The following is a 70,623-nucleotide window of genomic DNA, read 5'->3' as shown; positions in this document are numbered from 1 at the left end:
CCCTCTTCTGAAGCACCATGCACCCCACTGAGGACCCCACCAGCCTCATAGACTCACCAAGTCTGCTATCAGCTCTGTGTTCCCTCCATGTCCCAAATCCAGGACTGAAAACATACATTAGCCCCTTCCCCTCTACCTGCCTCCCACATCCAACCCATGGCTGATTCTACCCCCAAAGTCCCATCTTCTCCATCCTCCCAGTAATGTGGTTGCCCTGGCAACAGCTGTCCCCTTCTCTCTCCCTCCCCTGGGCTCTCTCAGCAGGTAGACGCGCTCACATCTCTCCCACCTGAAGAGTCATGCTCTCCCTTGACATTTTGCTCCCGATTCCCTCTTGTCCTGTCTCTTTTCGTCCACAGAACAGTTGAGGAGGGGCTCTCAGCTCTGGCCATGTCTACCCACTCCTTCCCCAATCCTTGGTCCTCTGTAACCTCCCATGGCAGCCATTCTGTGATCACTGGGGTGGCTGGATGAGGCTTCCAGACCCCATGGCCCATTTCCCCTCACCTCCCTCATCCATCCAAGGTCTCTGACGACAGGGGTCTATCTTGGTGTCTGGACCTCCTTTACTTCCCTGAACCCCACTTCTGAGGTCATCCCTCTTCTCTTTCCTTTGCAGCCTTCTCTGCTTCATCCACCCCTCTGTGCCCAGTCTCCTAGGGCCCCATCCTCCCACTTCCCTCTCTATCAGCTGCCCTGGGTAAGCGGTCTCATGCTGACCATGCCCGGCACCCTTCTCTCTCCCTGCTAGAGCTCTGCTGAGTGGGGTCTCGGGTGCTCTCCAGGAAGCCCATGCCCTCCTCAGAGAAGTATTTGCCCACCTCTCCCTGGGGCCCCCACCTTATCGGGTGAGGATTCCACACATCCGCGGCACCCAGGAGTACGTGTGTCTGGGCATCTCCCCCAATCTACTTCCCACACCACCCCCCCTGCCTCCAGGGCCTGGGAGCTCCGTGAGGGCAGGGTCTGCATCTGATTTCTCTCTCTGTCTCAGCACAGAGGAGGGGGTTGATGGACAGACAGACCAAAGATCTGGAGGCCTCTTCCTTCTCCTCAGTCTCATTCATCCTTTTTCCCTCTCCAATTTTCTTCCTTTTTTAATTAAAAAAAAATAGTTTTTAATTATACGTGTGATATGTGAAGGCACCTTCTATGCAAAAACTTAAAGCATGATGGGAAAGACTTGAGAGCCCTTTGCCTCTCCTCACCCCCAACCCCGCTCCAGGGGAACCACTGGGACCCAGTCTGTGTGAGTCTGTCCGTCTTCTTATTTAGATAAAATGGAGTTGCTTTGAAGGGGGGTGTTTCAAATATACGTGCTATTTACCGTGCACAGATTTTGCCAACAAGCTTTCTTCCCAGTGGCAAGTCTTTGAGCTCTTTGGTGAACACGCCGACCCACCGTCACTGTGCTGGAGTCGGCTTGTTCCAGCTGCAGGAGCCAACGGCAGCCATCTCTTCCCAACTCTGTCCAGTGATGGCACGTTGGTAGCTTGAAATTGACCTTGGTGGTTGTATTTACACCACAGAAATCAACAAAAGCTACAAATTGGGCATTTCCTCCCCAGAGAGCCAGCCTGCCAGCCTGGCCCAGGATGCACCCTGTTTTAAAAATCTGCACCGGAGCGCATTCCAGAATACATGTGGTTGATTCGCTCCCCTTCTGTGGATGTACACGTAGGCTATTTTCTCTTTTTCACTATGACAGATAGAGTTGCCACAAACGTCCGTGCTGGGACATCCCTTCCTGCCTTTTCCTCTTCTTCTGGGTTCGGGGTTGGCCTCCAGAAGGTGTCCCTGTAACCCATGTATGTGGTTCTTTTCTGTCTGTCTGTCTTGGGTGTTCACATAGCTGCCTGTGCAGAGGTCTGTGGGGCTGCCTCTCTCCTTCCCTCCTTCTTTCTGCCTCATGTTTTTTTCCCTCCAGATTTGGCCCTTGCCCTGAGGGTCACAAGCGGTGTCTGCTGTGTGGACCGTGGGTCACATGGGGGCCCCTCTCTCTGAGGCTCCACAGCAGGCTTTCCTTCCCACTCCGCCCCCCCCACCCCCGCCCACTCTTCTGTGTGTGTGTGTGCGCGAGATGTGTACCTGCGTCTGCCTGCCTGTGTCTCCCTGAGCCTCCTATCTCGTCCTCTTCATTTTATTTTTTGACTTTATTATTGATGTGCCCACCACCCCCGCCTCTGTCTTCATCTCGCTCCGCTCTCCCGAGGAGCCTTATTGAGTTTCGCTTCGAGTGTGTGCGTCATTCCTGCTCCGTGTGTATGTGTGCCTGTGTGTGCGTGTGTGTGTCTGCTACTTTCCCCTCCAGCTCCTTCTCTCTCTTTCTGGAAACTTGTGGAGTTTTGCTCTTTCTCTGTGTTCCTCTGAGTGTGTGTGTACCTGTGTGTACACATATGTGAGTCACATCTCTCCGGGGCATGGTCAGGGCTGGTTCCCACCCTCTCCATCACTCTCATGGACTCTTCGTCTGATGGCTCATCCATCCATCTGTTCACAGAATGTCTGGTGAGCTCTGGACCAGGGTCTTTCTGTCTGTCCTGTCTCTCTTCTCTTTCCGTGATGCCTCTCCTCTCATACCACCTGCTCTGTGCACAAACTTACCCCCTGCCCTCTGTGAGGACACTTCAGTCTCCTCCTGCACTTCAGAACTGGCCCACCCCCATTCTCTCTTGAGCCACAGATTGGAGCCAGTGTGGACTGGTCCCCTCCACAGATGCCTCAAACTCATCCCATCGTCGCCACACCCCCACTCAGCCCCTTTCCTGTTCTCATTAACACAGAATGCCACTGCTTCTCCGGTGTCATCCTGCAGCCAGGAGCCCTGAGTTGTCTCTGAATACTCCTGTTTAGCCGCCCATGGCCCGTTTAGTTCCCCCTCCCTGCCAAATCTCCCTCTAAGGGACTGCTTGAGACCCCCATCCTCTCAGCCATTGCTGAGGCATCATGTGGATGGATGAGTGGATGACTGTACCACCCACCCATCCATCCATCCATCCATCCATCCAACCATCCATCCATCCATCCATCCACCAGCAGACATCCATCAGGCACCTGGGTGCTCTGAGGATGGGAGTTCTGAAGCCCCAGGCTGAGTTCTAAGGAGTCCAGGGGGAAGAAAAACCAGTTATCACCCACTAGAAGACGGAGCGATGGGGACTTCTAAAGTCTCCAAGTCACTCTCAGCATTGCTGTGTGTGTGTGTGTGTGTGTGTGTGTGTGTGTGTGCGAGTGTGTGGTCTGCCTGGGCCGCCTCTTCAGACCCATCTCCTCCTGGTCTTCCCTGTCAGTGCTCCCCAGGGCTGTGCCTTCTCCTCCACATGCTCTCATACACCACACTGTCCACACCAGGACTCCAGACACTCCTTCCACACCGATGCCCTTGTTTCTGTGCTGGCCTCCCCCTCTCCCAGATCCTTCAGCTCCAGCCCTGTGCGTCTGCTGTTCCCTGCTCAGCCTCACTCCGTCATACCACCAGCATCACAGACTCACCAAGCTAGACCAAACTTTCTGCCGTCCACCCCTCATCTACACTCCCCCGCCTCCACCTCCAGGAACAAGAATCCAAGCATCACTCTCCCCCTGACTCCATCCTTCAAGTTTGTGCTGCTTCTTGCTCCAAAATTTCTCATCTTTCCTTGACTCCGTTTCCTTCCCATGGTCAGTACGTTTGCCCTGGCAGCAGCCATCCTTTCTCCTCTTTGGGGGTCCACTTTTCTCCAACACTAGGAGAGACGTTCTCAGTGATCCATTTTTTCTCCCTCTTACGCCATCCTCTGTCTCCATCCACACAAGGGCTGGGAAAGGAACCCTCAGATCTGATTGCCTCCATTCCAGCCCCACCCCACCTGAGCCTTTGCACTTGACCACAGCTGCCTCTAGTCCGTCGTGATCCTCAAGTGAGCCCTCCATAGACCTCCTGCTTGACAAATCCTGTGGCCCCTTTTGTCTGCTCACCTCCAGTGGCCCATCAGGAGCCCTGACTGCGATGCCCATTTTTGCTTCCAGGCCCTCTCTCCTCCCTCAGGACACTGGATGCTCCTGGCTTTCCTCCCATCCCTTGGGCCACTTCTCCTCCATCTACCTGCATCCTCCCACCCTCCCAGTACTGATGTTCTCCAGAACTCAGTTCTCCCGAGCTGGGACCTGCTCATCCATGTACCCGAGCAGGGAAGTAGGAGACAGGGGCTTCCTATGGACATCCGAAGACTCTACCCCGCCATCCCCACACTGGTTTTCTCTACCAACTTCCTCACCCCTGTGTAAGTCACAGCCATCTTCTTGAGTCCTTCTGGCCACACCCAGTACTGCCATAGGGCTGTCGGATCCCCTCCATAACAACTAGGGACCCTCCTCTGGCAGACCACCACTGTCTTATATGGCGGCCGGCCTCCAGTCTTGCCCCTCCCATTCACACTTGGTGCGGCTGCCCAAGCCACCTTTCTACTAAATCTCCCATTCGGCAACTCACCCTTTACTGGCCTGACCCCTGCTCGGCTGGTACCCCACTGCCCTCCCGGTCAGGTTCAAGTTGACTGGCCGTGCTTTAAGGCTTTTCTGGATCAGACTCAACCCTCTCATCCTTGGTGACTTCTCCTTCTGCCCCATCTGCAGCCACACTGAAACTCTTGCAGTGGCAGGAAAGCACGGGTTGTTTCTCACCTCCCCATCTTTGCTCAAGCTGGCCCTCTGCACAAACGACCTTTCTCCTGGTCCGTCAGACACCCAGCAAAGCTGGCTCAGGCATCTAATCCTTCTTGAGGAAGCCCAGTGGCCCCTCTCCCCTGAGAGCCTCCATGGTAACGTAGGAGCCTCTGGGAACAAGGTACATGGGTGTGGTGGTGATGGGGTTCTTTTCCACCAGACCACGAGCACCTTGAGTGCAGGGACTGAATCCGAGTTCTCTCTGGCTCTTGGTGCAGAGAAGGGGCTGAGGAATGTTTGTAGCTGGAGGGGAGGATGGATGGACAAACAGAAGACATGTCTGTCTGTGGGTATCTTCTCTTTCTCCTACTCTCTGTCTCTTATCCCCTTTTCTGTTGTCTCTTTCGTTCTCTTCCTTTGGAAAATTAACTTTTAATTATCCAAGTGATAGTGTAAATACATTCAACTTGAAAAAAGTAAAACATTACGGGAAGGACTAAAGTTACCCTAAATCCTGGTTTCTAACTTATTCTCCCATATGGATCCACATTATTAGGTTGGTGTGCATTATTCAGGTAGATAGATGGAAGGAAGGAAGGGAGGAAAGAAGGGAGGAAAGAAGGAAAGCTTCCACGCACAGTGTCTTTCTGCATCTCGCTTGCCTGGGGTCCTGCGTCAGGCTGTGGAGCGCCTGTTCTATCCGTCTCTGTGTGCACACCTCTTCCTCTCTGGATCTCTGACTCTGAGATTCCTTTTCCCATTGTCTCTCTTACTGTTGCATTGTCCTTCTAGATTTGGTCCTCACACTGTGTCACAATTGTGTCCATGTCTCTCACCACAGGGCACACCTGTGGGTTCCTCTTTACCATTTTTCTCATTCTAATTCTAATTTGCTGAGTGACTTCAAAGTCACTCACCCTCCCATCAATTCATCCACCGGCTTGGACACCGAGCGTCTTCCAGGTGTTGGAGCCTGGGAGGGCTTGCATATGTGGGTCTGTGTGTGTGCCCTCCCCCTGGGCTGTGTCAGTGTCTTGCCTGTCCATGTGTCTGTCGCTCTGAGCCCCTTTCCCTCTGCCCCTTCCTTTCACTGCCTCTGGCTTCACCTCACTCAGCCACACCCTCTCCTTCCTGCTCTCCAGAGGAGCCTTATTGAATTTTGCTGTTTGTAAGTCATTCCTGCTGTGCGTGTGTGCGTGTGCGTGTGCGTGTATGCGCGTGCGCCTCTGCGGCCCTTCCTTCACTCCTTCTCTCTTTCTGGAGTTTGTAGAGTTTTGCTGTGTGTGTGTGTTTCACTGTGCGTGTGTCTCTGTGTGTTTACATGTGTGCACCTGCCAGTGGGTCACGTCTCTCCAAGGCCTGGTTGGGATTGGCTCCCACCCTCGCTGTCACTGTCACGGTCATTTCATCTGTCTGCCCATCCATCCATCCATCCATCTGCCAACAGCATGCGTGTTAGCTCTGTGTAGGGTCTGTCTGTCTCTCTGTCCTGTCTCTTCCTTCCCTCCCCCTCCTCTCACCCCTGCACACTCCCCGGGGGAGCTGACCCCCTGCCCTCTGTGCTGATATCTCCCACCTGCTCCTGCAGCCAAGACCCTCATCCTTTGTTCCCTATCTCTCAAGCCACAGACTTGGAGCCAGCGTTGGCTGGACCTGCCCCCGGTGCTGCAAACCCACTGCATCAGCTTCACCCCTGGGAGGTACTTCTCTTCGCCTCTGTGCCAGCAGCCAGGAGCCCAAGTCGTCTCTGGCTCCTCCCCCTTTGGTTGCCCAGAGCTGTCTGTCCCCTCTTCCCGTGGAGTCTCCTTCCTTGGGGCTGCTCCAAGACCCCTTGAATCCCAACCCCTTTAGCCCCCAGCTCTGGCCAGGCCCCAGCAATTTTTGTCGGGTTCACTGAAGAGGCCTCCTCCGTGGTCCTCCAGCCCCCACTGTCACCCCCTCCTCTTCATCCCCCATTAACTTTCAGAGAGATCGCGAGTCTTCTTTGCTCAAGTCCTCCCATAGCTCCCGTGTCACTTGAGTAAAAGCTGATATCTTCACGGTGGCCCACAGGCCTTCCCTAGTCTATCTGCCCTTTACCTCTGCCCTCATCCCCTCCTCCCCTCCCCCTCGCTCATGTTGCTGCAGCCACGCCAGCCTCCTTGGTGTCCCCTGGACAGAGAGACGCCAGGGCTGTCACCTGAGGTTAAGACGCACCCTTCATGAGGGCACCTGGCTGAGGGTGTCCATGCCTTGTTCTGTTCTCCAAGCCATGAGCTCTGGTCTGGGGTTCCCTTTGCCTAGAAGAAAGGTTGCCTTTTTCTTTTAAAGACATCGATACAAAAGCCCCTTTAACATTCTTCCACCGTCTGTGTTACCTTTGGATCTATTTACTGATTTTACTCCTAGTTACGGGTCACATGTTCAGTTTCTTGGCCCGTCTGAGAATTTTTGATTGGATGCCGAACACTGTGAATGTTGCACTGTTGATGGTCTGGGTTTTTGTTGTCTTCCTTTAAGACGTGCCATGCGATTACATTACCTGTTAATTACTTTGATCATCTTGAGGTCCATTGTTAAGCTCTTTCAGGGTGGGTAGCCTTCACTCATGGGATAGTTTATCCCTTCCACTAAGGCACGATCGAATGCTTCATCAGATCATTGCGGACTCAAGCTCTGGCTGGTCTACACATGAAGGTCCCCCCACCCTGTATGAGATCTGGGCCTTGTTCAGCTTAAAATTCCCCTGTCTTTCTTTGCCTGGTCTCATGGAGTTTCACTCTACATATGCAAACCTCGCACTTAGTAATGATTCAAGGGGACCCCTAGGTAGATTGCTGGAGCTATTTTTCTGCATAGTTTCCTCCTGTCAGACACTCTGAGCTTCAATTTACAAATTAACTCAGCCTACCTGAACTTTGATCTCTGTCTCAAAGACCAGCTCAGCAGTACCCCGGGCTCTATTTGGGTTTCCCTCCTCTACACTCAAGATGTGTCCAGGTAGAAAGCTGGGTCAGTTGTAGGGCTCACCTTATTTGCTTAACTTTTTCTCAGGGATCACTGTCTTATGTTGCTTTTTGTCCAATATCTGAAAATCATTTTTTCTAAAATTTTGTCTAGATTCTGGCAGAAGGGTGAATCAAGTCCTTGTTCCTCATTCAGGACGCCTTTTTCTAATTTGCATGAAGGCTCTTTATTGGTTAGTGAGGTGCTGATAGTCATGATCTGTCCACAGGGCCTTCGTACTGGCCGTTCACTTTGCCTGGAAGACTGTTTTCAGTCTTCGATTGGAAGACTGATATCAATGTGGCTAACTTGCTCACTTCACAGGTGTTTGTTCAAATTTTATATTCTCAGTGAATTCTAAGTAGATGGCGCCTACTTACAGTCACAACTTGTAATCCTCATTACCGTGTACATTTCTCTCTGTGATACATTTACTTTTTTTTTTTTTTGCAGTACGCGGGCCTCTCACTGTTGTGGCCCCTCCCGTTGCGGAGCACAGGCTCCGGACGCGCAGGCTCAGCGGCCATGGCTCACGGGCCCAGCCGTTCCACGGCATGTGGGATCCTCCCGAACTGGGACACGAACCCATGTCCCCTTCATCGGCTGGCGGACCCCCAACCACTGCGCCACCAGGGAAGCCCCTATATTAACTTTTTTGTTTTGCTTGTCGCCTGTCTGCTTCCGCCAACATGAAAACTTGATGAGGGCAGGGAATTTTGCCTGCTTGTTCACTTCTGCACCCCCAGTGGGGATGGGCCAGCACAACTATGAGGTTCACGGTGGATTTAAGTTGAGGTGGTGTTCTGTAGGTGTCCAATACATCTTGGAGCAACTGCTGGGGCTGGTCTAGGCTAGGGTGGGGAAGAGATGGGAATGCCTGGCCAAGTTCCAAGTATCTGGTCCTCACAAGCCTTCCAGGGCTGGATTAAGACCTTCAGAGGCTTCAAGATTATGGCTCCTCTACCCCAACTATAAATAAAAACGATCGGTAAATCATAAAGTAAGTATAAGGGAGGTCTACAGAGTTCTAATTTTTCTCATGTTGACAATTTAAATAATATTTCTGAGGTATAATAAAATTACCGAGGTATAATTTACATGCAATGAAATGTATCCATTTTAAGTGTACATTTTGATGAGTTTTGAAACTATTGCAGCAATGTAACCACCACCACAATCAAGATATAGAATTTTCCATCCCCCCAGAAATTCCTCTCAATGCCCCTGGACAGTCAGTCTCCTACCATTCCCCACCCCAAGTAACCAGTCATCTCTTTTCCATCATTATAGATTAGATTTGCAGTTTCCTGAGTTTCATGTAAATAGAATCATGCAGTGTGTACTATTTTGCATCTGACTTTGCGCAGCATCATGTTTTTGAGATTTTATCCATGTTGTTGGATGTATCGATAATTTTTTCTTTTTTATTGCTGAGGAGGAGTCCTTTGTGTAAATATATAGAAATTTACTTAACCTTTTGCGTGTTGATGAACATTTGTTTTTTTCCCCCCTAGTTTTAGGCCATTACAAATAAATCTACTATGACGTTTGAGAGCTGGTCTTTGTGTGTTTCATTTTATTCACATGTTTTTCATTTCTCTTGGGTGAACATATAGGAGTGGAATTGCTGGATTGAATGGTTAGTGCATGTTTAACTTTATGAGAAACTGCCAAAATGTTTTCCAAGGTGGTTGTACTCCCACTAGCTGTGTATGAGAGTTCCAGCTGCTCCACGTTCTTGCCAACATTTGATACTGTCAGTCTTTTTCATTTTAGCCATTCTAGTGGCTGTGTAGTGGTATCTCACTGTGGTTTTAATTTGCATCTTTGGAATAACTAATGATGTTGAGCATCTTTTCTCGTGCTTATCTGCCACTCATATATCTTCTTTGGTGAAATATCTGTCCAAATCTCTGCCAGTTAAAAACAAAAACAGCTTGACTATCTTATTATTGAATTGTAAAAGTTCTTTATGTGTTCGGGCCATGGTGTGAGCTAAGAGTTGAAGTCAATTTTTTTTCATATGGGTTTCCGATTGTTCCCGTACCATTTGAGAAAAATCATCCTTTCCCCATTGATTGCCTCAGCGCTCTTGTCCAAACACCAATAGACTATATATATGTGGTTCTATTCCATTTATCCATAGGCCAATACCACATTGTCTTGATTACTATAGGTTCGTAGTAAGTCTGGAAACTAAGTAGTGCAAGTCCTCCTACTTCGTTCTTTTTTTCTCAAAATTGTTTAGACTATTCTAGGTCCTTTGCATTTTTATATTTGTTTTAGAATTAGTTTGTCAATGTCTTCAAAAAGCCTACTGGTATTTTGATTGCAATTGTGTTGAATCTATACACCAATTTGGAGAGAACTGTCATCTTAACAATGTTGATTCACATGCTGTGTGACCCTGGACCAACCACGTGTCATCTCTGAGCCTCTGTTTCCTCCTGGTCCCTGGGGGAGAGGTTTTAGTGAGCAGGCAAAGCTGAGCTGAGCAGTTCTGGACACACAAGGGAGTGGGTTCAGTGAGTATTTGGGTTGGGAGGCAGGGAGCTGCAAGCCAGCAGAAGGTAGTAGGGCCATGGGGGCTGCACCAGGCAGGGTTCAGGTCCCTGGGCTCGGCCCCACCTTACTTCCATGTTGCAACACTCCGGGCACGTGGTCTCCTCTCCCTGGGCCTTAGTTTCCCCATCTGTAAATCAGAGGTGGCCAGGATTGCCGGCAGATTAAACTAGAAGGTGGACGAGCGGAAGCTAAGAAAACCGTCTGTTCTCTCCATTCCACCTCTGGGCTGCCAAGTTCGGCAGGCGAAAATCCCATCACCATGCTCGGTGGCGCCAACAGAGATTAATTTTCTCCAACCTCAGCTGGGTCTTAAGTGCAGCTCAGCAACCCCTCAAGTGGTCCCCAAACTCTCTCCCTTTCCACCCTTGCAGCAACTGCTCTACCTGAGCACCCCCAGCCCCGTCCCCAGGCTCAACAGATACCTGGGCTCCCGCTCCATGGAGCAAACAGAGGCCTTTGCGGGGGCACCGGCTCCCCCTACTCCCATCCCAAACGTCTCCGGAGCCATCTGCCAGCACTTTCGTATGTCTAAGGCCAGCTGTCCCTTGCCCATCTCCTCTTGGGCCTCACACCCCCTTTCTTCTTCTTCCTCCGATTTCTCCCACTCTACCGGCTTTTTTCTCTCTGCCCATAAAAATTCTCAGCGGCTCCCATCCCACCGCCCCTGCCTTGAGTAGATCCCTCTCCTCACCTTCCTGGACAAGCATCTCCATCAAGCTGCCTCCATCCCTGCCTGCCATCCTCACCTTCTACCCCCAAGCTGGTGCTCCCAAGGGCTCCCAGGGGCTTGCTTGCCCACTCGCCCTCTTGGGGGCTTTCGATGTTGGCCACAGTTAAGCGGGACAGCTAGCGGGGCCCCCAGGCAGGATGCAACCTGCCCTTCCCGGGGAGCATTCGGGACCCCAGGAGGTTCACCCAGGACAGAGGGATAAAGTTTCCTGCTGAGAACTTAATTAATTCACCTCAGGCAGCTCAGCCCAACACTGAGGTATTGTTTAAAACTAATCCTGCCACCTGGCCTGGATCCCGTCAACATGCCCCTCCCCATGCCCTCACTGCTCCCGGCCTGTTTCTTCCCTCTGACAACAGCCTCTCTCTCTCCTCCCGCCCCGTCTGCCCCCAGTCCCCCTCCTCGGGCTGCCCCTTCCGGTCTTGCTCCAGGTCCTCCGGCAATTGAAACCTTCCTGGCCAATTTCATCAGCCTGTTCGGCGAGGTCACAGTCAGCAGCTTAGCTTGGCAACATCCGAGATCGCCAACCACCTTTTCTTCCTCAAATATGTTGCCCCTGGGTCTCCTCAGCGCCTACCTGTCTCCTGGTTTCCCTCCCCGTCTCTGGCCACCTTCTCTCCACCCTCTGTGGCTCCCCTTCCCTGCGCTCCAAGCCTCTAAGTCTTCTTCCTTCCACCTCCTCTCTCCTCTCTCCGCACCCAGTTTCTGTGCCCAGCTCTGAGCACCAGATCCTTAATTAAAACTGCCCAGGGACTTCCCTGATGGCGCAGTGGTTAAGAATCCGCCTGCCAATGCAGGGGACAATGGTTCGATCCCTGATCTGGGAAGATCCCACATGCTGTGGAGCAACTAAGCCCGTGCGCCACAACTACTGAGCCTGCGCTCTAGCGCCTGCGAGCCACAACTACTGAGCCCGTGTGCCACAACTACTGAAGCCCATGCCCCTAGAGCCCATGCTCCGCAACAAGAGAAGCCACCATAATGAGAAGCCTGCTCACTGCAACGAAGAGTAGCCCCCGCCAGCTGCAACTAGAGAAGCCCACACGCAGCAACGGAGACCCAACGCAGCCAAAAAAAAAAAAAAAGAGAAGAAAAAGAAAAGAATCCGCCTGCCAATGCAGGGGATATGGGTTCGATCCCTGGTCCAGGAAGACCCCACATGCCGCGGAGTAAATAAGCCCATGCGCCACAAATACTGAGACTATGCTCTAGAGCCCACGAGCCACAACTACTGAGCCCACGTGCCACAACTACTGAAGCCTGTGCGCCTAGAGCCCATGTTCCGCAATGAGAGACGACACCGCAATGAGAAGCCGGCACACTGCAGCAAAGGGTAGACCCCGCTCACGGCAACTAGAGAAAAGCCTGAGCACAGCAACAAAGACCCAACGCAGCCAAAAATAAATAAATAAAATAAATAAATTTATATATATAAAAAAAACTGCCCACTCTACCCATCACTGCCTCAGGGTCATCAGGTCTCAAACCAAACTCTTCATCTTTCCTCTTGAACCAGCTCTTCTCCTTGAGTGTCCCATCTCAGTGGCTTCTGTCACTCAGTCAGTCAACAGGATTTATTGAGCATCTGCTAGGTGCCTGCCCTGGTCGAGGTGCTGTGATGCAACACTGGGACTGGATAGTGTGGATGCTCTGTCTACATCCTTTCAGACCCCCTTTGACCAATTTTTTGTGCCCCCCAATCCCCATCTTTGGTGTGTTTGGTTTCCTACAACTAACACCTGCAGTTTTGGGGGAGGCGATTACTCTTAGGTGTCAGGAGCTTCTTTCCCCACAGGTATTAAAACCAGAAGTGCACAGGGATTTACAGCTCCCTCCTCCAGCCCCACTATGCACCCTCACATCCCTTAGCCAATGCCTGATTCGTGCAGGAGTGGGCAAGCCCAGCTTTCTTTCTTCCAGGGGGGACAACTTGGAGGTGTGCCTGACCCTCCTGAGCTCCCTGTGGGATCAGGTGTGTCCACCTTCTGTGGGACCTGTCTGAGATGGCAGCCTTGCCAGTCCTCCTCCCCTTGCCTGTCCCACGTCCCCATTCCCTTACCAGTTTTTCTTGGGATCACTTCCTTAAAAAGCCACTTGTCCATAATTCTTGTCCTATGTTTTGCTTCTGGGGACCCTGACCTCAGTCAGTGGTGATCACAACAGCCAAGGTGGGACTTCCCTGGTGGCTCAGTGGTTTAGAATCTGCCCGCCAGTGCAGGGGACATAGGTTTGAGCCCTGGTCCGGGAAGATCCCACATGCCACGGAGCAACTAAGCCCGTGAACCACAACTACTGAGCCTGCACTCTAGAGCCTGCAAGCCACAACTACCGAAGTTCACATGCCTAGAGCCCGTGTTCTGCAACAAGAGAAGCCACTGCAGTGAGTAGCCCGTGCACCGCAACGAAGAGTAGCCCCTTGCTGGCCACAACTAGAGAAAGCGTGTGCAACAACGAAGACTCACCGCAGCCAAAAATAAATAAATAAATAAAGTTATTTAAAAAAAAAAACCCAACAGCCAAGGCTTACCAGCTCCTCCTGAACACACTTGCAGCCCCTTTCAGATTCTTTCACTCTCTGCTCCTCAGGGTCACCCCTGGTGTGGCCAGACAATGCACCCACTCCTCCCATATCCCAGGATACAGGCTCATCCATTCTGGTCCCCTCCAGCCAGCCCTCGAACACACATCTGACATCTGATCGTACCCTTCCTCCACTCAAAACCCTCCCAGTCGACCCAGTAAGGACACGGACAAAAGACCACTACATACCCACAGGAATGGCTAAAATGAAAACAAAACAAAACTTAATGATATGAAGTGCTGTCAGGGATGAGGAGCAACTGGAACTCTCATACATTCCTGGGGTCAATGCAAAATGGCACAGCCTTTGAAAACTGTTCACAGTTTCTTGTAAGTTACACATATACTTTACCATATAACATAGCAATCCCCTCCTGGGCGTCTGTCCTAGAGAAATGAAAACTTTTTTCTACATAAACACCTCTACATAGATGTTTATAGCAATTTTGTCCACAATTGTCCCAAACTAGAAACAACCCAAACATCCTTCAACTGGTAAAGAGATTGAAAAGATAACAACAAAAACTATGGTACATCCATCCAATGGAACAGTTCTCAGCAATAAAAGAGAACAAATACTGAAACACACAACAACATGGATGAATCTCCAATGCATTATGATAAGCAAAAGAGCCAGACCCAGAAAAGCTACACGCCCTGTGATTCCATTTATAGGATATTCCGGAAAAGGCAGGAAGAGAACAGATCAGGGCTGGCTAGGGGCTGGTGGTGCTTGAGGGAAATTGAGGGGTGGGAGATGAAATGGTGGCAGTTATGCAACTATATGCATTTGTCAAAACTGTATACACCGGTTCCATTCATGTGAAGTTCAAGAATGAGCAAAACCACTGTTGGGTGATGGAAGTCAGGATAATAATTACTTCTGGATGGTGGATGCTAACTGGGAGACTTCTAGGAGGATGAAATTGTTTTTGTCTTGATCTGAGTGGTAGTTTCATGGAGGTGTTCATAATTTAAAAATCATTGAGCTTCACACTTCGGATTTGCCTGCTGTACTACTTGTGTACTGAGCTTTAATACAAAACTAAATATATTCGGCACTCATCGGTTTTACTGACCGTTGCAAGTGGGCAAGGGTGACGGAAGGTGGGAACACATGACCCCAGCCATGATGCTAGACGGAACCGGTGCCTACGTGGGGCCCCATCACCATGGAGAGGAACACAGAAGAGATCAAGCTTTCCAGGAAGAGAGGCGGTTTAATTAGGTGTTGGACTTAACACACGTCCAGTGATAATCCCCCTACCTACAGCCTTGGCCCCATCTGGTTCCTAGTTGTCACATCCCTACTTGCTCAATGTCCCTGACGTGTCTTCTCAGAAAACTAGCATATCAGTTTTCCCTTTCCAGAGATCAGGTTCCCACTGGCCCCTACCTCCCCACCTCTCCCTTTCCTGTCTTTCCCTTCTTGGGGTGGCAGGGGGATTCCCAACCAGTTGTCCCCCGACTCCCTCTCCTGACCAGCTCCTCTCATAGTGGTTCCCCAAAGCTTCCCAGCTGCCAAGCCCAAGGGTCACCATTCTTTCCTCGTCTCCTCCATTTCAACCTTTCTGCTCACAGCCCACGGGTGACAGCTCCCACCTTCCTGAAACGCCTTCCTCCTTCCTTTGGCACATCATCCTCTCCTGTCTCCCTGACCCCATCTAGACCTTCCCCAGTCACCTTGCTGGGCTTCTCTCCCTGCATCCAGCACCCTGTTCTAGCGAGGCCCAGGGAAAGGCCCCTGGATTCCTCTCCACAGTGTGTCCTCAGCTTCGTGGACTGTGTCCTCACCTCCATGGACTGTCTCCTCCTTCCCCGCCTGAGCTCTGGGTTAGACTTGGTCTCTGAGCTGTAGACCCGGACACCTAAAGCTCCCTGGATGCCAACCGTGCCGGACACCTCTCGGTCTCCTCCCTGCTTCGGTGTACACAGATGGCTCAGGCCTTCCTGTTCATCTCTTCCTTGGTCCCCAGAGCCACTGACTCCAGAAATCCCGCTGGCCTTCTGGCTCCTCCAGCTCACCTTTGGAGCCTGTCCTTTCTGTAACATTGTCTTGTCTCCCATTGCACTCTTGTTGGGCCTTCTCACCCCCTCTCTTGTTGCAAGGGCTCCCACAAACAGATTCAACTCTGTGCCAGTCATTCTCTACAAGGCAGCCAGAAGGATCTTTACAAATGGAAGCCATATCTCAGACCCACGATGCTCCCCACTGCACTTAGAATAAATAATAAGCTCAAGAAGATTGAGGTACTTGCCTGTCCCCGCATCATCCTTGCTCTCTGTTGCAGCCACCCTGGCCTCTTTGCTGTGTGTTCTGGGGACACACCAAGCTTGTCCTACTGCAGGGCCCTTGCTCTAGAGGCCCTCTCTTATGGGTTGAACTGTGTCCCCACAAATCCATATATTGAAGTCATAAGCACCATTATCTCTGAATGTGGCCTTATTTGGAAATAAGGTCACTGCAGATGTAATTAATTACGATGAGGTCACACTGGACTAGGGTGGGCCCCTAACACAACGTAACTGATGTCCTTATGAGAAATTTGGACACAGATATGCAGACAGGAATAAAACCGCGTGAAGATAAAAGTGGAGATTGGGGGGATATTTCTGTCTACAAGCCAAGGAACACCAAAGATTGCCAGCAAACCTCCAGAAGCTGGAGGAAAGCGTGGGATAGATTCTTCCTCAGAGCCCTTGGATGGAACCAAGTCTGCCAACACCCTGGTCTTGGACCTCTAGCCCCCAGAACTGTGAGCCAATAAATTCCTTTTGTGTAAATTTGTTCTGCTTGTTACAGCAGCCCTAGCAAACGAATACACTCCCTCTTTCTGGCATGCCTCCTTCCCCCAATCCTCACATGACTCACTCCCTTGTGTCATTTAGATCTCTGACCGAATGCCACCTCCTCAGAGAGGCCTTCCCTGCTTATCCCATCTAGATAGCCTGACCCTTCCCCCACCTCACCAGCAAGGAAGATCTCTGGCCACTTTCAGCATTTTGCCCTGGTCCTGCGTTTCATCATCACGCCTATGATCACTGAAGGCCAAGGATGTAGTTATTTGTGCACCTGTCTGTTGCCTGTCTCCTCTACTTGCTTATGAGCTCTATGCGGTCAAGGGCTTTTCGCATCTTCACGTGTACCTCTTGCATCTTTGCCTGGCGTGTGGGTGCTGCCGGTTAATATCTCCACTTGGATACATTTAGCCAATCAGAAAATACTTAGTGAGAGGGACTTCCCTGGTCATCCAGTGGTTAAGAATCTGAGCTTCCACTGCAGGAGGCATGGGCTCAATTCCTGGTTGGGGAACTAAGATACCACATGCCACAAGGCATGGCCAAAAGAAAAGAAAATATTTAATGAAAATCTATGCTGGGGAACAGGACAGCCCCAGTCCCAGTCCTCATGGAGCACCCCACGTGCAGGTGAAAAATCCATATTAACAAGCAATCTTACAGAAAATAAGATATGAAGGAGACAGACCAGGTGCTTGCTGTGACCTTCAAGGAAGGCTCCCCATGAGAAGTGATGTTTGGGCTGAGGCAGAACCAGCATGGGTGTTAGCTGGCTGAAGCAGAGGGAGACATGTACAAAGGGAGGTTTGTTCAAACAGTAGAAAGAGCTTGTGCAAAAGCCCTGAGGCAGGAAGAAGAGGATAATGTGTGAGGGGTTAATGGGCCCTTGTGGTGGGAGTGTAGTGAGTGAAGGGCAGAGTGGTGGGCGATGAGGTTGGAAAAGAGGTCAGAGGTCAGAATCATGCAGTATGGATTTTATGCTAAGAGCAGTGAGGAGCCACTGATTGTCCAAAGCAGTGGAGATTGTTTTAAGCAAGAGTGGACCTGGGGGAAGAGGTCAGGGGTTATCATAGTCATGGGCAGAGTGAGAATAACACTTGGACCAGGCAGTGGGGATGGAAATGAGGGGGTGGGTCTAAGAAATATTAGCAAGACTGAACAGGTTGGATTTGGTTCTGACGGTCGGGAGAGGTGTGAGAGGAGTGGGGTCGGCGATGACCCCTACATTTTAGGGCAAGCGAGACAGGTGAGATCAGGTGGGAGATGTTACCTGGGTCTGGAGCCCAGCGCCTGGCTGGGTGGGCTGGATATTTGGGAATCGGCAGCAGTGTGTAGATGGTCTTTACAGTGATGTGTGGAGGGGGTGCGAGTGAGCAAAGGGCTCTGGGTCACCGTGAAGGACTTCAACACTGCGGGGCTGAGGGGAGAAGAAGTCTTGGCAAGGGACATGGAGAGTGAGGGGAGAGCCAGGAGAGGGTGGCACCAGGGAACCCAGACAAGGCTGTAGAAGGGACAACGGTTGATGGTACCAAAGGCGTTGAGAAGCCAAGTAAGGTGAAGGCTGAGAGGCAGCTGTGGATTTGCCTGGACCTGGATGGGAAGGGTTTCAGGGTCTCAGTGGGAGTAGACCCGGCTTGCAGGGTGGAAGAAAATGGGGGATTTGCCACGATGTTGAGAGAGGCAGGAGCTGGAGGGGCGTGGGGTCCAGGGAGCAGCTACACAAGCATGTTTGGATGGGGTTGGGGTTCCTTTGCCCAGGGAGTGACGGCTTGGAGATCCAGGAGGGAGGGGTGAGCCTGGGGAAGACCTGCTGACATCGGGTGGAAGGGTTCAGAGGCAAGGTGGTGCCCACCCTGGAGCAGGGGCAGGACCACCCGGTGGGAAGGGAGCAGGGTGGGGAGGAAGGTCAGTGTTTTGTGGAAAGTGGAGAGTGTATGAAATAGTGGCTGGGAACACGGAGGGGAAGCTTCTAGAGGGACAGGGAAGGTGAAAGGCCATTTGTTCCTGGTGAGATGGGGCCAGTCTGCTGGGTCAGGCAATGGCCCCCACCTGACGCTCCTGTCCCTCGGGCCTCCTGAAGCCTAAGATGTCCTACATCGAATCCATTGTCTTCCAGTGAGAACCGCTCTTTATAAACGGTCCTCGCAGGGAACATTGAAGACACCCACCAGGTCTCCCAGGTGGGAGCACCCCAATGCTCTCCCTCCTGTACCCCTACCTCCGATGGGCCAACTCGTCCAGTACACCTCCAGTTCCTCCCCTTCAACCTGACATCAGCCCCATGAGGGCCTCAAAGATTCATATCAGCCAGGTGACAGGGGTGGCCTCTGGGGAAGGAGCCTGGGGCTCTCACCCTGTAGATGTATTCATTTTCAACTACAAATACTAAAATGTATGTAAAGAGTGTTAGTGTCTTAGAACATTTTCCCAGGTTCCTCCTTTTCAGGGGCCATGGCACTTAATGAGGCCCTCGAAAGCCACTTTCCGAGGCAGCAGGAAAGGGGGACCGGCATCGTGAGGGCGGCAGGGACTGCACTGACCAGAGCTCCCATCATACCGTGAGGTGGTGTAAGGCCCCCCCGTGAACCCCTGAACCCATGGACTCTACCTGGCTCCCCAAGGATGCACCACCCCCGGTTCAGGAGGAACCCTGGGCCCAGTCCTCAGCCCTCCGACCTACCAGAAGCTTGTCTTTGGGGATGCCTACTGACCCCCAAAGCCCCCTTGCTCTGGTTCCACAATGCTGGTGTGTATCGGACGATGGGGTCCTATGGACAGCGACCTGAGTCCTGGTGGCCTCCCGGGCATCACTATAGATAGAGAAAGTGGCCCATGGATCCTGAGAGTCCAACGTGGTCAGGGCCGAAAATGGTGGAAGCAAGGAAAGGTCAACCAGTGCAAGCTCTCCTCAAAACCCTACCCGCTGTTTCTACAACCAGAGGGACTGAGGCCCAGCGAGAGGGGCCACCTGCCTGGAGTCACAGAATGAGGCTGGGGGAAGGCACTGGGGGACACAGTGACCCCTGACCCTGAGCCCATCTCATAACCCCTTGGGCCTCCTCTCAGTGCAGCCCCTGCCTCTGCTGAATGGGGGAGGGGCGCTGCTAAGGCGAGGGGAGCAAACGCCCCCCACCAACTGTGAGAGGGGTCCGGCGGCCTAGGGAATGATGGCCCTGCTGCTGCAGCGTCACTTTCTGAGGCCACAGGCAGCCAGAGATTCAGGAACCTTCTGGTAGGCAGCCTGGTCTCTGCCTGCCTCCCCCTCCCCCCTCCCCCTCTGCCTCCCCTCCCCCATCCCCCTTTGCCTCCCCCTCCCCCTCCCCCTCTGCCTCCCCCTCCCTCCTCCCCCTCTGCCTCCTGTCCCTTAGCCCTAGGGGTTCCCTTCACGTCCCCTTGACACTCCAATTGGTTTCAGTAATTAAAAAAGAAGATTGAGCTGCATTTCAGACATTTCATTTCATGTCAGAAAACGTTTCTCGAGCAGCTGGTGGGATTAATTCAGCAGCCAGGTGTGGAGTGTTTCAAAGGCAGGGCCGGGGCTCCAGCTGTGGGGCTGGATAGACTCCGGAGAGCGGGAGCTGCTACCCGGCCCGGGCGCCCAGAGGGCCCAGGAGAAGGCCGAGCTCACAGTACTTGGCAGCAGGAGGACGATTTAATTTTGTTCCATTCAATGAAACACACATTCTCATCCAAAACTAATTTCCCTACACCCCACGAGCCCCCAGCTCCTGTGTCCCTCTGTTCCATCACTCACTCTGCAAGGCATCCTTCCCCTAAGAGCTTCAATACTCTGAAATTTCTTTTTTCTGTGTATCTACAGCATTCCAGAATTCCACATAGTGACTTCTTCTCTTCTGTCTCTGGAAGGATATGCTGGTTACCTTTACGGAAGTGACCTGGGGGGACAGGGGGAGAGGGACCCGAGGGAGACTTTTCACCTGGCAGCCTTTTGTAAAGGTTTTGAATTTTTAACCATGTGAATTCATTTTCTAATTAAAAAAAAACCAGTTTGGGGACTTCCCTTATGGTGCAGTGGTTAAGAATCCGCCTGCCAATTGCAGGGGACACGGGTTCGATCTCTGGTCCAGGGAGATCCCACATGCCTCGGAGCACTAAGCCTGTGCGCCACAACTACTGAGCCTGCGCTCTAGAGCCCACGAGCCACAACTACTGAGCCCGCGTGCCACAGCTCCTGAAGCCCGCGTGCCTAGAGCCCATGCTCCGCAACAAGAGAAGCCACTGCAATGAGAAGCCCCCACCCACGCACCGCAGTGAAGAGTAGCCCCCGCTCACCGCAACTAGAGAAAGCCCGCATGCAGCAATGAAGACCCAACACAGCCAAAAATAAGAATAAATTTATTTTTAAAAAAATCCAATTTCCATTAAAAAATAATACTTTTCTGGACTCTGCATGTCTTCCTAGCTCCCCTCGTCCCTCCTTCCTTCACGGGCAGACCCTTGCTTGATTGCCTCCTTTTTTGGGGTTCCCATGCCTTCCCCTGAGGCTGCTTGGCAAAGATCCCCACGGTGAAGTCACCTTCCCTCACCCCTGGGGACAGGGCCTACTGTCGGCCGCTCCACCTTTGGGAGTGACACTCCTCTCCTCACCTGCCCTCTGGCCCTCTTGGCTTTGCCTCGTGGCTTGCAGGATCTTAGTTCCCCGACCAGGAATGGAACCCGGCCCCCCCGCCCCCCCGCCCAGTGGAAACATGGAGTCCTAACCACTGGACCACCAGGGAAGTCCCTGGCCCTGCCTTTTCAATCTCCCTGGGGGCCCCTCTTAATGCTGGCGTGGTCTGGGCCGCAGTATCACCTATCCCTAAAGCTCCAACCCCCTTCTGGACCCGGTGATCCCCAGGGTGCACCCTCCACTGGCACCGGGTTGAGGCAAGTCAGGGCGCTTCCCTGCCTGCGGCTGCTTCTACACCTCCCCACCCAGACCCCCACCCTACCCCCAGCCTAGATCCACTGGCCTCTTGATCCCCATTTGTTTATCTTGGGGAAGGGGCAGGGTGCTCACACCAACTTGTCCAGTTTGCCTGGCTTCAAATCCATACTCTGCCTTTTCTTGCCATGGGCAGCTTTCTCAGCCTCTTGTGTCTGATTCTTCATGTGGAAATGGCGATGTAAATGAGTTAGTAGCTACCTTATAGGGTAGTTATAAGGAGAAGTGAATTAATATAAGTAAAACTCTTAGAAAAGTGTCCAGCACATTGTCAAAGCCAAAATGTGTTTGTTAGAGAAAAATGTCCCAGCCAGAACGCCTGATCTTCCTCTTTCAGTGTTCTCCACGGCTGTCCAGTCCCTTCGGAAAGCCAGAATCCTGGGGGGGGGTCTTGCCTGACACTGCCCCCTCCTCCTCCAGTGTGCACTGCATCACCAACTTTGGTCCATTTTACCTCCTAAATCTCTTACCATCTCCACCCCTTCACTGGCCCACGATCCCCTGAAGTTGTTCTTATTAAGCTCATCAATGTCCTACTAATTGCCAAATCAAAAGAAAATTTTAAGCCTTCATTGGTTTGGAATTTTCTGCTACATTTGGTCCTGCTGATCCCTCTTTCCTAGAAATGCTTCACTGGCTCAGTTTCCATGACAACCTGCTCTTGGCTCTGCTCAGGTGGCCACGTGGCTCTGACATTTCCTTCCCTCCACTGCTTTTGTAGGCGCCCCGGGTTCTGCCAGCCCCTGAAATAGCGGGTTGGGGGTCCTCAGACTCTGGTGGGCTCTCTTTACCTCTCAGTCTTCCCAAGCCACAGCCATTGACATGGTGACCACCTTTGCTCTGCGCCTCCAGGTGAGATGTCCACCTGAGAACCAGACTTCTAGCCCTGACTCCCTGCTGGTCATCTCCCCTAGGTGTCCACAGGTTCCTCAAGGTCAACTCTGAACTATGGCAATGACCCCTCCCTAGTCCACCTGCTTCTCCAAGTCCCAGCGAGATCTCTGCAAAACAAAAATCTGGCACAAGCTATTCCCTGTTGAATTTTCCAGTCTCGTTTTCCAGCAGTGCTTCTATCATCCCAAACTCCTGGGACACCCAACTTCCCCCAAGCACACACCTCACAGTTTCTGTCCTCCATGGAGTTTTTAGGCAGAGGTTCTCCCTCTGCCTAAAAACTTTTGCAGTCTCTTTTACCCTGGTCCCGAATCCTTGAGAAATCAACTGAAGTGTCACCTTCTTTAGGCATCTTTTTCGTGACCACCTCCCAATGCTGGGTCCCCAAATGAGGGTTACAGTCCCCTTCATCTGTTCTTATAACACTCCAGGCTTATCTCCATGCTATTCAGAACACTTTGGTTGTAAGCAACAGAAACCAAGCTTGAAACAACTCAGGCAAAAAGGGAATTTATTAGCTCAGGAAGGGCAAAGGTTCATCTGGGTTCCAGGGAAATTGAACGCAGAGGTGAGAGACTGGGGAAAAGTTCCTGACACCAAGTTGCATCCAATAAGTCCTATTTTCTTACTTATTTATTTAATAGCTTTATTGAAGTATAATTGACATACAAATACTACACCTACTTAACGTGTACAGTTTGGAAAGCTTTACCTATGTATATACCCATGAAACCATCACCACTCAAGATAATGAACATAACCATCACCACAAAAGATTTCTTGTGTTCTTTTGTCATCTCTTCTTCCCTTCCAACCTAACCCTCTCCCTTTATTCTCCAGGTAACCACTGATCTGCTTCCTGTCACTATGTGTTAATTTGCAATTCCCAGAATTTTATATAAATGGAGACAAATATACTCTTGCTTTGTCTGGCTTATTTCACTCAGCATAATTATTTTAGATGCATCCAATTTGTTGTGTATGATAGTTTATTCCTTTTTAATGCTGAGTGGTATTCCATCGTATGGGTGGACCACAGATTGTTTATCCATTCTTCTCTTGATGGATATTCAGACTCTTTCCAGTTTGTGGCTATTACAAATAAAACTGCCATGAACATTCATGTACCGTGCTTTGTATAGATACACGCTTTCATTACTTTGGGATAAATATCAAGGAGAAGAATGGCTGGATCATACGATAGGTGTGTGTTTACCTTTTTTTTTTTTTTTTGCGGTACGCGGGCCTCTCACTGTTGTGGCCTCTCCCGTTGCGGAGCACAGGCTCCGGACGCGCAGGCTCAGCGGCCATGGCTCACAGACCTAGCTGCTCTGCGGCATGTGGGATCTTCCCGGGCCGGGGCACGAACCTGTGTCCCCTGCATCGGCAGGCGGACTCTCAACCACTGCGCCACCGGGGAAGCCCTGTGTTTAACTTTTTAAGAAACTGCCAAATCATTTTCCGAAGCGTTTGTACCATTTAGCAATTCCCACCCACGATGTATGAGAGTTCCAGTTGCTCTGCATCCTCACTAACACTTGGTACGATCAGTCTTTTTAATTTTAGATATTCGAATAGGCAGGCAGTGGCATCCCATTGTGGTTTTAATTTGCATTTCCCTAATGACTAATAATGTTGAGCATCTTTTCCTGTGTTTATTTGTCATCTGTAAATTTTCTTCGGTGAAGTGTCTGTTCAAATCTTTTGCTTATTTTTAATTGGGTTTTGAAAATTGATTTTGAGACTTCTTTAGATATTCTAGATACGAGTCCTTTGTCAGATATATGACTTGCAAATATTTTCTCCCAGTCTGAGGTTGGTTATTTCATTCTCTCATCGGTGTCTTTCAAAGAACATAAGTTTTTAATTTTGATGAAGTCCAACTTATCAGTTTATTCTTTTATGATCATGCTTTTGGCATCATATCTAAGAAATCTTGCCCAGCCCAAGGTCACAAAAGTTTTCTCAGATGTTTTATTCTAGAAGTTTTATAGTTTTAGATTTTACTCTTTTAATTTTTACTTTTATTTTTATGCCTGAGTTAATTTATGTTGGGTGTTTGATATTGCAAAGAACAGAATCCCTGCTAATGTAATCTGTCTAGAAGGAAAAGCTTAAAAATCTTCAAAGGGTCCTCATTGTCTTTAGGATAATATCCTAACCCCTCTGGTATGGCTCAGTGGTGATTTCCTACCACTGAACTTGGTCCTTTGCTCTAGATATACTGAACAAATTGTGATTTATTTTTTTATTAAAAAATTTTTTTATTGAAGTATAGTTGATTTACAATGGTGTGTTAATTTCTGCTGTACAGCAAAGTGATTCAGATATATATATATATATGCATTTAAAAATATTCTTTTCCATTGTGGTTTATCTCAGGATATCAAATATAGTTCCTCGTGCTATACAGTAGGACCTTGTTGTTTATCCATTCTATATTTAATAGTTTGCATCTGCTAACCCCAAACTCCCAGTCCATCTCTCCCCCACCCCACCCCCAAATGGCAGTATCTTGAGCTCAGTGGCCAGTGCAACCCTTTCTTTGAGCTTTAGGGCAGGCTGAACCAGATAACCAGGCTGAAGCAAGACTCCACTTTCCTGCTTCTCCAGATACAAAGTTCTTTGAATATGAGAAGACAACCAGGACCCCACTCTGCCATGTTCTATGGCTCAACTATTTATTTCCCTGTCCTCCATCAAAATTGTCCTGAGTCCCATGCCTTTGTGTTCAGGGTCCCAGCACGTTTCCTTTTAGTCTTTTTAAAATGTTTTTCTGTTATTTGTTTGCTTCCATAGCTGAGGTCATATCTGGCATACATTTTGCACTCTGGTTTCTCACTTGCTGCTCCACTTTCATATCATAAGAATTTTCCAGGTCTTTTGGTAAAAATCATGATTAATTGAGTAATAGTCCATTGAGTGAATATAAAATAATTTGCGTAACATTTCCCCAAGTTGATTATTTTTGTTGTTTCAATTTTTTTTTTGTCATGAACAAGGCCATACTACATCTCTTTGTACATAAATCTTTGTCAATTTGAGATTATTTTCTTCTGATGGAGTGCCCTAAGTGTAAGTACTGGGTCAAAGGCTGTAGTAATTTACATTCCCAAGAGCAGTATTGTTGGTTTCATCACACCCTTGCCAGCATGGGGTATTCTCATTAAAATTTTTTTCTTTACTCTGTGATGGGCGAAAAGTGTTATCTCACTGTTGTTTTAATTTACTTTTTGAAAAATAATTAGATATTGGAAAATAGGTTCAACCTATGAGCCATAAAAAATTAATCTTCTGTTAACTGAGTGTCCCTCTCCCTTCACATTTATCCAGCAGTGATGTGAATTTTTAAAACTCAATTTGTATGGATCCTTAAACACCAAGGATATTAACCCTCAGCGTGACATCTTTAAAAGTTGCTTTCAGTGTTCCTATACTTGTCTAAAATTTCAAACCTGTCTTCTCTTTCTTTTCTTTGTGAATGCTTTCCTTGCTTTTAAACCTAGCACTTATCCAGAGTTTTGGATGAATATTCACTTCTACTTTATTCAAGTGTGATTTTTAATTTAAATCTTTAATCCATCTGAACTTGATATTGATGTATGGCATGAAGTGGAGAATAAGGTGGATTTGCTTTTCCAAAGAGCTTAGCAATCATTCCAGCACCTTTTATTGACTAAGCCCTTCTTTGTTCACTGTTTCGGGGTGCCCATTTTTACCTGTGTGGTGTATGGTAGTACTTTCCTCTTGTACTGTGTGTGCGTAGAAGTCCCTCTACCTCACCACCCACCCCACTGTCCAAGCTTCCTGGGTGCACTGCTCGTGGGGGTCCTGGGTGACATTATATAGAGTCTCTGACACGGCTTTTAGCTTCTGTGCTGTGGGTTTTTGTAAGCCCATAGCACAGAAAATGGTTGTGCAGACTTCTGTCTACAAGGGAGCCTACAGAACCAGAGCTGAGGTGAGAGCTTTTCAGGGTGAGAGCTGAGGCTTGAGAAAGGAAAGACTCTGGATTCCACACAGCTTAGAAGATTTAGAGTCAAAGCTAATGCAAGAGGCATCCTGTGATAAACTGTAATGGAAAAGAATATAAAAAAGAATGTATATATAGGTATAACTGAGTCACTTTGCTGTACAGCAGAAATTAACACACCATTGTAAATCAACTATACTTCAATTAAAAAAAAATGGCTAACGGAAGAGACAAAAGTTTATGCATAGATGGTAGATTGAAAAGACAATTCACAAGGTTGTGCTTGGGCCCCATGAGGGGGACGAAGGGTTGAACCTGTGGGCAGGAGAGAAATCCAAAGGGATTGACCAGAACTTTGGCCCCAGGAGAGGCTCAGCCCCTAAGCTGAGTCCCAAGGAGGAATAAGATGGGGTCCCAGACAAGTCTGGGGATCCCAGAGCAGAAGTCTTAAGTCCAACAGGGTGCTTACATCACAGAGAACACTGGCAGAGCGCCCTCGTGGGGGCATCTGAGAGTGTCTGGGGTGCCCACCAAGGGACTAGAGGGGCCGAGTGAGCTGGTAGGCCTGGGGGAGTTGGGGAGAGCTGGGGAAGATGCAGAACTCGCGGAGACAATGGCCTGTGGCTGCCGGCATGTGAGGACGGGCCCAGGAGAGGTGAGGTCCTGCCGGGTGAAGCTGCACTGCCTATTTGGCCGGCCTGCGATCACGTGACATTCCCTGAGACTAGGGCCTGGACCCGCACTTGGCCACCGCAGCCTCACTGATGTGGTTTTGAGTTATGTTTCGATGTCCAGGAGGGCTGGTCAAATCTCAAGCTTCAGGAAGCCTTCTGTTGAATGTCTTCTCTTGACGATCCACAAACTCTCTGTTCATCTTTCGTAACTTTTCCTTCTGATTCTGGACTTGATTTCTGCTAGCAGTCAGCTTTGGAACAGCAGCTCCTGTCGGAGCTCATCCTGGGACACAGAGAGGCTCTGATTCCAATCAGAGGCAGGGACAGCCGTCCGCCAACACATTCTGAGGTTTTCCACAGCAAATGTCCCATGCCGGTCTCACCTTCCTTCTCTATCTGCCTCACAGTGTCTGTAGCAACCACATGACGGCTACGGCCCCACTGTGTAAACTGTAAAGACCTGTGCCAGCCATCTCTTCCATTCCTCCCCCGCCCCCTGCCAAAAACCCTCTCCTAACCTCTCATTCACTCTCCCGTGCAGAACTCAGCACACACACAATGTTTTTCTGATTGTCCCATTGATCACCAACTCTTTTTGGCTAAAAGGTTTGGATCCTCCATTTTAGACATTTTATTTCAAGTCAGAAAATAACGTATTCAGCAGCCCCCAGCCCCCAGGCTGTGGGTGATTCCAAAACGGATGAGACAGAGACCCGGCCATGGGCAGGATGAAAAATTCCTGCTAACGTGAGACACTATTAAGTCACGAAGGTCACATACAAATTCCCTGAAAGAAAGTGGGATGCAGGTAAAAGGCTGAGTATTGAATCCCCCCGGGGGTCGGGTGCACACTATTGCTCAGGACGGATCCCTCTCGTCCACGTGGCCTCATTTAGCTAATTGCCCTGTTCTGCAGTGGCTCACATCCCACAGGTGCCTTCCTCTGGGAAAATTAATAGGTGCATATGGCTCTTCTATTAAAACCAAAGCCAAATGAAAAATCCTGCACACTTTATCTACCCTTCCTCCTTCACAGGTAGACCCTGGATCACCCTCACCCCTGACCCCCCCCAAAGGAAACTGGCAAAGGGCCCCAAAGGCCAAGTCCAGAGTAGCCAATCAGCCTTTACCTCCCCTGACCCTCTGTCCGTGGCCCGTGAGCAGCCACTCTGTCCTTCCGGAAACTCTTCTCCCTGGGCTTCTGGGGACTCTCCCCATCGTGCTTTTCCCCCTCCGTCCCTCCTTCTCAGCCTCTTTTATCTATATCCAGCCCCCTAGATGCTGATGCTCGCTTGGGCTCAGCCTCTGTCCTCTGCTCATTCCCTCCATACTCTAGTCTCTAATTTCACCCATTGCCCGAGCTGCTGCAGTACCCCTGCAACCCCCCGTGCCGGAAGCCCCCTGCCAGTCCTCTTCTCCAGCCCAATCTCCAGAATCCAGCAGTCCAAAGGCACCTCACACTCCACACACTCAACAGACAACTCTGTCCAAAATCTGATCCTTCACTAGAGTCCCGCGTCTCATGGAAAGACACCACCAAACAGACACCTGGGCTCTTCCTCCCCCGCTTACTTGCACTTGTCCCCCATCTACAGGCTGCCTCGTGCCTTGGAGACTTGACCTCCCAATGGCTCCTGAATCCTTCCACCTCTCTTCAAGTCTACTGCCAACGTGTTAGTCCAAGCCACAGCCCTGGTCTGGATCATGAACGGGAAGCTGCCCTCTACCAGGTTTCCCTGCACCCCTGCAATCCTGCAATCCTTTCCTCACTAGAAGCCAGAGTGATATCTTCAACATGCAAGTGGGAACATGTCACCACTATTTTAAAACTCCTCCATCCAGTGGTTAAGACACCGCGCTCTCACTGCTAAGGGCCGAGCTCTATCCCTGGTCGGGGAACTAAAATCCCACAAGCCGCGTGGCGTTGCCAAAAAAAAGAATTCCTCCAAAACCCCCTCCATCACTCTTGGGATCAAGCCTCAAACCTCCCCAGCCTGCTGAATTCTCCAGCTGATTTCTCACCCTCTTCACCGTCACTCACCCGTCTTCTTTTCCTTCCCTTCCCAAGAGTCCTGCCCCTCCCACTGCAGGGCCTTTACCTGGAACACTCATTCTGATTCCCCTTAGTGGTGATACCTGTTCGTCTTTCAGATGTCGCTAGGAAACATCAGCTGACCCTCTCATTCCTGATTTCGGGCCCCCGGGCTGCTCTCGGCACCAGGCACCTCCTCTTTGTGATTATCATTTTTGTTATTATCCACTTACTCCTATGACTGCTTGATTCGTGTCTGTTTCCCCATTTAGACCATCAGCTCCACGTGGGCAGGCGTGTGTCTGCCCCGTTCACACCGTCTCCCCAACAGCCAGCCAGCACATAGGAAGGAGATACTCAGAAAATATTTGTTGACCTGAGTCGAAAACTTTCCCCTGAGTCCACACTTCACTTTCTAGCTCCCAAATAATCCTTGAGACTTTTCTAATTATCTAAACTTCATTATCTAAACTTCGGCAAAAGGGGCATCTTGGCCAACTATCTATTAACCTCAGGCGCTGCAGTCAGGGTTCTGCTCCATCTCACCCCTGAAACCACTCTTGCTGAGGGCTCCGATAACCTCCTAATTACCAACTTCAGTGGGTGTTTTTCCGTCCCTGTCTTATTGGAATTCTCTGCAGGGTCTAATATTGTTGATCACCCCCGCCTTCTTGAAATGCTCGGCTCTCTTGGTTTCCATGACAACACCCTCTCCTTGTTTTTAACCCGTCTCTATGACGCCTTTTCCTTCCCAGTCTCATTAATCAGAGCCTCTGACTCAACCACCCTTGAAATGGTAGGGTCTTGAAGACACGATATTGTGAAGATGTCAATTTTCTCCAAATTAAGGTACAAATTCAATGCCTTCCTAATCAAAATCCCACCAGGGTTTTCTAATGGGAACTTAATAAGCTGATTCTAAAGGTCATAAGGGAGAGGAGATGGGCAAGAATAGCCCAGATAATTCTGAGAAAGAAAAACAAGTGGTGGGGACACAGTAGGAGGAGAAGGATTGAGTTTTTGCCCTACTAGGTAGCATAGGGTAAAGCAGCAGTGATTAAACAGTGTGGCCAGGAACAGACACATTGATCTATAGAACTGAAGGATTCTTACCATATTCTAGGACGGGCATTTCAAATGATGGGCATTGGTTTCCAGGAGCACGAAGCCCCCATTCCTCAGCTCTTTGAAAGGGGCCCTCCCAAGCAGCCTCCCTCAAGCTGGACCATTTTCTTTCCTTTTCTGATCATCCCTACTCCCTACCTTCAAAACTTGTCTGATGCAGGTACCATTCCCTTAAGACTTGTTTTTTTTTCTTTTTTCTTGGTTTTCCCATTATAAAAGTAATATATGATCTTGGAGGGTGAGTATATTGTATACTGTGTTCATTAGCTATTCTTATTCTCGCCTGTATTTTTGAAACCTATTATCATAAGAACAGTGATACCTGATCATTACAGAAAATGTGTACAGTGGCTAAAGCACGAAGAACAGAAACATCTCAAGTCCCAGCACCCACAGTCATGTTCTGTGAAAATGCATCTGAAAAACACATCTTTTCTTAGCCTTTTTACGCGTTCGTTTACAATAAATACTTTTATCATACATATAATTTTGCACCATCCTCTTGCACCGATTATATGCTAAGCACTTCTCTGTGTTAGTCAACATTCTTTGTAATTATTATGTTTAATGGCTGCCTAATAATCTATTTAATGAATGAAACATAATTTGGTTAACCATTCCCCCAGGGTTGGAGATTTTGATAGCTTCTTTTTTCTCCTTTGTATTTTCCCTCTCATAAATAAAGCCACAGTGCAAATCTTTCTGTACTAATCTTTCTCTCCTTTAGATCATTTTCTTGGGATGAGCTTCCCGTAAGTGGAATTCCTGAGCCAAACAGTACGAACCTTTTTGAGGCTCTTCACACGTCTTAAGCAAATTGCCTTCTAGTATGGTTTTGCCACTTCACAGTCCTGCCAGCTGTGCATAAGAGGTCCCATGCCACTAGGACGGAGCCAGCACTGACAGCCTCTCGTTCTGTAGTGCTCCTTCAATGGGCCCAAAGTGGTATCTCTCCATCCTAATTTACATTTATTTTAGTATGACTAAGTTCAACATTTTCAACTGAATTTGCCTTTTGAACTTCATCTTTCATAAATGGACTCTTGCTGCCTTTTATTGCCCCAACATTACATTATGAAAATTCTTACTGCTCTGTGAATGTTTTATTAATGAGAATTTTCAACACACAGAACCTAACATTTCCTATAGTCAATTATATTTGTATTTTCCTTTATAATTCTCTCTATGGCTGCGAAGGCTACAATGGCCTCTCTCAATCACAGTTTAGATAATGAATCATTTCTACGTTTTATTCTAGCTAGTAGTATAATTTTTCCCCTTTGTTTTTTGCATTGAACTCTTTAAATCACCTGACGTTGATTTTGATCGTTAGCACAGAGGGAGGTTAAAATTGCTTTGGGTTTCCTGAATAGAATAAAGATCATTCTGCCGCCCCACTTAGTGACAAATCCTTCCATTGTCCATGAATGTGTGATGCCTCTGCTCTTCTCAGAAGGCACAGTGATATTCTAGGGATCGCCATCTGGATTTTCTATTCTATTCCATTGAGATGTTTTTCTATTTTTGAAAAAAATATTATTTTGTTTTATACTGCAGCATCTGTTCGGGTTAGAAGCCTTGAAATCTCTATTTATTATCAGATCAGTTGCCCAAGCATCCAACCCCCACGTCCAACTTCCTTTTGGGTATCCCATCTTGGGTTTCCCACAACACCACTTGTCCACACATATACATGTTTTTCTAGCTATTTCTTCTCCCTGGAAGTCAAATCGTATCACTGTGCTCCATAGGGGTAAGGCCAGTGGTGGGTACGGTCCTGAAATCTGGAGGCAGGGTCAGGAGATCTGGATTTAGCACTGCCCCTGCCAGTCAGGCACTGTGACTCTGGATGCCTCAGTTTCCTTGTCTGTAAAATGGGCTTGCCATAACCAAATGAGGTGGAGAACATCAACACAGCTGCATTCTCCACTCAACAAATGTGTTTGAGGAGCAGGAGTACCAGAATGGGAAGAAATGGCCTTCAGGGAGCTTTTAGGAGAATAAGGAAGAGTAAGGACTCTTTCAGCGGAGAGCCTTTCAAAACAGAGGAAAAAGGCAACTACTGAAGAAATGGTTACCACGGCCATGAGGGAAATGAATGGAACGTTGAGGAAGGAAGTGGGGCAGGGATCCTGCCTGGACAGGTGGCCAGAGAGGGCTTCCTCCGAGGGGACATTTAAGCCCAAAAGGCTGAGAGGAGGTAGGGGAGAGCTTTCCTGGGACCAGGGACAAAGTGAGCAAAGCCTCCAAGAGAGGAACTGGAGGAATTCGCTGTAGCCTGAGGATAGTCAGTAGGATTGAAGAGACGGATGGGCAGATCGGGCCTTGCTGGCCTCGAGAAAGGGCACGGGCAAGTCACTGCGGGCTGCTGATGGGGAGGAAAATGACGTGGTATCTTTTACTTTTTAAGCGTCTGCTTTTACTGCTGTGTGATAAGTGGATAGGTGGGGGCCAAGAAAGAAGCCGTGAGGCCCTTGCAGCCAAGGAGATGGGAGGCGGGAGGTGGCGGGAAGCAGGTGGAGGGGACGGGCGGAGGTAAGGGTCAGACTGGGGATGATTCTGGAGACCGAACGGCCAGGATTTCCTGGGACTCCATGGGAGGGGTGAGGGCAGGGGAGACTCGAGGCTGACTCGAAGGGCCGGGTTTGGGGAACTGGGTTGAAGCCCGGGTCTTTGGCAGAGAAGGGGAAGGCAAGCGGGGAGAGAAAGTTTTGGGGAGAAGAAGTTAGCATCCTGATTGGCTGTGGCAAGTTTGGGGTGTTGGTGAAGGACATCCGAGTAGAGATGTCAGCCAGGTAGTTGGGCAGGCCAGTCTTAAAAGGGCAGGGCTGGGGTCATTAGTGCCCACCCAGGGTGAGAAGATAGAGAAAGATGGAAAGGGCCAAGATGTGAGTCTTGAGGGAACCCAACACTTAGGTGGTGTGTGGACGAAGCCAAAGAATAGACAGTGAGGGGGTAAGTTAACTGGGGGGTCTTGGTGTCATGAAGGCCAGGGAAAGGTGTTTTCAGGAGGGGGTATCAGCTGGGTCAGTTGCTGCCCCGAGGCCAAGTGATGTAAGGAGAGAAAAGCTGGATCGGGCAATGGGAGTTGTTGAAAAGAACAGGTGGGGATGACACCTGGTCAGTGGGCAATGCCATCACCTGTGAAGAGCTGGGTCCATGTTGGGAGAAGTCCCAGCCCTTCCTGCTGTGCACATCCTCTGAGAGCCTCTCCCAGCGTCCAGCCATGGAACTAACCTGGTGACATTTCCAACCCCCAACCCTTCCACCCCCACCTACACTAACAGCTTCTTTTGCCTCTAATCTCACTCCCTCAGAAGTTCTCCCAATGTCTTTTTGGTAAAAAGAAAAAATTCTGAACCTCCATTTCAGACATTTGATTTCAAGCAGAAAATAATTATCCTGCCTCTACCTAGCTCGCTGCCTGTTGCTAAGTACCAAAAGGCACAAGAAAAACGAATAAAGACATGGCCCCAGACATGAGGCAGGATGAAACCACTGCTAATTAGAGCTGTAGTACTACTCAGAGGGCAGAGACAAAGCCTCCAGAAAAACATGGAGATCAGGTTACTTGGTAAAATGTACATGATTTAATTTGCCCCTTTCCACAAACACAACTAATCCCTTCACCTATACAATTAATTCCACTGTTCTGGGACCCCTTTTACCTGTCCCTGCTTTTCAAACTCAGGCTCATACAGCCCTCCTCTCTCCAAATGTCAACTTGAAAGAAACAGCACCTTCTAGAACCTTCTTCCCCTCCTCCCCCCCCCACCCCCGCCAGGTCCCTCTTTCCCCTCCTGCTTTCTCAGACAGTCTCCAGATCATCCTCCACCCAGCTGGGCTTTGCCTCCTCCCCCAGAGTTGCGGTGGCAGAGGTCTCCAAAGTCCAGGTCCAGGGCGTGCCCTCACCTCCCCCGATGTCTGTGCACCTGGCCCACCAGTGGCTACTCTGTCCTGGAAACTCTTGTTCATTGGCTTCTGAAGCCCATCTTTCCTTATCTTCTCTTTCTTACACTCCACTTCCATGTCCAGACCAGCCCCGTCCAATGTCAGTGTTGTCCAGGGCTTGGTCTTCTATTTCACTGAGCACCTTTCCCCTCAATCTCATGCATCCCTAATGCTTTGGAGACCTCCTGGGAGCTGATTCTCCAAACTGACTGTCCAGTCCAAGCCTCCTTTGAGCTCTAGACCAACACATCCATCCTTCTCTTTAATGACCACCCTCCCATGTGCAGTGCAGAGCTCTACCCTGAGCTCCAGAACCCGAAAGCCAAACATCTACCAACATCTCAGACATCTCAACCCTGTGACCGCAACGAAACTCCTGGTCTGTTTTGAATCACATGATTACCCTTTTTTAGTTCAAATTCCTAATCCTTCTTCCCCCCAGTTAACCTCATTTGCTGTTTCCTACTTTTTAAAAAATTAATTAATTTTTAATTTAAAAAAGATTTTTTGGGTGGCATTGGGTCTTTGTTGCTGCGTGCAGGCTTTCTCTAGTTGCAGCGAGCAGGGGTCACTCTTTGTTGTGGCACACGGGCTTCTCATTGTGGCGGCCTCTCTTGTTGTGGAGCACAGGCTCCAGGCGTGCAGGCTTCAGTAGTTGCGGCTCACGGGCTTAGTTGCTCCACGGCATGTGGGATCTTCCCAGAGCAGGGATCGAACCGGTGTGCCCTGCATTGGCAGGCGGATTCCCAACCACTGCGCCACCAGGGAAGTCCACCTATTTTGGAGAATGACAACACCGCTGTGGTAGGAGACACTTGGCAGTCACCTAGAATCTCCTCCTACTTCACCTGAGACATCCCATCGTGAGGCCGGTGTATCTTACCTCCTAACTGTTTCCATCGTCATCACCAGTAGCTTAGTCCAAGCCATCATCTCTCATTTGGTCCACTGCAGTTGCCTGCTAATCGGTCTCCTCAAATCCACCATTCCTTCCAATGATCCAATCTTCACAGAGCAGCCAGAGGGGTCCTTTAAGAATACACACCTTTTTCATGCCCACCTCCTACTTGAAATCATTCAATGGCTCTTCGAGAAAGATCGACTTTGATTTCTCCAGCTTCACCATACACCACGGTCCCTCGCTCTCTGACACTGTTCCTACCCGACAGTCATTTCTCTTTGGTTCTTGCTAACAGGAACCACTCCAGGTGACATAGACTGATCTATGAGAGTCACGAAGGGCAGGTCTATTCCTCTCATCAGTGACTGGCTTCTGAGTGGACATGTGGTGCAAATCTAATCAATAAGAGTTGTTGGTGGTAGAGTCTTCTGGGAAGGGTTTCTTAGTCCTCAAAAAGAAGTATCAATTTAAGGAAGAACCACTTTCTTTCATCCATCTCTGGATGTTGGTACGGTGGATACAATGCCTGGAGTGGCTGCAGCCATCTTGTGACCATGGGGACAGGAGCCCATAAGCAGAGGATGGGAGAACTGAAAGATGGACAGAAACTGGGTCCTTGATGACATTAGAGCTGCCTCCCTTGGGATTCCTCATTATGTGTGATAATAAATCTTTTATAGTTTAACCATTTTTGAGTTGGCTTTTCTGTCACTTGTGTCAAAGTCGTTCTTCCTGATAAGTGCTGCAGCCATGATGGCCTCTGGTTTCTGGAACGTACCACCCTCCTAGCACAGGGCTTCACACCTGCTGTATCCTTATATGCAAAGCTCTTCTCATTTCTAGTTAACGTCCACTCCTCTGATCGAATGTTACTTCTCTGATCTAGGACGATTTCTCCATGGCACCTGTCAGAGTTTAAAATCAGGGATTTCTTTATTGTCTTGATTAATATCTGGCTTCCTCGCTGGACTGGCAGTTCTATGTGGGGAGAGACAAGGTCTGTCTTTGCTCAGTATTGTGTACCTTCCCACGCATCTGTCCCAGTGCTTAGATGAACCACTGATTCAGTCAAGATTCTGGTAGGGTGGTGCACCCAAAGGATTTAACTGAAATTACTTTAATGAAAGGACTATTCACAAAGTGTGGCAGGATTAAGGGTTCCAAGAGATGACAAAGGACCCAGAGATGAGCAACGGTTGGAAGCCATGAGTACCTCTAGGCCTAAAGAGATGAGAGAAGGGTGTGGGATTTCAGAACCTGGAGAGAAAGCTGTGGCTTTAAGAAAGGGACCCCACCTGTGGCCATGAGTAAAGGATGGTAGTCACTGCCAACCCACAGCCCATAGGAAGGCAGCCAGGAGAACCTCACTCTCCTTCCCCCTCGACTCTCCCACTGGTTCCTCCGTTGGTCAGACTCAACTAGAAACCAGAGGGCAGAAAGCATGGGCGGTATAAAGGTTGGTCATCCAGGGCACGGAACAGGATGCAAAAAGAGAATGGCCCTGGAGGGGTCAGTGTAGAGTATCGAGAACAGTCACCAAATGACCCTCTAGCTACTCAGTTCAATGCACCTTCTCCCTTTGTCATCAGTCTTAACCACGCTGCAGAATTTGACAGGGTAGACAACCTCGCCATCAAGTTTTTCAGGATCAGAAAGGGCATCACAGGGAGTCTTCTCCGTGGCTTCTTCTCCTCCCTCGAGGCATCTCCAATCATACCCACTTGTTTCCTTTCAGCTGGGTTCAGAAGATGGATCCCAGCTCACAAATCATTCCTCTTTTCATCCTCTCCCTCTCTGCTGATGCCCTTTTTCAAGGAGAGAAAATTCTAGGGCCTCTCATTTTCAAAACTCCTCCATTGATCACTTGCCTTTTTCTTGCTGCCACCCGACTCCTCCCCTAGTCATCCAGCCTCAGGAGAGCTCTGCATCTCCTCCACCCATTCACTCCATTGCCCCTGTAAGCTAGCTTTTACCCCTTCACCCCCCAAAACAGTACTTGCTGACGTTCATAATAGCCCCCTGATTGCTAAATTCAAAGGGCTTTGCTTCTTATTTTTCTGAGATTTGGGCCATATCAGAGTGTTGATTACTTTCTCCTTGAAGCTCTTCACTACCTTGGTTGCCTTGGCAACCCCCTCTCCTAGTTGTTTATCCCATCCCTCAGGTCCTTCCTTCTCTCTCTCCTTTGTCGACCGCCCACGCCTCAGTCAGCCCCTCAAATGTCACCATAATTCACAATTGTGCCCTGGGTCCTCTCCCATTCTCTCCATGACGATATTACTCACTCCTAGAGTTCCTGTTATCCTCTGCCCCTGGGTCAGCCCCTCCAGTCAAATCTCTTCCTGGACTGGGATCCAGCTGCCTGCTGGGGCCCACCTGGCTGTGCCCCCAGCCCAGCTCTACCTGAGACTGAGCCCATTGTTGCCCCCCTCAAACTGCCCCCCATGCTGTGCTTCCCCTCCCAAGGACCTCCCCGCCATCCACTGAGGGCCCCACCCAAGACACATGGGAATCACCGTTGGTTCTTTCATCCCAACAGCCAAAAATCACCATGCATTTCTGACTTTATTTTCTAAAGGTTTTTGGGTTCCGTCCATCCCTCTTGCCGTTGCTCCAGGTCAGGTCTCATCCTATCTTACCTGGACCACAACCAGAGTCTCTTAATTGATCTCCCTACCCAGAGACCGTCACTTGCCAAATCTAGCCTTCACACTGGCTCCCACAGTGATTTTCCCACACCACAAATCCGAACACATCGCTAGTGTAAAAATAGCACCCACTGACTGCAGGATGGTGTCCAAACTCCAGGGCATCCAAGGCCCTGAAGGGTCTGATCTCTGTCCGTTCTGCAATCCACTCTTCTCATTCCATCTTTCTTCTCTAGTTTTCCAGGAACCCCAAATGCCCTGAAGCTCACTCTTGCTACTCCTCACTTCTGGGGCTTAGCTTGTGCTGCTTCCTTTGCTTGGAATGTCCTTCCAGTCCCTTCTACCTTGCTTATTCCTACTCATCTTTAAGACATCAGACCAGTGGTCACCTGCTCTGGAAAGTTCTGTACATATCTATGTTTCATTATCGCACTTACCATACTGTATTATAATGGTCCACTTACATGCTGTGTAGTAGGACACTATTCTGTATGTTTCTCCGTGTGTTTCCCACCACCACCACCCCCACTTCCTTGCCTGTCACTGTTTTAATGCGTAACAAACAGGTCCAAACTTTAGTGACCTGAAAACACAATTTATTATTTCTCATGGTTCTGGGTGTTGACAGGGCTCAGCTGGGTGGTTCTTGCTTAAAGTTACTCATGCAGTTACGGTCAGAAGGCAGCTGGGGCTTGAGTCATCGAAGGCTCAACTGGGCTTACTGTGCAAGATGGCTCATTCACACAGCTGGCAGCCGGGGCTGTTGATCGGAGCACTCACATGTGGATTCACCATAGGGGCTGGACTTCCCACAACATGGCAGCTGGGTTGCAAGAGGGAATGTCCCAAGACCAAGTGTTTCAGGAGGCCTGTGCGGAAGCTACAAGGCTCCCAATGACCTAGTTTCCCAAGTCCCAGAACGTCTTTTCTGTTATTGGCCCTATGTTCTACTGGCCAAGTAAACACTAAGGGCAGTCCACATTCACAGGGAGGGAAAGGATAGAGACTCTACCTCTTGATGTGAGGAGTAGTATGTGCATACAGGGAGGGCAGGAATTGATGGTGGCCATCTTTGGAGACTAGCTACCATGGTCACTCTCTCCCCATTCAGTCAGAGCTTTGGGGGAGGATTTGGGTTGTTACAGCATGAAGGCAATGAGAAAGACAGTCAGTGATTTCAAATAGTCTCTTGAAACCTACAACAGAGACACGGTGTCTGGTTGTGGTCACTGATCTTTTGTAAAGACAAAAGAACCCAAGAGACTCAGAACTTGAAACCGATGCCATGAACAGTAAATGGGGAGAATGCAGAAGCTGTCTTTCTGCCTGTAAGGGATAAAATTTGACCAGCTAGAGGGAGGAGGGGAATCACACGGAGACAGAACTAACAGTCAATGCTAGATCTCCAAAAAGAAATTTGGGGCTATCCCAGAGTAGAAGGGGATATCGCCTGGTTCCTCATGGTGTTTGCCAGGAGACCAACAGCTCCTAGCAAGGGCTGGAAAGGCTGACCTGATGGGAGCAGGTGTTTGACAGATGGGCCTGGGGGTGTCCTCCACAGTCCTCTGTGTCCCTGTAGCAAGGTGATCACGATGAGGGTATAGGGTAGAGCGTGAGTGTAGCTGGTGGACCTGGAAATGCTTTGCGGTCAGGGCAAGTGTTCGGTGGGGACGTCTTGGTTCAGTGGATGGCAGTAGATAGAGCCTGGGATCCAGAATCAGATGTACACCCTGGGGCCAGGGCAAATTAGGAGAGCCCAGAACATGGACCACCCTCAAGGAGAAGGGAAGCAGCAGTGGAAAGTGGAGAAGCTGGAAGTGGACCAAGAATCTACTTAAGAGAGACTCAGGGAACGTCCAGATGTGGCTGCATTTACCTCAAACCGACTAAGTCCATGCTACTGAACAGAAAAGGAGCAGGGGTAAGAGTGACCTTGAGTCACGGAGAAATAAAGAAACTGTATTTTGGCAATACAGTTGTATCTGTTTGTGGCTGTTTCTGGGCCAGCAAACTGGGGCCATCTTCAACTTTTCATCTTCTCTCATCTCTCGTGCTTGGTTGGCCCCGGGGCTCCTATTTCTACTTCTAATCGTCTCTTCAATCCACCTCCTCGCCACCGGCCGCATTGTTTAGCTCAGCACTGCATCCCTTCTCACCTGGACAGCTGTGGCGGCCTCTTAGATATTCTCCCTGCCTCCAGGCTTGTGGGGGACCCCTTCAAACCCTTTTCTGCAGGCAGCCAGAGGGGTGACGGGACTTATGGTTTTCTTTACCTAAACCAATGCAAACTCTCCTGGAAAATCATTTTGCTGTCCCGTCTTGAACAAAGTTCACCTTCTTATTACATTACCCACCTTATTGGCCATCACTGATTGCCTCTTAACCAAATTCCTGCATTCTCACCTCGGGCTATTTTGGTCACGAACCTGAGGGATGGAAAACAGCGGTAGCCATGAATGCCAGCATGTGGAGAGGCAGGTCTGGGAGGGTGGGGCTGGCATGCGGCGAGACATGGAGACATGGAGATGGGAGAGGAAGGGTCTGACAGTCAAGTCTCTGGCTTCAGGGGACCTGGACGCCCAACTAGCCTGCCTATGGTTTGGCTACAGAAGCCAATCAAGTTCTGTTTCTGTCTGAGCTGGTGTGAGTTTTTTTTCACTGGCAAAGAAACATGACTAAATGAAAACGTGATCACATCGGTCTCTCTGCTTAAGCACGTTCACTGGTTCCTCACTACCCTTGGGATAAAAGCCCAAATTCCTCAGCATGACACACAGGTCACTGCTCTCCCTCGTGTTGCATCCAGGCCCCAAACCTGTGTGCCCCACACATGCTGGACTCATTTCTGTCCTTGGTGTATCCCATGGAGGTTGCTGGCCTCATGGGGACCAGGTAAGAGAGGAGATCCACGCCTACTCTGCCTGCTCCCCTCGCCTCCCCGCAATCTCGCAGCTCTCAAGTCTTTATCTAGGATTTCACCTGGGCAGTCTCTTCTAAACTCTGGGCCCTTCCTTTTCCTATATCAAAACTTACCTCTCTCGGGCTTCCCTGGTGGCGCAGTGGTTGAGAGCCCGGCTGCCAAGGCAGGGGATGTGGGATCGAGCCCTGGTCCGGAAAGACCCCACATGCTGCGGAGCAGCTGGGCCCGTGCGCCACAGCTGTTGAGCCTGTGCTCTGGAGCCCCTGAGCTGCAACTACTGAGCCCATGCACCACAACTACTGAAGCCTGCGTGCCTAGGGCCTGTGCTCCGCAACAAGAGAAGCCACCGCAATGAGAGGCCCGCCCACTGCAACAAAAAGTAGCTCACGCTCGCTGCAACTAGAGAAAGCCCGTGAGCAGCAACGAAGACCCAATGCAGCCAAAAATAAATTTATTAATAAAAAAAAACAAAAAAACCCCAAAAAACTTACCTCTCTCATGTTTTATCTCCTAAGAACTTGGGTCTTTGCATTTTTTTAATTGCAAAAATAATTTGTGTACATCTTAGAAAATTGCTAAGTACCCAAAGCACCCAGAGGCAACCACTGTTCACATCTTGAAACACTTCTCATCAGAACTGTTTTAAAACAAGTCTTCTGTTTCTTTCCATGTAATACATACACATTGTTAAAAAAAAAAAAATTCCAAGAGGATAGAAGAGCAGCCTTCTCTGCCTTCTCCCCATCCCCAAGCTCTCACCCCAGATATGTGATCTGTTCCTTGAGGTCACCTCTCAGCTCTAAGAAACAATTAGATCCCTTGCATTAGGAAGGATGCTTTCACCAGCATCTAACAAAACACCCGAGAGTGGCTTAAACAGTAAGACCGTTTTATTTATTTCAAAGAAAGTCCAGAAGTCAGTGGTGCCACGTGTCCGAACTGAGTCAGCACACAGTTGCATCTCCTGGCCTTCCCCTCCTGGTCACAAGATGGCTGTCAGAGCTCCAAGTATCACGTTTTTACCCAACAGCACCTAGGCAGAAAGGAAGGGGCAGGACCAATAAAGCTCTCCAGATGCATCCCTTTAACCAGGGAGGAAAATGCTTCCTTGAAGCTGCCTGACAATATTCACAAGATCCTAGTCAAAATCGGGTCATGAGAGTTTTCTGACCAGCATCTATGATACCCTATTTCTAAATAGTTCATAAGACCCACTGATGTCCCGTGTGGCAGATTAGGCTTTGGGTCACTTGGAAACTACTCCCCACCATCCCTGCTTCTCCCACCACAGTTGTCAAGTACCTCTGTTGGTTTTTAATTTTAAGAAACCTACTTGCCCCTTCACTCCTGACTCCACTGTGTGTCCACAGACACTCCTGTGCCTCCCATTACCGTCCCTGTCAGTCCTCTGACCCCTTCCCTCCACTGCTATCTCCCAGCTTCTACATCTTTACTTTCACATCTGCCTATGGTTTGGCTACAGAAGGTCACTGGTCATCACATCGTGATGGGTGATAATACTGACATTCTCTTCTGTAACCATAATAAAATCCAGGTCAATACAAAAATTGAGTATCAATGAAAAGTGAAAAGGAAAAGATAAAATTCTCATTACTTGAGACAACTATACCATGTAACTTCCTGTGGGTACCTACCTATGTATTTACAAATTTTTAGAAAGTCTAGAAAAGTGTACATTGGGCCCATTACAGTAGCAACCTCTGGGTAAGAAGGAAATGGGATGGCAGTGGGTGCCCAAAAGGGACTTTAGGTTCATCTGCAATGTTCTATTTCTCAAAAAGGAGAATATATTCATGTTGCGCTTATGTCATTAAACTTTCTTTGAAAAAATTCCCATTCCTTTCCAGCCAATTATGGCAGCTCTGTGTTTGGCAGTGCTTGCACGTCTGTGTCCAGGAAGGAAGAACGTTTACTTTGTGTGTGTCTATGAATGAAGTACAGTGATTAGTGGATTAAAAAAAAAAATGTAGCAAGCAAAAGCAAAACAAAACAGGGGGTGCAGAGAGAACTCATTCACGACAACAATAAAAACTATAGGAATAAACCCATCAGGAAATTGGTAGGTTCGTTATGGAGAAAACCATAAAATAGGACTAAAGGCTGCCCTTTAGACGATCAGAATGAGTGCAGGGCTATACTGTGCTCATGGATTGAAAGACTCAGGATTGTACTGATGTTGATTTTCCCCAAATTAATCTTTAAATTCACAGAACCTGACAAGCAGCTTTTAAAATTCATGTGGAGGAGTTAACGTGCAGTAATTGTTAGCTGAGTTAATTGAACAGGAAGCACAATGAAATGGAACATTTTACTTAACAGATATCAAAAGGTGGTCTCAAGCTAGAGTGGATAAAACAGTCTGATGCAGACAGAAATATATAGACTGGTGAAAGAGAACCAGCGCCTCAGACCTACCTAGACATGGCAATTCAGTATATGAGGGAGTTTCACTTCAGATCAGTGGAGAGAGAAGGAACTAGACAGTCCGTCATGTTGCAATAATTAGCTGTATGTTTGCAGGAAGGTTAGATCATATCTCATTTCAATCATAAACATACATTCCAGCTGCATTAAAGACCCAAATAAGGCTTCCCTGGTGGCGCAGTGGTTGAGAGTCCGCCTGCCGATGCAGGGGACACGGGTTCATGCCCCGGCCCGGGAAGATCCCACATGCCGCGGAGGGGCTGGGTCCGTGAGCCATGGCCGCTAAGCCTGCGCGTCCGGAGCCCGTGTACCGCAACGGGAGAGGCCACAACAGTGAGGGGCCCGCATACCCCCCCACACAGAAAAGACCCAAATAAAAACAAAATTACTAGAAAGGAATACAGAGTATACCTAAACCTTAGGAGTAAGAAAGGCCTAAACATGATATATAAATACAAGGAATAAAGGAAAAGATGGATAAATTTGATTATGTCAAAATTGATAACTTCTGTCTAACAAAAGCCCCTACAAAATTTGAAGGCAACAGACAAGCTGGAAGAAAACATTTGCCATATATATATATATATATATATATACATATATACACACACACACAAAAGATTAATATCCAGATTACATTAGGAAACTCAAAAATCAATAAGATAAAGACAAACAACCTAATTTTTTTAAATGAGCAAAAATAAACAGATCATTCAGAAAAGAGAAAATACAAATGCCTAAAACACATATGAAAATCTCACTAGCACACAGGTATGTATAAACTTTAAAAAATTATTCAATTTTTCACCCAGCAAATTGGCAAACATTTAAAACAATCACTTATGGTGTGGGGAGTCCTCCCATATCCTCTGGCTAGAAGTTTAAATGGTACAGAAATTATGGAGGACACTTCGGTAACGTCTAAAACTAAAAATGTGGAAACTCTGAGAACACAAATTCCACTTCTCAATCACCACCCTAGAGAAACATTACAGAAGAGGCAGGTGTAAGGCTGTTTTCTGTGGCGCTGCTTATGATGGAGGAAAGAAAAGGATGCAACTAAATGTCCATGGATCTTAGGAAGGAAAAATGTAGCACATTCATGGGAATGAATATAACACAGCTACTAAAAGGAACTGGCAAGAGCTATTTATATCAGTATATCTTAGAAATATAAGACGGAGTGAAAAAACACAGCTTACAGTAAAATCTCTATAGAGTGGGATGATTCATTCAAAATACCTCCATTGATACTTACATTTCTATGGAAGGAGACACATAAAACTGCGGGTGAGGGAGGGAAACTAGGATTTCAGAGGGTGGCCAAAGGAAACTTTAGTTACATTCATATTGTCCTGCTTTCAAAAGGAAAATGTATTCATGCTTTACTTCGTTAATTAAAGTATAATCTGAAAATACTCTAATTTGTTTTCAGCCAATTACGCCGGCTCTGTGTGTTTGGTGGTGCTTGCATATTTGTGCCCCCGGAGGAAGAACGTTCACTTTGCGTGTGTGTCTGCAAGTCAAGCCCGCTGATCGGTAAACAGGTTGAAATGAAATATGGAAAAACAAGGGCCAAACAAATAAAGGGAGAGGAGACCCTATTCACAGTTGACAACAAAACCTGTAATAAACCTAGGAATAAATTTATCAAGAAATATGCAAGACTTTAGAGAAAACCATAAAACTTCCCTGAAAGACATGAGAGTGACCGGAACTGAGAGATAATAGCAATAAGCATTGGCAGAAGACTCAAATATGATAAAGGTGCCAATTTTCTTCAAACTTACCAAAACTCAATGTGATCCCAATGAAAATCCCAGCAGAATTTTTCCTGAGACTCGACAGGCTATTTTAAAATTCATGTGGTGGGACAAATATGCAAGGATGATCAAGGCAATTTTACAAAAACAACAGAGAGGTTGGGATTTGTTCTGCCAGTTAGCAAAGCATATTATCAAGCTCAGGAGTAGACAAATAGATCAGTGGACCAGAAAGAGCTCTGACATAGACCCGCATTGGAATTTAGCGTCAGGCAGAGAGGCAGTTTTAAATCAGTGGAGAAACGATATATTATTCCATAAATGGTGTTGGGACAATTACCTATCCATTTGGGGGGAATGGGGAGGAATTAAAGTTAGATCCTAAGATTTGTACATATGGAATTTATTTTTTGTATATAGTATAAGGGCTTAAATATGTATGTATACAGAAACTATAAATTTTAGAGAAGGAAATACAGTAAATACTTATGACCTTGATACAGGGAATACTTTCTTAAATAAGACTGTAAAAATGGCCTAAAAGTAAGATTGACAAATTTGATCGTATCAAAGTTAAAATTTCTCTAAGACAAGAAGATACTACACAATTAAATGCCACAAATCACAATGTAGAAAACATCTGCAATATACATGACAAAGTATTAATATTCAAATAAAGAACTCTTAAAAATCAATAGCAAAAAGACAAAAAAAACCTTAAAAAAAAAAAAAAGAAACAGGCAAAGGATATGCGCAAGCAATCCAGAGGAGGAAATGAAAATGGACAGTAAACACATGAAGACTTCAGCCTTGCAGGTAATTCAGAAAAATGCCAACTAAAGCAAGATACTATTTCTCACTCATCAGACTGGTTAAAAATGGAAAACTTGGACATGGTCTGGGGAAATGGACACACACACACTGCTAGCAGGAGATAACATTAGAAGGCAATTTGGAGAACACTTCAGAAATTTCTATTAGAATTTAAGATATGAATACCTTATGACCCATCAGTTCCATTTCTAAGTATCTATCCCAGAGAAATACTTGTACATGTGCAAAATGAACAATTATAAGATGCTCTTACAGGTTTGTCTTAATGGAACGACACTGGAAACATTTTAATAGTCAATCAATAGGAAACAAGAAGATCAAACATGTGTAATCCTAAGGCCGCCAGTCGCCAGCTGCAAGGAACACTGCGGCAGAGCACGTCGGCTACACCAGGAGTCCCACAGGGCGCACTAGCTGAGAGCAACACCTCCAGCTTGTACACATCATGTCTGTGCAAACAAACACACGAAAAGAGAACAGAAGATGTGTTTCAATGGGCATTGGAAAACATTTTGGATGAACAGCAAAAGCCTAAGAGAGCTACCTCGGGAGGGGGAGAGGGATCTAGGGGCGGGCGGCTGTTCAGTAGAGACTTCTTTATCTGTAATACTCTAATTTTATTTAAAGGAAAATGTATTCATGTATTACTTGTATAATTAAATTTTAATTCAAAAATTCTAATTCATTTCCAGCCAATTAGTTCTACTTTATATGTGTGCTGTGCTCTCATTTGTGTGCCCAGGGACAAAGCACATTTACTCCGAGTGTGTGTCTGCGAATGAAGCATCGTGATTAGTAAATCGATTAAAATTTGGAAAGCAAAAAGCAAAAAGCAAAACCTTTTACACTCACAAAAGAAGCAACACTGATAAGGTACTCAGGAATAAACCTAATAAGAAATGTGAAAAACCTTTATGACAAAAGCAACCAACCTTTATTAAAAGACATTAAAAATCAAACCAAACAAATAAGACTTTGATTAAATGGAGACAGATACCATGTTCACGGATGGGAAGAACTGATATCCTAAAGATGTTATTTCTCCCTTCAATGAAATCCCACACAAAATTCCCACAGGATTTTTTTCATGGAACTTTGACAAGCTGATTCTAAAGTGTATATGAAAAAGTAACTGTGCAATACGACCAAGGTAATTTTAAAAAAGAATAAAGGGCAAGGAAGGGAGGGGTGCTTAACTTACTGGGTAGTAAGATAAAGCTTTTGCTCATTAAAATCTGGTATTGGCCCAGAAGTAGACAAACAGATCAACAGACCTGAACAGAGTGTAGACATAGGGAACTGGGAGAAAAGATAGTGTTGGGACAATAAATGGTGCTTAGCCAACTGGTTATCCATTTGGAAAAAGATCAAATTAGATCTCTGTGTCACACCATACACGGAAATCCGTTTCAGATGGGTTAAAGAAAAACATTAAAAAAAAAATACAGAGGGCTTCAATGTAAATACAGAATGTATGTATCATTCATGTGGGGGGGAGGTTTCTTAGACAAGAGTGCTACCTGCCCTAGTGCTAGCGCTGCAGATGTTATCACCACAGTTTGATATGATGCTTTAATATCCTGTTTCCAGTCGGACCGTACCTCCAACCTTCCGCACGTGCCTGCGGAGCGTCTCCACCTGGACCTCACAGACCCCTCTTCTTCTTCCTCTCAGCTCAACCTGGTCCTGGGAAGAAGGATTGTGATCCTGGATGGACTGAGGTTGAATCCAGCTCCTGCTACTTGTGCTCTATGTCAGAAAGGCACTTGCTTCTCCAGTTTCTGTTCCCTCCTCTATGATGTAGGGTGATGCTCTGTTGCTTGTGGGGGAAGGTGAAGTTCATATGAGATGATGAATGTGAACATGCATAAATGGCACAGAGCTTATAAGGATGAGGAGAGCCGACTTCTTTACTTTTTCTCCACCTACCCACCCGTGCAAACCCCTGCCACCATGACTTAATACCCCAATTCTCTCCTGCATCATAATTCCGGAGAATCGTCACAGATTCTTTCTGGTCAAAAAGTGTGAATGTTGACTTCAGATTTTTCATTCTAAGGCAGATAATATTGATTCAGCACCCAGAGAGCTTACTGCGTTGCTAGGTGCTGAGAAACACAAAAAAATAAGAAGACAGGATCCCAGCCATGAGACAGGATAAAAATGGTGCTAATTAGAGCTGTAGTTGGTACATGGGTCAGATAAAAGCTCCCAAAAGAACATGGAGATCAAGTTACCCTCTAAAAGGTAAATAATTAAATTTTGCCCCATTCAGTCAAATACACATTATTGCCCCAAACTAATTTATCCATCACCACACTTGAACCCAACCCCCGTGGGAACTCATTTCACTAATTGTCTCCATCCTTAATCACTCCATTACTCAGGCTCCGTTCCCTCAGAATATTCATATGCCAGCGCTGCTCTTTCCTTGAAGACTAAAATCTAATTTAAAGGGCCTAGACTTTGCTGCCTCTCTCCTTCCTCTCCTTAATCACCACCCCCCACAAAAGCTGCCTCCGTCAGGGTCCCCAGAGGCCTCCCACGGGCCCTGGGGGTGGCAGTCAGCAGGGACCCCAGGCTGCCCAACTCCAGGGGCACCACGGTGATGGTGCAGTTGCACATTGGAGGGGCTTGTGGATGTGCCCTTGACCCCTGACCCTTCTGCACATACCCACGGATGACCACTCCATCTTTCTGGGGAAAGACCTTTCTGGCCCTTTCTTTTCTGTACCTTAGGAGGGTCGTTCTTTCCTTTTACAGGCCCCAGTCGTTGGTGCCTGGCCTCTTCTTCCTCAGCCTCCCTCATCCCCTCAGAATGCTCCAGAAACCTGATACCACTTCAATTTACATTTCCACTCAGGACCCCTCAGGAGTTCTGACCCGGTCTCACTCTGTGTTCCAGGTCCATGCATTCAGCCACCTCCTCCCCATGTCCCAGCTTGGGTGCCTCAGCTGTCTACCACCAGACTTGGGGTCTGCCTCACAGGCCTAGTTTCTTTGTAGAAAAGCACTGCCACGCCACCAGTAAGGCAAGCCAGAAACTCAGGGGACTTCTGGAATACCTCCTCCTCTCCCTCCCCCTCTTCAATCCATCCAGCACCAAGACTGGCCAGAATGTGTTGTGTCCAGACAGAAGCTTCCTACCTGGTCTCCCTAAGTGATTCCTCTAATGACTTCTCCATGGACCAGCCAGAGTCTCAGATCACAGGAAATACTAGGGCAGGCCTCAGGCACGTGTCCCTCACTCTCATGATGGACACAGGAGCTCAGCCCTGGCCTCTAAAGCTCTGCCCAGCCAGCACTGCCTGCCTCTCTGGCCTCGCAGCACCTTGCTTTGCACTCACTGTTCCCTCTGCCCCGAATGCTCTTCTCCAATTTGTTCTGTCCAGTTAGCTCTGTCTCCTTAACTTGGTTCAAGTGTCACCTCCTCCGGGAAGCCTCCTGGAGTTGGCCTAGGGCAGGTCCCCTTGTTGTGCACCCTCCAGCACTTGGCACTCTTCTTTTGGAGTGCCTGTCAAGAGTTATACATTTATGTGTGTGATCATCTGATTCACGTCTTTCTCCCCTACTACCATACAAGCTCCACGAGAACAGGAAATCCGCCTATTTTAACTCATTCACCACAGAAACCACAGTGCTAGGCACAATGCCAGGCACAAAATAGGTGGTAAACTAGAATACGTAGAATGAATAAACTTTTGTCGTCACTGAACAACACGTCACATTTGGGCGTTGACATCTGCCTATGAACTTGCTCCTGCCTTTCCCACGCTCAACTTTCCCACCCCTGTCCTTCACATCTCCAAGTCTTCTTTCCAGATTCCTCAAAGGACTCTTGGCGACAGATTCACCTCTCCCTCACATCTCAACATTATTTAAGCTTATGCCCCATCACTCCTCCAAAATGCTCTTATTAAGGTCATCAAAAGCTTACTCATCATCAAATCTAAAGAAAAAATCCTGTCTTTATCTTACTGGAATTCTCTGCTGCATTTGACAGCGTTGATTACTTTCTCCTTGAAACTCTTCACTACCTTGGTTTCCATGGCAACCACTCTTCTGGTTGGTTGCCCCCCTCTCAGGCCTTTCCTTTTCTTTCTCCTTTGTCGCCTACCCACACCTTGATTGGTTCTTCAAATGTCACTGTAACTCATGATTCTGCCCTGGGCCCTGCCCCATTCGCTGGTGATCTCACTCATTCTCTGGGTTCCCATTACTCAAGCGGTCAGGGGAGTACTTCCTGGGCCCTGGGCCAGTACTTCCAGTAGAATCTCTTCCTGAGCCCCAGACCCTTGATCCAAGTGCCTGCTGGGCTCCACCTGGCTATGACTCTGACCCCTTGGCTGTATCTGAGACCACTGTCTTGCCCCTCACACTGGCTCCCCATGCTGTGGTCCCCTTCCCAGAGGTCTCTCCACCATCAAGACCCCAGAGACACATAGGAGTCTTTGTCTTCACCCTCTCTCTCCCCCTAATAGCTAATGATCCATCATTTCTGGTTCTTATCTCCAAGTTTCGGATCTATTTCCATATCCACTGGTCTAGTTCAGGCCTCTCCCTCTCTTAATCTGGACCCTGGCCTCCTAACAGGTCTCCCTGCCTCTGCCTGGTTACTTCCTATAATGGATGTCTGGCGGGGGCGGGGGGGGGGTGGCGTTGGGCTTTCTAGCATCCCTTATTCCACCCTAACAACGCTTGTTTAGGGAGATTTCCTGTTCCCTATTTTACGTGGCTGTGGTGGGACATGGGATGCTCTCTCACACAGAAGCCACAGAGGCCTCTCCTTCAGGTCTTGCCTCTCACCACCCGAGTCCTGTCAGAGGATGGAATGAGGCCCGAGCTCAGCCAGTTAGACCAAGGCTCCCTCTTGATTTTGGAAAAAATAGAATTCCTCAATGTCTAGGAGATACCACCAGGTAGTGGTGGTGAAGACCCTGAATGAAGCATTCAAGATTGTGCCCTATCCCCACCGACTTCAATGCCCGTCATTCCTTCCCTCTATCCTGCCTCTCTGGGCCTCAGCTTCCTAACCTGTGAAATGGGACTAATGGTAGCTGTCTGCCTCACTAGGGGAAGGAAAGTGGGTTTGCCATGACCAGATGAGACAATGGTCACAACCTCACCATAAAAACTATAAAGAGCTGTGCCCACATCAGAGTGCAGAGTGCATTTCCTGAGACCCAGACAGCCTCATGTACAGACAGCTTGACTCTTTATTTCCCTGTTTGTTAATTCCTTGGTATTTGTCACAAAATCTTTGTGGTTAAAAAATTCTGAACCTCCATTTCAGACATTTGATTTCAAGCAGAAAACAATTATTCTGTCTCTACCTAGCTCACTGCCTGTTGCTAGGTACCGAAAGGTACAAAAATGAATAAGACACAGCCCCAGACATCAGGCAGGATGAAACTACTGCTAATTAGAGCTGTAGTCAGTACTGGGAGGGCATAAAAACAACCTCCAGAAAAACACAGAGATCAGGTTACTTGGTAAAATGTACATGATTTAATTTTTCCCCTTTCCACGAACACAACTAATCCCTTCATCTATACACTTAATCCCGCTGCTCCGGGGGCCCCGTTCATTACCTGTCCCTGCTCTTCTGTCCTCGCATAGCCCTCCTCCCTCCAAATGTCAGTGTGTAAGAAACAGCACCTTCTAGAAACTTCTGTCCTCTCAGGTCTCCCTTTTCCCTCCTGCTTTCTCAGCCAGTCTCCAGATCACCCCCACCCAGTTGGGCTTCTCCCCCTCCCCCAGAGTTGCTATGGCAGGGGTCCCCAAAGACCAGGTCCACGGGATGCTCTCACCTCCCCTGACTTCTGTGCATCTGGCACATAAATGGCCACCCTGGCCTCTGGAAACTCTCTCCTCCCTGGGCTTCTAGGGCCCCCACCTTTTCGGTCCTCTCCTCCGGCCACTGCTTCTCAGTCTCCGCAGCAGCATCCGCTTCCTGCATCCATCCCTGAAGCGTCAGTCACAGCTCAGAGTCTGGCCCTGCTCCATGAACTCTGCACCTTCTCCTAGTTCTCCATCTGCCCCCTAGGGAGATGTCCACACTTCCTCTGTGAGCTCCAAACTGGCATGTAGACTTTCTTACTTGACAACAGCTCTAGTCAGGGTCACCAATAGCCATTATTCCTCCTTACCACCCATGCCCTTTGATCTTGCCTGAAGAGGACTCTAGGTAACAGCCCTTTCAACCTCTTTTCCATCATGTCTATCCTTGTTTCCTCTCAGCCCAGCCCAGAATTTCGTCCTGACTCAAATCATAGCCCTAGCAGCTTCTCCCCCATATTCCAAACTCCCCAGGACAGGTGCCATGCTGCCTGCTTTCCCTCCCCCTTTCACTTTCCTCTGCCCACCTTGGGGGGGCTTCTGACCCACCTCTCACAGGAACTGCCCCTGTGAGGATCTAGGGGGCCCCTAATTGCTCCATCCAGTGGGCCCTCAGTCCTTACTTAACTGGCTTTTCTCTTTTGTCAGCTGATTATTCTCTCTTGGAAACGCTCCACATCCCTGGGTTTCCATGCCAACACAGGCTCCAGGTGCGTTTTCCATATCTTTCTGCTTTCTCTTTTGCCTTTGAGAGCTTTTCTTTCTCTCTGCCCACCCTTAAATGGGGCAGAGGTTCTCTGTCTTAGACCCCCTTTCTCTTCGCAGCTGCCACATTCTCCTAGGGCAGCTCACAAAAGTCCATGGCTACAACCGCCATCAGCCACAACCCAAATCTTTCACTCAAATCTCTGCTGGGATCCAAGCTCTCTCCTAGCTCCTCACAGGCCGTCTCCACCTGGATGCCCACCTTTCATTCAACTTGCCCAAAATTGAGCTCAACGATCCTCTTCTAGCCCCCAAGCCTGCCCTTTCTCCTGGGTATTCTATCCGCCCAAGACACAAACAGGGGAGGCATCCTTGACTCTCTTTCTTTGACCCCAGCAACAGTCAGTCAGCAGCTTCTCCTAACTTTACCTTCTCTTCATCCTCTTGGCCCCCACCCTAATTCAGGCCTTGCCCTCTCTACCTGGACCAAAGCAATCATCTCCTCACTGGTTCTCACACCTCCAAATGTCTCCAAGTAACCAGAGTCATCATCTTAAAACAGAAATCTTACCATGGCACGTGCCCACTCAAAATGCTTCAGTGACTCCCTGTTGTCAAGAGGAAAAAGACCAAACTCTTCAATTAGACAGTCATGGCACTAGGTGATCTGGTCCCGCCTTCTCCATCCCCTGCCTCTTATTTCACACTTTGGCAACCCTGTCTATGAGTTCATCCATGATGCCTCTCACTTCTGTCTCTGCCCTCTACGTGAATAACTCCTACTCATCCAGGCACCTCTTCTAGGAACCTCCCTGGATACTCCCATAAAGCTTCACACTTGTACCACCCAACCCAGCTGCTCCATGCTTTGCATGTGTCCCAAGCATATCTCTGGCCTTCTTACTACATATCATTTTAGAATCTGTGTTTTTCTACCTCTTTGACTGTGTGCCCAAGAGCAGACAATATATCTTATTTATCTTCACATTTTAACACCCAGCACCATGCCTGACACAAAGTAGACACTCAATAAATGTTGTATAAATATATAGGCCATTTGCCCTTTCTTGAAACTTTCATCTCTCTCCTCTCTTTGACTATCATATTACTTTCCAAAATCTTACACAAATTCACATTCCCCTTCGCACTTAGTGCCTCTTCCACGGTACCCTCATCAGCACTGAGTATTCTTAAACATTTTTCCCCTAATTTGTTGGTGAAAACTAGTGCTTCTTTTTTGTTTTTTATCTTTGATCTTCTGTTATTAGTGAAATTGAATATTTTTTCAAAAAATGTTGTCAGTTCTATTTTCCTCTTCTGTAAGCTGTTTACATGAATTACATACCTAACTGTTGCATTTTCACTGTTAAGCTTCTGTGTGTGATCTTTTACACAGTATGGATCTGCAAATACTTTACCCACTCTGCCTTTTGGTTCTGCTTGTGATATTGTTTGACTTTGGAAATACTTAGTTTTGATGTATTCAAATTGGTCGGTCTTTGCCTTCTTGCATTTTGTTGCTTTTTAGCTTAGAGGGGCTCCCCTTTCAGACACTTTAAATATCCAATTCCTTTTCTCTCTGTTTGTTTTTTTTTTTTCCTCTCTGGTTTTTAATGGGTTTATGTCTCCTTTCTGATCAAAAGTTTTTGAATCTGGGGGTGTGCTCTGAGGTGAGGTTGAAAATGGATTATTATTTTTCTTTCAATAGTCAGAGTTCCAACTTTGGACAAGTCTTCCCCTTGTGGCCCTGACACTGAGCTAAGTTATTCCTGGCTGATTATGGCATCAGGACCACAACATCCTCAGAGAGTATGCCACCTGGACAGGGAACCAAAAGGCTATAGGAAGGTATGATTCTAGACACAGTAACGGTGAATTGCAGGGAAGCATTTAAGGGGTGGCAGCAGAAAGTCCTGCAAGCCCTGCCAGGACAGTGTGCGGAAAGACGGTTCACCCACTTTGCCAATATGAGTGGCTGAATCTAGCTGGCACCCAACAAACAGTCCTGGAAGCTTCTGACTCTGCAAGGATATGTTACTCGGGGACCACAAAGGAGGGACAGCCCAACCCCTCCCCTCACCTGTATCAACCTACCTGCATAGACTCTGCCAGGACATTTCACCATCAGCAAAAATATCTCTCAGCCAGTTCCTGCCACGTTCAGCTTCCAGGGGGCTGCAGCCATCAATTCCGCCATGCTCCAAGATGTGGACTGACCCAGATCCTGGGGTCACCATGCCCCTTGTCCAATTACTGTTCTGGGTACCAGGGCATCTGAGGGTGATGCTAGAGCTAGAAAGGAACTCAAGGATTATCTAGTCCAACTGCTTCATTTTACACATGGGGAAACTGAGGCCCAGGGAGGGGAGGTGATTCACAGCCACTTGTTGCCACACGAAGGACACCAGGCTATAGAGCCTTTTACGAGGTTCTTCTCACGTATCTTTTGTGACATATTAGTGTCTGTGATATCTGTGTGTAAAATATGACCCTAGAGGCTGGAAAATACTGCCACTTCAGAGTTGCCAAGAGGAGACTTGGGAGGCACATGGAATTCCCTCACTTCTAGGAGAGTCAGACTCTCTAGGAGAGTCTAGACTTAGGGAGTCTAGAGATTGACTGAGCCTTCCACCCATCCACGGCCCTGGCCAGCCAACCAGCAGGTTCTATCCAGGCCTGGTCAGGCAGGTGCTGTGCCCGGTCAAGGGACAAAGATCAAGGCCCCACCCTCAAGGGTGGTTCAGGGCTTTGACAGCCAAGCTGAGTCAGGACCACAAGCAACAGGGAACCAAGGAAGGGTTATGTTTGTCTTCCTCCCCCAGAGACCCTCCCAAGTCTGCTTTGACTCTAAGATTCTTGACACTTCTGCACCCCAGAGATGTAAAGTTTATTCTTTAATGCAAAAAACCCTTTTGATTAAATGCTTGCTTGTCTTAACATACTTTCTTTCAACCAACACCTTTAAGACTGAAGTAACAAGTCTAAAGTTCACTGATACTTCACAGAAGATGGCTTTCGAAACGTTAAAGACTTCCTGGGCCAACCCCTCCTAGGTGAACAGATGGGCATTGGGGGGCGGTGCCTGGAGAAGAATGAGCAGAGGAGAGCAAGGTCACGTGGTAAGGGGGTGGGGATCAGGCCCAGGGCCTCAGCTGCCCACCCTGCCCTAGAGAGCGGCCACTAGCAGTGTGGGGCGGGGATCAGCAGAGTTTAGCTTCAGAAGAAGCAGTGAGGCGTCCCCCTGTAGACTCTCCACAGGTTGTCCAGGAAAAGAGGTGAGAGGCCAGAACCGCTCGAAGGGTTAGTCTGTGGAGAAGGTTCGTGCTTACCCCGTGTCTGACAGGGCACTCTCAAAACATCCCCGCACCACTTCCTCATGAGGAGGAGGCCGAATGGGCAGTGATTTCTTTCCAAGAGGGAAAAATCCATGGACCGTCCTAGGTGAGCTGGTGGCCAAGCAGGGATGCAAAGCCAGGGTTCTGGCCTCTCAGGAAAGAGCACCGTCTAGGTGTTCCTCTCCCTTTTAGGATCTTGTCATTTCGGGGCTTGTAAAAAATAATTAAGGGAATTCATGTTGAGGTGCTGACATACGGCCTCGCAAATGAGGTCTCTCCCTAACTCCACACAGCCCCAATGACACAGCACAGTAATCATGCACCTGCAGGACTGCCTCGATGCCCTCCCCGCTGCTGCAGGAGCTCCTCATGGAGGGCATGGTCTTATCAGGTTCTGGGCTGGGCGCAGGGCCTGGCAATGCTCCCTGCAGGAACGAATGAATGGGAGAGCTGGACGATCATACCACATCCCTATGAAGCCTGAGCCCAGTAAGGGTCGGTGGAGGGTGGTAGGGCACAGAAGAGAGGCAGTAACATTTGTGAAGACTTGGCCTTGAGCCAGGCTACAGGGGGTGTTACCATCTCTATTTTGCCAGTGAGGAAACTGAGGCTCAGGGACGTGTGGTCGAAGAGGTGGGGGCACAGGGCCCGGGCTCCCTGAAACCTTGTCGCTCAAGGTTTGTCGGTCCTAAAGTGTTCCCCAAGTCCCCGCCCACTGAGTCCCGAGAGGGAGACCCAGGGCTTCTGTCTGAAGCCTCCAGCTGCTGCTCAGCCAGCTCCTCCCCTTCATCTTGAGCCCGCTCTATAATCAAAGTTTTTCTCGCGATATGGAGTTCTCTCCCTGAGGCCTGGCAGACCAAACTCTGCCCCTCTTCTGGCTTTTAGTCAGAATCACCTTCCCTGGCTTGCTGAGGACAGCACTGCTTAGTTCCTCCCTCTTTTCAGAGCAGTGACCTTTTCTCCCTTTAGGGGGCTGGGGGATGAGGGGTGAGCTTTGCAACAGACGCCAGGAGACTGGGTTCTGGCTCCCGCAGCCAACTGAACACAAGGGATGACCCCTCCCTGACCTCACTTCCTGCAGCTATTCAATGGGAGTCTCTCATCTTTCTCTGTCCTCCCTCCCCAGCCTGCTCTTTCTCCTGCCTTCCCCTCCTCACCCACCATGGCTCCTTGGATCTACTTCTCCCCATTCCCAATGATCTAGACAGGGCAGTGACCTTCTTGACAGTCCTGCTGCTATCCTGTTCCCTACTGAAAAAAATCCCACCTTAAATTAAATGCTCTTCTGATTGGGTCACCCCCTACTCCCATCAGATTCTTGTCTGTGATGGTTCCAGTCAGTTGGAAACTGAAGACTTCTCACTTAGGACTGAGTTTGGGGGACCGCCACCAACACGTCAACCTTCAACCCCCCTCACTATCTCCCAATACAGCCCTCCAGGGCAGCCAGATACTGGTGGTCCTTCATTTTGCTTTCAGCCCAGTCTCTTCAGCTGTAAGCAGAGATGCTTGATTAGATGGTGAGAAATAACATCTCATTTGTTATTTCACTGCTCCAACATTTACACTTGTCCTCAGGTCTCAGCCTGAACATCAATCCTCCCCAGCCCACACCAGGTCCCCCCTAGACTGCTCTTAGGGCACCTGCCACAGTCCATATTATATCTATCTGTGGGGTTTTCTGCCCAAGGTCATCCCCTTTCCCATTAGCTTGGATGACTCCCTGATGGCAGAGATGGTCCACCCTGTCCACTGTGTGACCCCAAGGCCTGGTCCTGTACAGGATTCTGACAAGTACCTCGGATTAAATAACAATGCAAGCCCCCTAGGGAGGTCGGGGGAGCCCAATCACTGCGAAAGAGAAAGTCTGCATGACCACTAGCACTCAACAGAGGGCTGAGTGAAGTCGTCTAGGCAACTGGATCTTTAGGGAGAGGGAAGAGTCCAGGAATGCTTCCTGACAGAGGCATATCTAGGCGCATGTGGTACAATCATTAAAGTATAAGGCATATGCAGGCTGCCCTGCAAGGGCAGTGACACCTTCCCAGAGCTCAATCACCTTCCTCAAATGCATCCAGGAGGACCCGAAGATCCTCGGAGAAAGGATTCCCAGTATATTAGGGGTAGGAAGACTGTGTTTGCTCCAAAGCCCACATCTTACCTACAAGGAAACTGAGGCGCAGAGCAGGGCACAGACCAGTTCCTAAAGAAGCCCAGACCTAGGCCTCATGGGACCTTGTGCTTACCAGGTACCACATGAGCAACACTAGGAGCCACGGCGACTGGCAGAATTGCAGGGTGTGGTTTTCTAAGACCTGGTACCCTGCTCTTTTCCAGAAGAGGTATGCACTTCTCATTTTCCTGAAAGGCATCTCAGGCAGAGGGGGCAGGGTGCTGCTGGTGCTGCCTCGGCAGGTGGAGAGCAGTGCTGGGCAACAGAACGCCGATGTGGCATCACCTTGGGAAAGGGTGGGCTGCAGGCTCCCTGCTGCAAAGGGCCACAAATCTTTCAGAGGGAGGCCTGTTTGTGACTCTTTAGTGAGCTTGACCTATGACAGAAAGCTGCTTTCTGAGGGAGAGCAAAGTAAGCAATAATCTTGGCTTCATTCATCATCCAGGTGCCTCCACAGGAGAGCGTGGCCACAAAAGCCTTGTTTGTTTGTTTTGTTTTTGGAATTTGCAGTTGTCTATTTTCTTAAGTCTTCCCACTAGGCTAGAGTCATGCGCTCCTGGAGAGTCAGGCCTGGGTCTTGCCCCTGAAATCCCCAGCAAGCCCAGTACAGGGGCTCAATGTTTGCTGAACAAACCATCCTTTCCACGTGTAACACTCCTCAACTTGTCAAGACTTTGCTGAACCACAAAATACATCCAGAAATGCAGAAAAAAAAAGAATGCAGAGGTAAAAACACAAAAGCATCAGATAGGGAAAATACCCAGCAGATATAATCAATAAGCTTGGTTCTCTGAAAACACTTTCAAAATGAACAAACCTTTGGCAAGTTTTGACGAAGAAAAGGAAAAGCACTGATAGGCGATGGTAGGAATGAAAAAAGGGATACACTGACAATGGGGAGATTGCAAAGGGCAGGAGAAAACTACACAAAACTTCATAGCAATAAATTACCAATCTAGGTATAACAGATGACCTTTTATGAAACCACCCAAGCCCTTTTACAACAATAAACTCTGACAACAGCCCTGTGCCTTGGACAGGCAGTGTTCCTGTTATGTTTTCTAGAAGGAGAAGAGATGGAGAGGAGGACACCCAGCACAGGGCCCTGGCAAGCCACCCAGCTTTGTCTCAAAGGTCACGGCCATGGGAGCACGTGCACATTGACGGCACAGAACCACGCCACTCCCGCACTTCCAGCCATCGCCCGGAGCCCCCTGCGTGGACGGCCAACCTTATTTATTTTTCCACTTGAAATGCCATAAGGGGTTTCACTTTATTTTTACTTCAAAAGCAGCACCATAAAAATTCTTGATGATTAGAGCTCCAGCTGTCTTAAGTTGTTTGTCAAGGGATCGGTTACTCAAATCTCCTACGGAGGGAAACAGTTTCAGGCGAGAAGCCATGGGAGCTGAGAAACGCAAATGTCTCATCTCTGAAAACTTTCAGACTCCCTCCTGTTCACCGCCTGGCCTGCCCCCTGCTCCCCCTCCCCCAATCCCACCATCTGCTCTCCAGAGAGCAGATCAAATTTTCAGCCTAAGGTACTGTGGCGCCAAGGACTCAGCCCCTCCATGCTACCCCCTGCCCCCCACCAACTTAGAAATCCAACACCACGACCCAAATGGACTGCAGCCACATAAAACCACAGAGTAAAGTTTATAAAGCTTTATTAAACATTTCAAACAGCTGTGCAACGAACACACCAGAAATAAAAGCTCCAGAATAGCAGTCCAAATGTTCCACAAGTGTGGCCCCGCAGTCCCATCCCCTAGATGGACTGCCTCCAGTTCTGTCCTCTGCCTGGCCCACCTCCCTCCCCCTTCAGGCAAGAGAAAGATGGATGGTTTAGACTGGAAGGACAACCATGCTGATCCCCAGCGGGCAGGGGCCAGGAGACAGTCTCATGTGCCAACACTTTTACTGAAGCGCAGAAAAAGAAAAAAGCAAGTGACAGTCACAAAGTCTTCCCGTGTATTCTTCGTAACGTATACAGTCTATACGCGCAGGACCGGAGAAGCTCCTGGCACGAGGACGATGGCCACTGCTCCCCTCTGTCTCGTCTGAACCACCTCGGAGTCCAGTGTGCTGGTCACTCTGCAATCCCCATACTAAATACCAACTGTAGCAGCCCCTACAAGCTAGCTATTGCTACACCTCAAAATCACAACACGTTCGATAAAGCTTCTTTAAAAAGGATTTACACATGTACTTGTACACGTACGTATACACACACGCGCACACACGGCACACCACACCAAAAAATATCCAAACACCTATCAGGGGATCGTGGCTGTTATGAAACACTCAAGTACTCTCCCATTCACTCAGCTGGGGACTGCTAGATCTACGTAAACACACCACACATCAATCCTGCAGAGCATGCATGGGAGACAAAATGAGGCCCCCTCCTTGCGACAGTTGAGAAAGGCAGGAGGAAGGGCAGAGGAAGCGAAGCTGGGCTGCTGAGCAGGAGCCCAGACCCCCAGGTGAAAGAGCAACATGTATCTGTTACTTCTTCCTTCAAAATGAAGTGGGGAAAATACTGAAGATTTGTGGACAGCAGTCAAGACACAATTCTGTCTAGCCTGCCGGCCAGGGAAGAAGAATAAAAAAGCGAGGCTCTCGGGCATCAGCAATCTCTTTATATTCGAGATAAGTGCAAAACTGAGCCCTGTCTTGGACAGGTGCTCCCCAAAAAAGGAAAGGGCTAAAGAGAACTAACAGGAAGCCAAGAGAGGGACGGAGGAGTCAGTAACACTCTGACAAGGAAGGGTCACAGAGGTGACAATGAGACTGGCATTTTATCTGCCCGGATCATGCTGGGGCAGTTGACCAGGATGGGTGCAGGCTCCTCGTGGGAATGAGGCGAGGGGGTGGCCATCCTGCCAGTCAGGGGCCAAGATGGGGACAGAACACACACAACCACAAGACCACCCACGACTACAGGACTCTATGATAAAAGCACCGGTCAGTGCTATTATTCACATTATAAGGATAAAATGTCACAGGCCAAAAAGGCGCCATCAGGAATGTGGCACCCGCAGGGCCGCGGGATTTGAAACTCCAATGCTTTATGACCTATGTCAATGCCTCCCCTCCCGTCTTCTGCTTCCTTGGAAAGCTAACTGGGCTGGCTGTTAGGTGCCCACAACGCCGGGGTCGTGTGCCGATTCCGGAAGCGGGGAATCGGAGCAGTGGTACAGGAAACAGTTTCCCCAGCAGCTATAGCAGATGAGGAACAGGGCTGCCAGGAAAACCAAGGCACAAATTGTGCAAGGCTTCCGTTCCAGGAGGAAGCTGAGCAGGTAGAAGCCCATGAACATGGAGTGGCTGAACCACAGGGCGGGGTTGAGGGGCTTGGGGATGAGGAGGACGGGCAGCAGCCACTGGAGGCAATACATGATCTCTGCTGGACAGGGCCTTCGCCAAGGCCACCGGGCACCGCTGCAGGAACCGACCTAATGGGAGCCAGCGGGCGCGGGCGGCTGCCCTCTGCTTTCTTCAACCCTCGCTCTCCAGGAGCTGAGCCGCTGTGGTCTCTGGCTGTCAGCCCGGGATCACCAAGGCAGCAGGGATCCTGAAGAGAAAAGTCAACACAACAGACAAACAGACACGGAACAGACAGACAAAAAAAAAAAAAAAAAAAAAACAGGAACAGAATGTATACTTATTTGGAAAAATGGATCATGGTTAACAACAGCAAATGTGAATGCCCTTTCCTCCCTGCCCACCCATGGAAGTCTACTCCTCTCCAAGTCACCCTTTCCAGAAGCATCCTGGGTGTCTCCCCTTCTTGGGGGCTAGGCCAGAGGGCTCTAGGCAGGTCCAGCACAGTGGCCTGGCTTTGCCTGGGCCCTGCCCAGCAGAGATCATGTATCGCCTCCTGGGGCTGCGGCCCGTCCTCAAGGGACCCAGACCTCACAATACCGCCCTGTGGTTGCCACCGGACGGCCATGGGCTCCATGCTGTTAACCCTGAGGAATAAGAAAAGGATTCTGTATCTAGTATCTCTCACAGCAGTTGCTCAGTGGAGAGTTAAAGGAGTTAGCGGCGCACTGCCGGCGGGAGATTGCCGGCAATGGATCCTTGCAAGCTCTGGGAAGGCGCCGCGGCAGCATCACCGAATATCTTGTTTTAAAATGGCAGCCTAGAATGAGCTTGCCTTTTTCAAATAATCCGGCGTCATTTTGCTAAAATCGGCCAACTTCTTCGAAAGTCAATGTAGGGGGAAAAAAAAAAATCACCATGCTACTTAGTCCAAACTGACCTCTCTGGGTTGACTTGTGCTCTCCATCTGCTGCCGGCATTGTATAGAACTTGACCTCTATGAGCTTTTAATCAAAATTAATTTTCTATCCACATAGGGGCAAATGCCAGTTGGCACCTGTGCCAGGCAGATTGCTGGAGAGAAATGGTGCTCTCGAGCAGCGGGCCACCGGTGCGCCAGGGCCGCGCTCACAGACCGCATTCCGGTCTTCGTGCCGCGCCAGGAATCGGAGCGGCGGCAGCCACGACCCTCTGGCGGCGGTAGCAAAACCCTCCTCCAAGCTCCAGACGCCCAGCGCAGCGGGTACAAAGAACCTCGCTGGCTGAGGAAGACCTACCAGCGCCTGGGGGGTAGGGGAGCAGAGGTTGAATTACCCGCCTAGCAGAATACTATCCCAGAGCGCATTCAGACCACTTCTTTGGAGAGCTCATCCCATCCCTTCCGTGCATACAAAGGCGCCATCCCTCCTACAGGGTAGACACCCGATGACTATCGCTTTTACACCTAGGGCTCAGTGCCCTGGCTCGGCTCCCTACAGCTGCCACCGCTGTAGATCTAGCAACGGGATGTAGATCTAGAAGCGAGATGCGGGCATCAGGGAAAGGTTCTGCGCTCAGAGGCTCTCGCAAAGCAGAGGACGTGGTCTTCTAATACATCGAATATTAGAAAAAGAGTGCTGAGCAGGGGGGCCTGTGAAGCCAAGGCTTCTGGAAGGGGCACCTGTTTTTGCTCCGCGGGGCAGATGATCCCTCTCTAAATTAGGTCCCTCTGCTTTTCCATCCTTGCCCAGGTGTGATCTGGCGTGGCACCGGACACTGGGCTCGAATTTGCAGGCCCGGGCTTGGAGAGATGGGCTCCGCTACTAAGGGGCGCGCACCCGTACTCTTACCCTATGCGCTAACTCAGAGTTGCATTTCCCCTCCATTTTACATTAAAATTCAAACGCGGGCACAGCGGAATCTTCTGGAAAGGGGCTAAGATGAACTCAGGAGGCGGGGGTCGGTGTGGAAAGAACAGATGGATTATTTTTTTTCCTCTCCTGACGAATGAAGGGCGCCCCCGGCCACCCCTCCTCATGGACCCCCACCCCCAAGCGCGCATGCGCACTTGGGCGGTGGGCGGATACTTAAGGCGCGGCCACCGCGGCTGCGGCAGTGCGCCCAACAGCGGACTCCGAGAGGCGAACGGACCTCGGAACCGGCAGCACTCGCTCTCAACCACCCACCGACCACTCTCGGAACCATGGCGGCAGTGGCGGCAGCCTCGGCTGAGCTGCTCATCATCGGCTGGTACATTTTCCGCGTGCTGCTGCAGGTAAGTGTGCCCGGGTGCTGGGTAGGAGAGGGTCGCAATGTGCGCCCCCTGAACCGGCAAGCCCGCGTCACAATTGCCGCATCCCGACCCGTCCTGTCCTGATTGCCGCGATCCCTGCCCACCCAAGTGCCGCGGCCGGCACCGCACGCCCCCGCCCGTCCCCTGCGCCCTCCTCCTTGCGTAGACCCTTCCCAGTGTGCCCGCCCGGGAACAAAGAGTTGGGGCGCGGCGGGCGCCAGCCGCGGATGATCGCCGAGGCTCTTAGCGACCAACGTGGTAAGAAAATACCGCTACGTGAGACTCGACCCCAGGAGGGAGGCGGGGCACTTCTGTTTTGCGAAAAGAGACTTTACCGCTCACACAGCGGAATCTTTCCGCCTTAAAAAAATTGCGCATTGCGGGGAAATTTTCCTTTAGAAAATATAGTACTTGCGGGGGTGGGACAAAAAATAAGTTAGAAAAAGGCACTTCTCAGGGAAAAACAAAAACAGCACTCCGCAAACAAGATTATAACAAATCAGAAAAATTCGCGGGAAAAAATGAATTAGAGAAAATGCGCATTGCAGGAAGAATAAATCAGACAAAAGCACTTGGCAGAAAAAAATGCATTAGATAAAAAGCGCCTTGCAGAAAAAATATTAGACAAAGGAGCTAACAAACTATGAATCGATAAGAGCGCTTTGAAGAAAACAATTAGAGGAAAAGGTTCTTTGCAGGAAAAATAGAACAGAAAAAAAGCGCTTCCGAAAAAGGACAGTTCGCTTTATTAAAAAAAAAAAATCAAATAGAGGCAAAGCGCTTTGTGTAAAAAGAAATAAATCAGAAGAAATTGCTTTGCCCATAAAATCATCTACCCTAAAAGCACCCCTTGCAGGAAGAATTCCCTGCTAAAGGAATCCTTTGCCAAAGGAATCGCATATTTCCTTCAAGGTGTTCCTGGAATGCTGCATTTACTGGGTAGGATTCGCTTTTCGAAATCCTCCAGGGACACAGCCCATTGCGAGAAGTGAGGTATACCTAAGTTGTGGGTCCAATCAGCTTGCGGCCATGCAGCCTTCAGCACAGTTGGAAAAGCTCCAGCTGCCCTGACTCGTGGACAAGCTGCGCCCGCACCCGCCTCTCCTCATTGGACAGGCGGGCGGGGCAGGGGGCGGGGCGGGGGCGGGCACGGCAGCACTACAGACACGCTGCGGGTGCTCGCCTCTAAGGGCAGGTCCTGGGTCTCTCTCTCTCCACAGGTGTTCAGGTACTCCCTGCAGAAGCTGGCGTATACCGTGTCGAGAACCGGACGGCACGTGCTGGGAGAGCGCCGCCAGCGGGCCCCCAACTGAGGCTCCAGCCCCCTCCCCTGGGCGGCCGTGTCACCAGGTGCTCCTGTGCAGTTCCACCAGCATGGGAGCCAGTGCCGCGCAGGAATGGGGCGTCCCCTGTGCCCTCTCGCCAGAGGAGCACTTGCCAAGGTCAGTGAGGGGCCGGTAGGCCCCCGGAGAAGCAGCACCGACAATGACGACAACACCAGATCCCTTCCCCACCCCTTTGCACCCTTCCTACTGCGGGTGGCGGTAGAGGGAGGAGGGGGGCATGGGGGGAGCAGACCCCTGAGATCTGGGCACAGGCAACGCATTCAGATCTGGACCAAGTCGGGACAGCGCCATCCCAGCCCCACAGCCACGGCCATGCCAGCAGGCCGCACCACAGAGATCCAGACAACCACACCAGCCAGCAGAATGGACATTCCAACTTCACCAGCCGAAGCCCTGAATCTCCGTGCAGCAGACAAGTGACAACTGCGTGCCTGTGTGGCGGGGCTGGAGGGCAGAGGGTGAGGGAGGAGGTTTAAGAAACAGAGTGGGGCCCTCTCACTGTCCCTTGCCTACGGCATGTGCATTCCAGCCTTGCTGCCTTTGCTCCCTCAGTTCCTCTTTCGCCCCACTCCCACCCAAAAGAAATGTGTCACTCAATTTGGACCTACTGAACAAGAAAACGAATCCCATCTTTACCAAAACACCTTCTCCAAGCCCCCAACCCCTCACTGATCTTGCATCCCCCAGGTCTCACGCAATTGTGGTCAATATTGTGGTAATTGCTAATTGTAATGATTGTATAAGTGTGCATTAGTTGTGTCTCCCCGGCTAGATTGTAAGCTCCTGGAGGACAGGGACCGCCTCTACAAAAAAATTAAAAAAAGTACCTCCCCTGTCTCGCACAGTGTCCCAGGACCCTGCGGGGCGGTGGAGGCGCACCAAAAAGTTTTGTCTCCTGTGACTTCTTTTCCGGCTTCAACACATACTTCTAAGACTGGGCTGATGTGCACTGTACTTGGGGGAGGGACGGAGGGGAAGCAACAAAATGGGAATAAACCTTCACACACCCAGTCCCATCTCAACACTGTCCTGAGATAAAGGACCGCATGCCCGCACCACCACCCAAAGAAAAAGGTGGACATCTTCACTTGCGGTCTCGGAATAAGGCACCACTTATACCTCCCCAAAGGTGTGGGTGCCTTCAGTTTTCCTGGGATAAGGGGCTTTGGCAAGTAATCAGTGGGAAAGATGGAAGGAGAGAGAAGATAGGAGGGGGGAAAGTGGGAAGAGCCCTCAAAATGGAGGTACTAGGGACCAAGAGGGTGATCAGGAGGAATTCAGAACACAGTCTTATCTCCATCCAAGATCCCCAAGGAAATGAGCAGGGAGGGTGGGGGGGCACTGGTTTGGACAATGACTATGGGGTAAAAGGTGTGGTGTGGCACCTCCCCCACCCAGCTCATCCCTCCCAGCCCTATCACCTCTACCAGAACCACTACAAGGGCATCCTGCCAGGCCCGCCTACTTTCCCAGGGTCTCCTCCCCCACCCTCAGGAACCTCTCTCCAGCTCACTCTCCCCACTACTGGGTCCTCTGCTTCTCCCAGCACGAGCCTCCATATCCTTAAGGGTGCTTACCAGGTCCCGGGCCCTGGGCTCTCCCCTGCCATCATGCCAGGGTGGTAGGGTGGGCTGCCTGCTCGGCTCCCAAGTTCTCTCTCCCACTCCTCAGTGAGTCAGGGCTTCTTTTACGTGGGGTCAGCTGACTGCCTCACCAAATGGCCCTGCCGCCTGTTCAGTCTTGTCTCTGGCTTTGTGTGCCCCTGTCACCACACACCTGTTCCTGGGTCAACATCCAGGCCTTGAGTTGGAGGGCTATAAATCTTTCTGTCACTTCCTCAAATCCCTTAGTCACAGTTGTCACAAACAATTCTGGAGCACAAAGGACCTCAATCCCTTGAACCTGATGTTACCCGCCCCTGCGCTAGGGTCCTAGCGTTTCTCAGCCCAACCACTAGCACCTTTAGAGGCACCTATAACTTCAGTTCAAGATAAGAGAATTATGGAGATGGAGGGTGTAGACCTCAATTCCAGTATTGGCTTTGCCATCAGTCAGTCCAGGGAACCTGGTCAGGTCACTCCTAGCCACCTTCGGTTCTCCTCTGTAAAAGGACTGCTAAGATCCCAGTGAACCCCAACATACTAGAAACATTCTGCCATCAAAGTGGCAATCAGGACTCAATGGGACTAGGGTGCGGATGGGCGATCGGAGCCTCATCTTCCTCAGGCTGGGTGGTTCCAGCCCCTACCGTAGCCTATGGGTGGGGTAGGTCTCCTCTTGCCCCAGGGTGGCGCAGCAGCAGACAATGCCCACACCTCCCTTCTGAAGCCTGTATCTTGGCAAGCCTCAAGACTGGGAGTTTCTGTGGTTTTCCACACTAAATGCAGAGAACCATGAACATATTTCAACATGTGTTCTCAATAAAGGGTGCCCCTCCCCTCAGAGCCCTCAAGGGTGTATGTACCCACGGCCCCAATGCCCCAGATGCTCTGATCTCAGCCCAGTTATAAGGTAGCTGGGTTCAGGGGGACAGGCTGCAGCAGCATTGAAGTGTCGGGCTGCTCTCGACACTGTAGGTCCCCTTTTAAAAGGCAGGAGGCTGCTGGCAGCCCCAGGGCTTTCCAGATGATCTTGGCAAAGCCCAACTGCAGGGCTTTCTCCATCCATCCATCAGCAGGGCTCTGAGTGTGGCATGATGAAATGAAAGACTTCCAGGCAAGGGCTTCCCTGATGGGCTGTACCCGCATGGGTGGCTTGAATGTGCAATGTCCACTCCCCCCTTTCATGCCCCATCCAAACCCTCATGTTATGGCAGGAAACACAGTCCACCAGAGAAGATGGAAGGAATGTGTTCACTTTCTATTCCTGTGCAATGCTTAGAAGTCTAGTCCAAACACATCTTGTTTATAAAATTTTTTCCAGAAGCAATACCATTAAAACATTTTATTCTGATAGAGAGCAACAAAAAGAGTTGAAAATGACTACAGTTTTGTTGCAAAGTCCTTAGTCCACAGGCCCCCCCTTTGCTTAAATTTTCTCTACCACATCCTCAAGACTTTGCCCCCACGAGGCCAAGGATAGAGCAGTTGAGTTATGAGGGAACTGGAATGGAATGGCTTTGTGAGACTCCAGCAACAGGCAAGACTCTTGGGACTAATGCCCCCACAGGATGTTAGTTTCTTAGCCTAACCAGCTAAGGTTAAACCGCAGAGGGGTTTAGGTACCATGACTGTCGGAAGTGTGTGTGCTATGTGACACTGTTACCTCTACCTGTGGAATATCTGGATTGCGAATGAAGGACAAGTTTCTTGAGCTTCCACTGCAGGACAGCAACAGCTTATTGCATGTGGGTTGGGTTGGATTGGATGAGGGAGCAGGTGTGCTGTGAGTCATTTGCTAGACATTTATTTTCAAACTTCTATCTACTCAGAAGCCAGTACCCTACAGTGAGATTCTGAATTTGCAGTGAGTTTTCCCCCAGAGATTTAAACGTGCACATATATACAAAACATTAGTCTAACAACAGCCTCTTTTTCCCTGGAGACATCTGATTTCCTCTATATGCCCCAGAGACATGTCACCATCTTCTCTGGTTATGATCCTGCTTCCCCTCCGCCTCCTTTTCTCCCTCCCACGGGGCCCATTCCCCAGCAGGATCCAGATTCCAGAGCATTCCCAGAACAGGAAGTCAGAGAGGCAGGCAACACATGGTCCTTGGTATATCATACAGCGACAGGCTTGAAATGGAATGCATATGTTTCAAAGATAAGAGAACAACAACAGAAAAAGACAGCCAAACCCAGCCTTCCAGATTCCTCTTTGAAACAACATGTTACAGATAAAAGGTTAAACTGTTTTTGGCAGCAATTCTAACAAGACCAATTTCAGATATGGAAGTGATCTGGTCACTGGAAACCGACCAGGGCTCGGCAATCTTTCAACAGATTTGCTGATATTAATTAGTCTCTGATTTAAAACAAACAAACAAACAAGATCTAACACCTGGCATTAGCACTTAAGCTGGAACTTGTGTGTGTGTGTGTGTGTGTGTGTGTGTGTGTGTGTGTGTGTGTCCTGGCTTTAGTGTTGCCGTCCAGAAGGCTGAGGGGATGGCTGTACCATGTCAAGCAGGGCAAACAGAAGCTGTCCCCAAAACACCAGTTCCCTGAAAGGGATAAAACATGATCCGAACCTATAAACAGAAAGGCCGTTTCTTTCCCAGGACAGACCCCAGTCTGCCCCAACATTTAGCGTTGAAAAGGGACACGGAGGCCTGGAAGGAAATTAAATAAGGTGTGGAAGAGGGAAGGAAAAAGCAACTGTCCCCCATCCCCCATTCTTCTCTCCAGGCCATTAGTGTGCCAGGCAATCCATTCCTTCAGCTGCCCTTGAGGGCCACTCCCCACATATATTGTAGGAAAGGGAACGGGTGTCCGGACTTGGTGTAAAATTAGAGTAAGAAGCACCCGCGACCCAAAGCAGAGTGTCAACCTATCACCCCAGACACCAAGGCGGGGACCCGGGGAGGGAGACCCTTTTCTCTCCTCTCCCCCACGCCCCTTCTGGTTTAAAAACAAACAAAAAAAAGGCAACTTAAGTGGCGGGGACAGAGTGACAGGCATCTCAGAAGCTGGGCCCCCTGCCACGGGCACCGGGGCCGGAGAGAAGGTTGTCGCACCCCCAGCCCCGAGCTCCCCAGCTCTGCCTGCCCCATCCCAGAAGCAGACAAGCGAGTGCTGACCTTGGAGGCCTGAACGAGAACCCACGAGTCCAGTGCCCTGCCCTCGGGCCACGAAGAGACCCCCAAGGCCCGGGCTGGGGGCCAAACAGGGCAATCACGTGACACCGGACAGAGGCGGCCCCCAGGGTGCGCGGAAGGAAAACCCCAGAGAGGGACCGGACGACGCCTAAGGTGACCCCGAAGGGACAACATGGCGGCGCGGCCGCATTGAGGGCCTCTCATCCCGCCCCCAGGAGGCCGACGCCACGGTACCTGCGAGCCCTGCCATGGCGCCGCCGCCACCGCTGACGCCTTCGTAGCCGCAGCCTGCCACCACCTCAACTCGCCTCCGACGCCGCAGGAAGCAGGGGAGACGCCCCCTTCGTCTTCTAGTCGAGCCGACCGAGGACCCCTTCTGGGATCGGGCTGCCTACGGCAGATGCCTGATAACACGACCTAAATTGGGGGGGGTCTTCTATGCCCGATATCCTCCTAACGTGTGCCACAGATGACCATTTGAAGACTTTTTGCTAACGTGTTCAGAAATCTGGGGGTTCTGAAGTCTTCAAATCCGAAGAATTTTTGATCAGGCGCATCCAGGACAGCCCCGAATCACGCCCCTCCCCCCGCCTTGGTCCCCTCATACATATGCAATGAATTGTGATCTTTACACATTTAGAGCGGAGGGGGCGTACCCTAGTCTTTGTAGGTGAACGTTTGTTCGCTTTGGTCCTCGTGGATGACCCGTGTAATCTGTGAAAACGTTCCCGTGGCTCAAAGTCCGCCTCCTCCCTGGCCCCTTTACCAAGGCCAAAGGTCAGTAGCGGAAATATTCCGGCTCAGAATTTAGGATTTGACTTGGGTCAGGACCTGACTCTTCTTGCCCTGTACTTTAGGCGAGCCACTTGCCCACCCCGACTGTTAGCTTCCCCGAATCTGATGAAATGCCTACTTCACAGGGTTGTTATAGGGATTAAATGAGTCAATGTATCGATTTATTAGCTAAATAAGCACATTCCTTGAGCGCTTACTGTGTGTAAATGCAGTGCTAAAGGCAAGAGGATAGAATGGAGCGTGAAATAGGCGCTGTTCTAATTCAAGGAGATGCCCGGCTACTGGGGGAGAGTGGGGGAGGGGTGGAAAAGCAATCATCAAATTACTTATATGTGCAATCTAAAATATGACACAAATGAACATATGTACGAAACAGACTCATAGAGAACAGACTTCTGGTTGCCAAGGCGGAGGGGGTGGGGGAGGGATGGATTGGGAGTTGGGGATTAGCAGATGCAAACTATTATACTGTATATAGAATGGATAAACAAGGTCCCACTGTACAGCACAGGGAACTGTGTTCAATATCCTGTGATAAACCGTAATGGAAAAGAATATGAAAATATACCTATATGTATATATAGGTATAACTGAATCACTTTGCTGTACAGCAGAAATTAACACAACATTGTAAAGCAACTATACGTCAATAAAATAAATTTTTT

The 70,623-nt window shown here is 49.3% G+C and overlaps 2 protein-coding genes and 1 long non-coding RNA gene across 5 annotated transcripts; 1 reads left to right on the top strand and 2 right to left on the bottom strand.

The window, feature by feature from the left end:
* Positions 1-41,238: 41,238 nt before the first annotated feature.
* LOC116739830 lies at positions 41,239-54,035 on the bottom strand. The gene is made up of 2 exons (XR_004345714.1): positions 47,010-54,035; positions 41,239-45,857 (listed from the first exon to the last, which is right to left on the bottom strand). It is a non-coding gene; the product is annotated as an uncharacterized LOC116739830 (long non-coding RNA).
* Positions 54,036-59,109: 5,074 nt separating this feature from the next.
* BLCAP (BLCAP apoptosis inducing factor) lies at positions 59,110-69,534 on the bottom strand. Its single transcript, XM_032604584.1, has 2 exons — positions 69,398-69,534; positions 59,110-61,036 (listed from the first exon to the last, which is right to left on the bottom strand). Exon 2 carries the CDS (start codon positions 60,858-60,860, stop codon positions 60,597-60,599), a length of 264 nt encoding a protein of 87 aa, XP_032460475.1. The 5' UTR covers positions 60,861-61,036; positions 69,398-69,534; the 3' UTR covers positions 59,110-60,596.
* On the top strand, positions 61,093-69,379 carry NNAT (neuronatin). 3 transcript variants are annotated; one of them, XM_032604587.1, is made up of 3 exons: positions 61,093-63,040; positions 63,971-64,046; positions 64,279-69,379. In XM_032604587.1, the coding sequence occupies exons 1-3, from the start codon at positions 62,969-62,971 to the stop codon at positions 64,506-64,508; spliced, it is 378 nt and encodes a 125-aa protein (XP_032460478.1). In that variant the 5' UTR covers positions 61,093-62,968; the 3' UTR covers positions 64,509-69,379. The 3 variants fall into 3 exon arrangements, with proteins under 3 accessions (XP_032460478.1, XP_032460476.1, XP_032460477.1); XM_032604585.1 differs by having other exon boundaries at positions 63,971-64,051; positions 64,279-65,292; XM_032604586.1 differs by lacking the exon at positions 63,971-64,046 and having other exon boundaries at positions 64,279-65,289.
* Positions 69,535-70,623: the final 1,089 nt, after the last annotated feature.

The sequence above is a fragment of the Phocoena sinus genome, chromosome 15 (genome assembly GCF_008692025.1).
Source record: "Phocoena sinus isolate mPhoSin1 chromosome 15, mPhoSin1.pri, whole genome shotgun sequence".
Taxonomy (NCBI): domain Eukaryota; kingdom Metazoa; phylum Chordata; class Mammalia; order Artiodactyla; family Phocoenidae; genus Phocoena; species Phocoena sinus.
The sequence above is the reverse complement of the archived record's forward strand: the minus strand, read 5'-3'. Positions and strand labels throughout refer to the sequence as shown.

What these genes read in the sequence shown, in the direction of transcription:
- BLCAP (XM_032604584.1), bottom strand. Translation starts at nt 60,860, where the DNA reads ATGTATTGCCTCCAGTGGCTGCTGCCCGTCCTCCTCATCCCCAAGCCC.
- NNAT (XM_032604587.1), top strand. Translation starts at nt 62,969, where the DNA reads ATGGCGGCAGTGGCGGCAGCCTCGGCTGAGCTGCTCATCATCGGCTGG. An exon ending in TTTTCCGCGTGCTGCTGCAG is followed by an intron (nt 63,041 to 63,970) that starts GTAAGTGTGCCC and finishes ATTTCCTTCAAG; the next exon opens with GTGTTCCTGGAATGCTGCAT. An exon ending in GACACAGCCCATTGCGAGAA is followed by an intron (nt 64,047 to 64,278) that starts GTGAGGTATACC and finishes CTCTCTCCACAG; the next exon opens with GTGTTCAGGTACTCCCTGCA.